Raw genomic sequence first — 72,089 nt, 5'->3', positions numbered from 1 at the left:
TAGTCCAGGGAGTTAGGAGTATGGGTTTGGGATGCATGCAGGGAACTGAGGTGGAGGGAGGTCAATATTGTTGGTAGGAATGGCCCTAATTCACTGTCACTAAACACTTACAATACAACAGTGAAGGACTTGTAGTTCACAATGGCCTCAATAAAAAAAAGACATTTGAGAAAACTCAATTATAAAGATATTTTTAGTATCTTTATATATATAATGATATCTTTATAACTGTTTCCATAGTAAAATATAAAGATGTTTTCCTATAAAAATATAGATCACAAACATCAGTGTAAAAACTAAAAGAGAAAAGAAAAGAAAAAGTTCAATTAATCTCCAAGATTGCTAAGAGCAAGTACAGTCCTTGCATTGTATGAAATCCATCCAAGTCCCATCCCTAGCACCTAGGATGATCCCCTGGGTCCAAAAAGAGTAAAAATCCCTGAGCATAGAGCCAAGAGTAAACCCTTAGCATAGGAATGTATGACCTCAAAACAAAACCCAAGAAAACCCAAAAGTAAAATGTGGGGAATTATGACCCTCTTTTGAAAAATCAGGGAGGTAAGTCATTTGGTTGAAGGGGTTACAACACATCTGATGCTGAAAGAGTTGCCTTGAATTTCAGTAATGTGAGACAGAAGCAAAATGTGGGATGAAAAAGTCTTTGAGCAGCCAAAGCTGTACAAGCACCCAGAGGAGTTAGAAAGAAGGTCATTTTCAAGCATCCATAAATAACCAACATGTAGGGAGAAGAGGGAATCATAATGGGAAAAAAAGAAGGAATATAAATAAGTCAGGCAGCAAATCATATTCAACCTTTCCCCAAGTATGATGGGAAGTACAAAAAGATTTAAAGCTGAGTGAAATGATACATTATAAATTTTATAAAACCCTGTGGAAGAACTTTAGAATATATGAAGTGTCCAATGAAGTAAGACAAGAGCTAAATAGAAGCTATTCAAAAAAATCTTTATGATGTGGGCAGAAAGGTGTGTGAGATAGGGAAAGCTGGAACAGAAGGATGAATAGGGAGATAAACAAGGGGTTTCTTTCATGATTTAGACATAATTTGAGTGACATTCTCATTCATCACACAGGTAAATACTACAGTACATCTACACTGAGGTATGAGGGCATGTCAGATAAAAGTGTCAATAGACTTTGCAAATAAAAAGTTAACACAGATATCTTTGGTCTTCATCTACGTTATGGAGCTCGAGTATATGCATTATGAGCATATATGAGCATATGTATGAGCAAAAGACTAGTTCTCTCACATTTTATTTTACCTCTGAAGTCCTCTGCTTGGGACCAAACAACTGTATATTTAACACTCTTCCCTTTATTTCAACAGCTGTATTATTTTTTCATTTTTACAATTCCCCCTCTCTCTCTTCTCTCCTGTGTCTTTTTGAACAGAACAGGATTTGTAATAAACACTGAATTCTACAGTATTTAGCTTAGAAGTTACCCGGCATTGTGGTAAGCTGGCAAGTTTGGTTTACACACACACCAAGTTATAAAGTAATATAATCCATAAAAGGTAGTTTCGGTGTGTGTGTGTGTGTGTGTGTGTGTGTGTGTGTGTGTGTGTGTGTGTGAAAGAGAGAGTGAGAGAGAGAAAAGAGAATGAGGGAGTAAGAGGAAAGACAAGAGGGAGATAGAGAGAAGAGAGATGGAGAGGAGAGACATAGTTTCAGTGCAATCAGCATGCAGGGATTCCAGTCGTCACTGGATTCATATTTAGGCTGAGAACCTGAACTTATTAATGTAGGGGAATTATAGTTACCATTGGAGATAGAGGAGATATAAAATTTCCCCAAATAAGAGAATGATACCATTCAATCTTCTGACATAGGGATATAATATGATAAGTCAAAAGAATCAACAAGTTCAGGTAGTCTAAAGCCAGATGTTGGAGAAAGAAAAGAGAGTCAGTTGCTCTCAGAAGTAACAACAATATTATAGAGGAAATCAACACAGAAAAACTGCCTTATAAAGCACATGGTGATACCAAGACACACTTTCAAGTCAAACTCTTAAAACTGGAGTCAAATCATTGATTCAAATTCAAGAAGCACGTTTGCACTTACGTATTTCAAACTAGGAACATGTTTGAGGCTGAGTTGAAGAGGAAGGCGCAAAATCATATTTTATATAATTTACAAGATATACTTTTATAAAAAACCAATTCTTTATTAGACTTTTTAAAAAAATAATATGTAGACTTAAAAGCAGATGACAATGAAATTGCTTGCATGGGGAAAACACATATTTGCAAAAGAGCTTATGATTGTAGTGTAGTTTAATACCAACAGTTACTTCAAGCCAGCGCTATTATATCCTCAGAGATGGGGGGTCCCAGAAAGAACAATTGATTGGCAGAAGCCGCTTCAAAAATTGCAAGGCCGAAACACATCATCTCCACATGGCACGACCTCCATTATCCACAGCCCTGTCACTCACACCCACGCAGGAAAATCTAGGTCGCATTCGAAGAAGTTGACAATTACTGAGCCAGTGGAAGAGTAGCATTACCTGTAAGTAAATTGCCTATCAGACTTCAATGGTAGTAGCTTCTCAAGAAAGGATAGAGGTCATAAGAAAAGTCCTAAAAGCCCATTGTCCAACAATGCTTGCAGATATTGGCAACGTCCCTTTTTAAATTATGTCTCTCTGATTTTTTTCCAGGACTCAAAAAAAAAAAATGTATTCGAAATTCTACTAACTGACCCTTTTGGATCAGAAACAGAGAAAATGAAAATGACTCAAATCCATTCTAATGTGGGAGGAAGATGCAACCTTTTTGACTATTGATATTTAAAGTGCTATGAACCTATTTGGATGCCTCACTTATCTGTTTATTTATTGATCCCCTAAAATATAAGAAACAATATAATTTTTGGAATTGATACAAACTACCATTTGGTCTCAACGTTAAGTAGACAAAAATATTACTAGAAAAAAATTACTGTTTCAAATTAAACTTAGCTGAGCCCCCACTAGGTACTAATGCATGATAAATTTGCTTTTTCAGCCTCCACTCATAGGAGTTCATTTATTTATCTATTCATTTCTAGTTTGTGGGAGTCACACCCTGTAGTGTCTGGGGTGACTCTCGCCCTCTATGCTCTGCACCAGCATCTGGAGGTGCTCAGGACCCCCTGAGGACCAAGAGGTGGAGCCAGACAACCCTCTTCAGGCTCCCCCCACCCAACATATACCTCAGTCTTTGCCTGTATACATCTGTCTCTGACACAAGTTTTGATTTTAGGACCAACCCTGTGGCTGTCTGTGCCCAGAAATTACTCCTGCCAGGCTCTGAAATCAAAAGATGGTGGAATTCAAGCCCAGGCCAGTGACCTGTAAGGAAAATGCCCTGCCCACTATGCACATGTGCAAATGCTCTATCTGCTCTGGATCCTGGCACATGTTTTATTTTCAATTCCTCCCTGCTTCTGTTTTGACCAGATGTTGCATAGTGGGATATGACACTTCCCAAGCTGGGCCACCACCAGCATTGCCTTGGTATTGAGTATGCCAGGACCTAGGAACTTATGATCTAGGGACAAAAGCTCCACCATGGGTTTTCCAAGTAGAATTTTGAACCTATACATCTGAAATTTGCTGGTGATTGCTAGGATGGGCATTTGTCTGAGAGCCTCCTGTCCTTACAAGAATATGCTCTCAGAATAACCTTTGCTTTCTTCTTTAATAAGTGCACCTCACCCTCTTTTTGACTATAAATCTTTCCATTTGTGGAAGCCCTGACAGAGCTTTATGCTTCTTGCTGGAAGGGTCCCCCATGACCCAGTTCTTGCATTGTTGAGGAAAGCAATTAGATCTCTTAACTTAGTCTCATCCATTTTGCTTATTTACACTTCTGGTGGTAGAAAGAAAATGTAAAACAATGTATTAACCTAAAATATAGGAGGCCATTAAAAAGGAAGAGCAAAGAACCAGGGAGATGCCTCAAAGGACTAGGCCACAAACTTTGTGGGAGGAATTTAGACCCTGATTCCCCTTAAGTACTTCCTGAAGCAATTCCCAAACACCTAGTTAAAGGCAAGTCCCATACAAAAAAGAACAAAACACAGGAATGAAATGAAAAATAATAATAATAATAATAATAATAATAATAATAATAATAATAATAATAATAATAAAAGTCTTGCTTATTTGGGATCCAATTATTCCAATTCAGACTACACAGATTCAGACAGAAAACTGAAAGTCTACCAATAAAGGGACACACTTTTTTCTGAGATAGAAAAATAAAAATGAGATAAGTAGCTGGAGAGTACTTTTTTCCTTATTAATTACTTTTTGTATTTTTACTAAGGTATCATACTTGACAAAGGTATTGACAGTTGAGTTAATTGTATAATGTTCCAGCACCAACCCTAGGACCAGGTAAATTCCCCTCCAACACTGATCCAATTTCGCTACCATCCTAAGAAGGATCAACTCTTCTTGTCAATACATACTCAGTCTAGGACTCTATAGATCAGACTAAAGGGCACGGATCTTCTCTTGGACTGGAAGTTACATATCATCTGTTCTGATGATGTAGGTGATTTCTAAAATGTTTACTTGAAAATTTCTTAAAATGATTGCTTCTAGACCCAACACTTTTGAATAAAGCTCTGTTTAAAGGAAATAGGAAATGCAATTTCTCTATAATGGCCCCATTTTAAAAAATTTGCTTTACAGATGTCAGCCTTTCACAAATGTTAGATGCATGCATTTATTTTAGAATAGATTTTCTGTCAAGTTTTAATCATATTTTTTATTTTTCAAAATTTAGTCACTGATCTAGCCCTTCTTTTGCTATAAATTTGAGAATTATGCTTCTGCTTCCTCCTTGGTTAGCCTTAGTCAGCCAACACAAGGCAAGTAGTGGACCATCAGAGTTAGACCCTTGATGTGTGAGTAAAATGACCTTAGGTGAGGCAGAGGACTGATAACATTGTGAATGTTTTGCTAGTGTGTCAGGTTCCATTTCTCAGGGTTGTGTCTATGGTTTTGACAGCAACTGGGCTGTTTGCTGTGAGCAGTTTTGTGACTTTGACCCCAAGGTTCTGTCTATTCTGCTGTCTTTAGGGAAGCCAGAGGACCTGCACAAACTCAAGCCCAGTCTGTCAATACACCAATGGAAATTCAGCCATTATCACAATTGATCTTCACTAGTTTCTTGAGGTTGTCTGAGAAACCCACTCCATTTTTCTATTCAACTAAGCTGCCTGTCCTTACATCAGGTGCTTAGTGGGTAGTCACAGCAATGCTGATAAATTTAGAGGCTCTTCACTGAATGCCTGAAATTCTGGATTAGTCACATCTTTGTAAATCATACTTGGATAAAGGCTGAGGAAAAGAAATTTGACATTCTGTTTTTTTTTTGTTTGTTTGTTTTGTTTTGTTTTTTGGGGGGCCACACCCGGCGTTGCTCAGGGGTTACTCCTGGCTGTCTGCTCAGAAATAGCTCCTGGCAGGCACGGGGGACCAAATGGGACACTGGGGATTCGAACCAACCACCTTTGGTCTTGGATCGGCTGCTTGCAAGGCAAACGCCGCTGTGCTATCTCTCCGGGCCGGAAATTTGACATTCTAAATGATCTTTTGAACATGAGAGATCAAGATAAGATCGTGCATTGGCCAGCTTGATATACATTTGAGTTTAAACTTGTATACAAACTTGGATGCCTGGGAAACTAAAATATACCTAGGGTGTTCAAATTCTAAGAAGACCCTCTTTTGTACATTATTTAATTTTTTTTCTTTTTTAATTTTTTTTATTGAGACCAATGTGAATTACAAGTCTTTCACAGTTGTATTTCAGTTACATAGTGAAAGTGAATTAGGGCCATTCCCACCACTAGTATTGACCTCCCTCCACCAGAGTTTCCAGTATATTATTTCTTTAACTTTTGCCTTCCATTTACAAAATGTTCCCTTCAACTGTGTCAAGGGGCTGGTGAAATCTCAATTCTTAATCGGCAATAGCCATCTGTTTCCAAACAAATGTGTCTAGCTTTGTATGTCAAAATATGAATCTTCAACTTAAATATAAATGTGGACAAATGGATAAACTTTTTATTAGGAAAATTGTTGATGTCTCAAGACAATATTAAAATAAGTTTCTTGTTTCATAGTATCCCCTTTTCTGAATTGTTTTACTTCTCAGTTAGGGTATTAGATAAAAATGGAATCATTGTTATCAAGGATGATAACATTATTATCAAATATTTTAACATTATTACTCTATGTAATGACATTTTTCTAGGAAGTATATAGTTGGATTCTCAAATATTTAGTTATGAAATTTGACATATGGTTCTTGAGCAAGTATTGTCACAAAATCACATGCAAGATGTTAATATATTCTAAAGCAGATTTTATGGTGCCATATTGAATTCTATGACTAAAAATAATTGACACTGATGGGTATCTCAGTATTAAACAACAAGCAAAAGCAAGAAGTGCTTAAAACCACAACATTCATAGGCATAAATTAACATAATTTGAAATTTATCTTTTAGGAGAAATAAATATATTTTTTCTTACACCTTTTTTGTGTCAAGCTCATAGTATTATTTCCTATCTGACTCGCTGCAAAAGAATTATAACTTTTGGAGTCTGAGGAAACATGCTATAGAAGGGTAAGAAAATAAACTTTTCTTATATAAAAAATTTAACTTAGAACATCATAAAAGTGATTGGCTCAAAACATCTCACTAGTTTTGCTTATGCATCTATTAAAGTATGAATTAAAGTGGACTAATCTTATATTTATAGACCAGTGGACTTTTACTATGCAGGTACACCCAGAAAGCATCCAAAAAAATCAGTTGAAAAGAAGTGAAGAAATAAACAGAAATTAATCATGTGTCTTTCCCATCTATCAAGTTTCCTAAATATATCCACTTTGACTTCTGTCAGCAAAGATTAGATCACTTTTCAGATATTTTAGAAATTAACATAGATGTTGTCATATGAAATATACTTTTCTTTCAGTTCTCTCTTACATGGTAGATTCTTCTAATCTTGTACAAGACTTTTATAAATGATTGCTGTGGAACAAAGTAAATAAATCACAGTTTTAAGATATTACAACTTTGATGAGTATGTAAATAATTTGGTACTTAGTGGTACTAGGGAGATTTGAATAGGTTTGAGATTTTTTCTCTATAAAATAAAATACTATTTTAAATATGCACATATGTATACATATCTATATATACCCATAGTGGCATGGATTAAAATGATAATTTAGAACCTTTGAAAGTTAGAGATATTGATGCTGTTATCCTAGAAGTGAAAAGAAGGAAGACAATCTAGGTGACCTAGTTGTTCATTATAACTCTCACTCACATGTGTGGAGAATGTCTGATAACAGAGAAAGTAAAGGGTGATGATAAAGATCAAAGAAATGCAGTTCTAGACAGCTCCCTTCTGCTCCCACTCACCCCTAGGCACATGACAATGGGAAAGGACTTTGGGACAATGAGCATTGGGTATGAGCAGCAAGCTGCAGAGCACTGGTACCTGAGTAGCATATCTCAGCTCTGTAAACAGTAGACAGACAATGTCATTATAGCTACTGATGATAATGACAGAGACATAGATGAAACAAGAGACAATCAGGAGTGAGATAGTGATGAGGAAGTGATCAGACATTAGCAGGTGATGGGAAATGAGGACCGGAGAGCCCAAGAGAGCACAGGCAAGAGACTGCAACAGGCAGACCCAGGAAACTGCTTTCTAGTCAACAGACATCTCTGTTCCTCTGTGTCTCAGAGATGATCCCATAAAAGCCCTTATACAAAAGAGCCTTCAAACCAAAGACATCTGATCTGTGTGCTAATCTTACACAGAAAATTCTAGGCACTGTAAAGATTCTAAACTCAAATAAAAGAGGAATGATTAATCACTGATTCTAATCACCTAGGTAGCAGAATTAATTTAAAGTAGTAGAAGTCTGTAGTTTAGATTTTTTTTTACCCAATAACATACATTCTAAATAAATTAGTATTATTTTCCAGAAACTGAGACAAAAGCATCCTAATGTAAAGGTCAGTGGTAGATATACCTGCTGTAGAAGAACCTGAATAATAAAATTGATTATTTCAAAGCTAGCAAAGGAATGGTATATAATCCTACACATATTCAAATCTAACAAGATATTTTTTAATTCGAATAAGTTAAAATGATGTTCAAGGGTAACTTTTTTTAAAATCATAGATAAAATGATGGCTTATAAAGTTTCAATACAATAAACAGAGGAATGTGAACTAATATAAATGAACAGTAGATTTAATGCTAAATTTATATGTATGTAACAATCTATTCAACCAAATAGCAATTGTACTTTCTTTTAGAAAAACAAACTGAGAATATGTTTCTTGCTTTTGCTCTGTCAACTTCCTGCTGAGAATCAGAATGAGGGCAGTGGAATATATTCTCTGAAGACTCAGTAAAACATGGTGGGATTAAAGTTATAGGAAAAACCTTGCATTCCGAGGATGGGGAAGAAGAAATCCTGCAGCTGGAGTGATGGAACAGTTTGTAGAGCACTCGCCTTGATGTGGCTGAAGAACAGAGTCCAGCCCTGACATACTATATAAGTCTAAGTTCTAAGCACACAAAACCCCAAAATTAAAGAAATAAACAAGAAATGCATAGAAAAACTATGACTTAAATTTAAACCATTCAATTATGGCATGATAACAATTTTCCCAAAATGGAAGTAAAACTATTAAACATAGCCAAGTTCAACAAATTGCCAAACAATTCAAATTCAAAAATTCAATTAAAAAATTGCCAAACAGTCAAATGACATTTTCCAAAAGACATTTGCCAAAAGATATTTCCCTGAGATGAGGAATATGTCAGTCACACATGTACACACACAGATGCACACATACAAATACACAAAAACAAAACAACAAACAAAACAAAACAAACCATTGTTTTCTTACCTTCTAAAACATTTTTCAAGGTTTTCTATTTATATTTTTTCCACAAAATTATTCAAATAAACTACAAATTTCCTAGATGGGCTGGTTGCATTCAAACATGTGCTTTTACAATGAAGTCCTGCTTGCCTCCAGATTTCAGTTCTTAGTCACATCTGCTTCCTAAAATAATCTTGAGTTTAAGGTTCATTGACTATTTCCATTTGAGTCCTTATCACATCTCTCTTTTCTCTTTCTCAAAACCTGACCTTCAGTTTCCTTATCTCAGTGTCTAATAAATAGCATCACCTAGATATCTAAAAGGCACTTTAACCTGAGCTTTTATAATATTCAAGTTTTCTTTTTTTTTTTATCTTTTTATTTGTTTGGTTTTTGTTTGTTTGTTTTGGGCTACACCCAGTGAGACTCAGGAGTCATTCCTGGTTTTGAGCTCAAAAATTATTCCTGGCATGCTCAGGGAATCATAAGGGATGGAGGGAATCGAACCAGGGTTGGCAGAATGTAAGACAAATGCCCATTCTGCTGTTCTATTGCTTTGGCTCCAAGATTTGATTTTTCTTTTTTGTTTTATTTTGGGGCCACACCCTTTGATGCTCAGGGATTACTCTTGGCTCTGTGCTCCTGGCTTGGGGGACCATATGGGACACCAGGGGATCGAACCACATTCCATCCTAGGCGGCACCAGCAAGGCAGACACTTTACCGCTCCTCGCCATTGCTCCAGCCCCAAGATTTGATTTTTTAATACTATATTCTCTCTTGTTCTTTTTAACTTTGTAGTTCAAACTTGTATTGTCAGGGTTGTTAAATTTATTTTGCCTAAAATCTTTTTTATTTCTCATTCTGTTTAATTACTCAGTGTTTGAACTCTATTTTTTACTAAAATAAATTCCTTGATTTATAGAATCAGAATCAATTATGATAAATACCCCTTCTTGATCTAGCCTCATAGATCTTGTAATACTATGTTTTTCTCTATTTCTTTGTTTTAACATACCCCCCCATTCTTTGACAGATGATAATGCCTTCATTGTTTGCTATTATTTCTGTAGGTTTTCTTCCACTAGACCAACTCCATCCATCCAAAATATGCACAACTAACAGTGTGAGGATTATGTCATTTCTGCCATTGTCTGAAGACAATTTATGTTGCCATGTGCAGAGGTGGGAAGGTTGAGTATGTCCTAGTATAGATAGTGACAGGAAGTGGGTGGAAATCTCAGTAAAGTTGAGAGATAGTTTCTTTTTTGTTTGTTTGTTTGTTTGTTTTTGCCCCCCCCCCCCCCCGGCAGTGCTCAGGGGTTACTCCTGGCTGTCTGCTCAGAAATAGCTCCTGGCAGGCAAGGGGGAACATATGGGACACTGGGATTTGAACCAACCACCTTTGGTCCTGGATCGGCTGCTAGCAAGTCAAACGCTGTTGTGCTATCTCTCCGGGCCTGAGATAAAGTTTCTTTCATAATAAATGAGCTGTGGTCTTTCTTCTTGTTTAAAAAAATCTGTACAGATAGCTATTTTCTGTGAGTGTCAGGGTTAGAGAACAGATGAGTTGAGCAGAGTTACTCATTGGGCAGCTAGCCCTAGAGAGTTTAGCAGATTGAAAGGGTCCTCCACCTTCTCCTTTAGCCTTCATATTTAGTTCCAGCCATTATGAGCTCTAAGGATCAAGTGAAAAGGAAAAAAAATGCTACTGGTGTTTTTTGGGCTTTGGTAATTTAACCTGGGTGGACCACTTGAAAAGGAAGTGCCTTGCTGATGGTACTATATCTCCAGTCCCTCTTTTCTTAAAATTAAACACTTGCACTGAAAATTAAATTAAGAAAAATAATTAGTATTTTTGCTCAAAATTTTTTTCTGTCCTTTTTTCCCACTCATATTCATGACTATACATTTTTAAAACCATATATTTAATTTCAAATATCTTGAAAGTTTATGTTATCTATTATCATATTCATTTAACATATATATGTTTTTATAGCTAGGAAAATTTAATCTCCAACAATTTGGGTGGAGGCATACCCTAGGGCCATGATGTATTCTGATTTTGCCATATGTCCTAATTTAAAATTCCCTTCCATTGAAATGATAGAGCTTCATTTCTAAGGCAGGGCTGTTTCCCATTTTTGTGTAAAAAAATTAGTTCCATAACTTACTGGCTATAATAAATGATACCATTCTTTCAAGTGAGTACCAGTAGTTTCTTGATTAGCTGTCTACAATTAGCTGGGGAAGAAAATTAAGAAAATGGATTTTGCTGAGTACTCAAGATTACTAACCAATATAAATACATTGAAAAATTTATAGTCTCATTTAACACTAAAATAAGAAAAAACATTATGCAATCATATTTTCATCTGACTTCATGTAGATAGACTGTAGATGTGCGAAGACTATTAGACAGAGAATCAATGTACTCCATGATGGACTGAGAGAAACATTTCAGTCTTGAAGACTCTAATGTATGTATCATCTCTATTACTAACTCCTACATAATTGAAAGGTAAACAAGGCTCCTCCCTGAACTAGTTGGTGGTGGCCTCCAGTTTTGAAATTATTTTGCTGGATAAGACAGTTGAGCAAATTTATCAAGCAAAATACAGAGTAACATAAAAATCACAAACATACTCCCTATGAAATTGTTGTCTCCATCTCACAAAAGATCACTAATTCCCAAATTCATGCCTTCTTTTAAATGCTTCATCACTTTTCCTCACTTCAAATGTAGTTTACTTAACCTTGGAATTACGTTGACTGAATCACAAATTTAGATCAGGGATGGCTCAAGATGAAAAGATTTCCAAGTAGGGTCTTTAGAGTGGGCAGGAAAACTCAAATATACATGCACTAGCTCATCACAGGAAGCAGCAAAGTATCGCTGATGACTTCTAGAAATTGAAAACAATCAATCAATTTGACACAGAGCAATTAAACACAAGGTTGCTATAATTGAGTGAATGTGTCAACTAGCTCCAAGCTAAGGGGCAGAGAGAGAGAGGCACAAAGAGTGACAGATTTAAGAACACTAAATATTTTCATTAACCATGAGGCAGACATTACTACTCTGGAATGAGTCTTCCAAATAGTGTATTTCTTATTATTTTAGTATCATCTAAATAAAATATATAGATATAGATAGTGAATAGCTACTTAAGACACACTTTGGAACTTTATAAGAAATGTCTAATGGACCTAACCTTTATTCTATTAAAGACAACCTGAACACAAGAATTCTCTGGTGTGAGGAGATTGGATTAATTTTATACAGCATTTTTTTTTTTTGGTTTTTTTGGTTTTTGGGCCACACCCAGTAACGCTCAGGGGTTACTCCTGGCTATGCGCTCAGAAGTTGCTCCTGGCTTGGGGGACCATATGGGACACCGGGGGATCGAACCGCGGTCCGTCCAAGGCTACCGCAGGCAAGGCAGGCACACCTTACCTTTAGCGCCACCGCCCGGCCCGTAATTTTATACAGCATTTTTACAGCATGAAAATGTGGGTTCCTTGAGAATGTAGACTATTTCTTATAATAGGCATCTCAACTGCAAATCACAACAATGTGAAAAATTGTGAGTTGTTTATGCTGATATATGATCAGAACAAACATATTGGCACCATTGTTTGATTCATGTAATGTTCAGTCATGAAAAGGGGGAGAGTAATATAACACACCTGGCACTTAGTTACCTGCTTCATATAAGGACAAAAACGCTGTAGTAACTTTTTATGAACTGTGGTATTTTCAAGCTCTGATAAATGGTATTGTAAAAAAAATGTAGCCTTGACTTAGATACAGAGAATAATATTATATTATTATTATATGCTGATTCAATAAGTAGAAAAATATTTTAGCATGGGCATTATTTAAGAGAGGTGACAACTCACTAATAAGCAGGCCAGATAACAGTAGAGGCAGATTTGTGATCAGGATCATAGAAAATAAAATAAATTCTCAAAAAACTCAAATGTAATCTGATTTTTCTAAATCAATGTAGAGCTGAGAGTTTATCATTACAGAATTATATAATAACTGGTTTCATCTTAAATATTTGAAAAACATTGCTGTCATAAATACACATGAATTTATTTTTGGATGTGTAGGTTTTAGCTTTGAGGAATATAATTAGAATTGAATCGATGGTGTCTTCTACAAGAACAGAAAAGAAATGTATAGAAAGCAATATAACTTAGAGCAACTATGTCTTACTACACAATTTTTTGAAGAGATAATAAAATCACTCAAAGATACATAATCCAAGATAGACAATCCAATGGAAACTATAACCTATATTGATGATAGAAGATATAAAATATTCTTTGTACTTCTTTTCAACTGAGTTTTTTTGGTTTTGAGGTCACACCAGGCAACTCTCAGGGGCTACTCCTGGCTCTATACTCAGAAATCACCCCTGGCAGGCTAGGGGACCATATGGGATGCCAGGATTCGAACCACCATCTTTCTGCATGTAAGGCAAACATTCTATCACTGTGCTATTTCTTTGGCCCCTCAACTGATTTTTGAAAACAAATATGGTAAGTAAAATTTATTTCTGGTGATAAAACTACCTCAAAAATAAGTCAAATCTGGATGATATTTTTTTAAGTAACTGTACTTTTTTCTCTACTTTAATGGATTATCATGTTCTATGATGAAAAACAGACATTCATCTATTTTTCTGCTTGGCATTTCAACTATAAAACATTTTCAAAATAATGATTTTTCTAATCAAGAATATATCTGGCTCAATTTATGCACCTTGCATATTGATACTGCTTTAATAGCTAATGAATTTGGATATGGATATGCTACACAACTCAGGCATATGTTACTGATCATTTTTTACAAGTTTCTAATCAATGCTTAAGTTGTAATTAAAACAAATATTTTTGTTACCTTTATATTTCATAAATCACTACAAAAATGTTTGGATTTTTAATCTTACTTTTCCTATGTTGTCATATTTTTATAAATGCCAACCACTCTGATGATGGAGAGGTTGAAAGTCTTTCTTTTAAATCACATAAAGGCCATGTCCAAAGGTCATCACAGTTGGGAAAGGCAGACACCTTCTCCAATACTGAACACTGACTGCTCACCTGATCTGATGGACACATCAGAAAACATCGTATACATGCAAATGGCATTTCAGAACAAAAGACTGATATTTTCCTCCTTTGAAAAAAGCTTTCCAGCTTCTGTCTTCCTTTTCACTCCCAACTGCCTTTGTAAAAAGTAGACAATACAAAATAAATCTTGAAATACAAAGTTTATGTTTATGCAAAAGAAAAAAGAGAACTTATAGCAATGAAACAGGCTCTTGGATTAGTTACATATACCTAGATGTAATGTAAAACTCTTAGAAAGAGCTGTGAATCAAATAGCCCAATTTTTCAAATGTGTAATATCATTCTAAAATCTAGGATACTTATTTTGCACACATAGGAATGTAAAAAAATAATATTAGCTATAAAACTTGATTTTACAAATGTTTCAAAAGTCTTTCCTTTAAGTAATTTGTATTAAAAATCTGAGAATGGAGTCAGAAGGTGGCAGAAGCCATCTTGGGCCACGTGATTTCCATATGCCAGAGACTGGATTTCATCTGCGTTCCTGCCAGTGATCCTGCCTGCTTCAGAGGTGGTTCGGGATGTACACACACTGATTCCTGCTGGTTTTTGCCAGGAGTCAGAAGGGTGCAGAAGCCATCTTGGGTCATGCTGTTTTCAGCTGCCTAAGACTGGATTTCATCAGCATTCCTGCCGGTGATCCTGCCTGCTTCAGAAGTGGGTCGGGAGATACACACACTAATTCCTGCTGGTTTCTGATGGGTGTCAGAAGGGTGCAGAAGCAATCTTTCCCATAGTGCTTTCAGCCGCCTGAGACTGGATTTCATCAGCGTTTCTGCGGGTGATCCTGCCTACTACAGAGAGTTCTTGGCTGGATCCATCCTCCTGCTGTGCCTTGGATGACCCTGAGGACTTGAAAGGAACTCTTTGTTTTACTTATCTGTCTTCCATGAATACTTGAAGCTCTACTCAGAGGCCTAAGAAACACACCTCCCCCCAAAAAAACTATCATCTAGAGGCCGCAGAAGAATGTGGCCACTCCACTTCATGGCCATGCACTCTTTCTAACCACTGAACCCCACTATAACATGCAGGAAAAACCACACTACAAGTGTGACAATGGGGAAACCTCACAGGCAAACAACATGCACAGAGAATGAAGATGAAAACTTGAACGATCTAATAATTTCCAACCACCTGATTAACCTCTCGGATAAGGAACTTAAAATAGCAATATGGAAGATGTTTGTAGAACTCAAAGGAAGCATAGATCAATCTGAACAGAACACAAAGACAGAAATCAGACAACTCCAAACTAAAATAACAGATCTGAAAAACACGGTACCTCAACTGAAAATCTCAATGGATGGCCTCTGCAGCAGGGTAACAGCAGCTGAGGAGAGAATTGGAGTACTGGAAGATGTGATGCAGAAAAACTCAACATAGCAGAAGAAATGGAAAAGAACCTTAAGACAAATGAACAGGCAATGGAAAAAGTATTCAAGGAATGTGAACAGATGAAAATAGAAGTCTTTGATAAACTCAACAGAAACAACATAAGAATTACTGGAGTCCCAGGTAGGAGATCTCCAGGAAGAATCAACTGTTAAAGACATCATCAAAGAGATACTCCCAGAGTTAAAGACTACATGCAATCAAATCCTGCATGTCTGAAGTGTACCAGCTAAAAGGGACCCCCCCCCAAAAAAAAAAAAAACACTTCAAGACAAAACCTCATTACAATGACAAATCCCAAAGATAGAGATAGAATACTGAAAGCAGCAAGATCGAAAAGGGAAATTACATTCAAAGGAGCATCCCTAAGCCTTACTGCAGACATGTCACAAGTAACTCTCAAGGCCAGAAGGTGGGATATTGAGACAAGACTGAACGAAATGAACGCCTCACCGAGAATACTGCACCCAGCCCGACTGACATTCAGGTTTGAAAAAAGCATACATAGTTTCATGGATAAACAATAGCTCAGAAACTTCACAGATGAAAAACCAGCCTTTAAGGAAAAACTGACAAGTCTACTCTAAGACAAGAGAGACCAACAAACACAGCAAACTTATCTACAAAAATGACATTAAATCCTATGACAATCATCTCCCTCAATGTCAATGGATTAAATTCACCAATTAAAAGACAGAGAGTGGCAAATGGGTCAAAAAGATGAATCCAACCTTATGCTGACTACAAGAAACACATCTGTATAGTCAGAATAAATTTAGACTCAAAATCAAAGGCTGAAGGAAAATCATCAAAGCAGACAACACCCTCAAAAAAGCTGGGGTGGCCATATTAATATCCGATGACAATAACTTTATACTCAGAAAACTGGTAAGGGACAAAAATGGACACTATGTACTAATCAAGGGATATGTGCAACAGGAAGAAATCAGACTATTATACATATATGCACCCAATGAGAGACCAGCAAATTAATACAGTTACTGAAAAATCTGAAAGAAAAAATCAATAATAACACAATAATTATGGGAGACCTCAACATGGCCCTATCAACATTTGATAGGTCAACCAGACTGAAACCCAACAAAAACCTACTAGCCCTAAAAAATGTAATGGAAGAAAGAGTACTAGTAGATATATATAGGACACTCGATCCCAAAAAACCTGGATACACATTCTTCTCCAATGTACATGGGTCATTCTCCAGGATAGACTACATGCTTACAAATAAAACATACCTCCATAAAATCAAGAGGATAGAAATCTTGCAGGCTACCTTTGCTGACCACAAGGCTCTGAAATTAGATGTGAACTACAAAGGCACACAGAAGAAAACTTTAACAATTGGAAATTAAACACCCTGCTACTGAACAATCAGTGGGTCTGAGATGAAATCAAAACTTTCTTGGAAAAAAATGATAATGAAGAAACAAACTGCCAGAATCTATGGGACACAGCAAAAGTGGTCCTGAGAGGAAAATTTATAGCTTTACAAGCACACATCAGGAAGGAAGAAGGGGCATACCTGAATAACTTAATGATGCAGCTCAAAAAATTAGAAAATGACCAACAAAAGGAACCAAAAATAGGGAGACAGAAGGAAATAACAAAGCTGAAAGCAGAACTCAATGAAGTGGAAAACCAAAAAACCATCCGAAAGATCATCGAAAGCAGAAGTTGGTTCTTTAAAAAAACAAACAAGATTGATAGACCATTGGCAAAACTCACAAAGAAAGAGAGAGAGAGAGAGAAATCTGATAACCCGTATTAGAAATGAAAAGGGGGAGATCATGACAGAAATTGCAGAGATCCAAAGGGTAATCAGAGACTACTTTGAGAAACTTTATGCTACTAAACATGAGAACCTAGAAGAAATGGAAAAATTCTTGGACACTTATAACCTTCCACGATTAAGTAAGGAGGATGTAGCATATCTAAACACTCCCAACACTACTGAGGAAATTGAAACTGTAATCAAACATCTGCCCAAAAAGAAAAGCCCAGGCCCAGATGGATTTCCTAATGAATTTTTTTTAAATCTTTCTAGAGGAGCTACTACCAATCCTAGCCAGGTTCTTCCATGAAATTAAAAAAAAAAAAAAAAAAAACGGGAACACTCCCAAACAGCTTTTATGAAGTCAACATTACCTTGATACCAAAACCAGACAGAGACGCTGCCAAAAAAGAAAATTTTAGAATAATAACCCTGATGAATGCTGATGCAAAGATCTTCAACAAAATCCTGGCAAATAGGATCCAATGCATCATCAAGAAATCATACTATGACCAAGTAGGTTTCATCCCAGCAATGCAAGTATGGTTTAACAGCCATAAATCTATCAATATTATACACAACATCCACAAGAAGAGAAATAAAAATCACATGATCATATCAATAGATGCAAAGAAAGAATTTTATAAGGTACAATACCCATTCTTGATCAAAACTTTCACCAAGATGGGAATGGAAAGAACCTTTTTCAATCTACTTGAAGCCATCTACCATAAGCCAATGGCAAATATTATCCTCAATGGAGAAAAAATAAAGCCTTTCCTCTAAATTCTGGTACAAGACAAGGCTGTCCACTCTCACCACTCCTCTTCAACATAGTACTGGAAGTTCTTGCTAAAGTGATCAGGCAAGAAAAAGATATCAAGGGAATCCAGATAGGAAAGGAAGAAGTCAAGCTCTAGCTGTTTGTAGATGACATGATACTCTACTTAGAAAACCCTAAAAACTCTACCAAAAAGCTTCTAAAAAAGAAATACAAATGGCCAAAAGGCACATGAAAAAATGCTCCTCATCACTAATCATCAGGGAGATGCAAATCAAAACCATGATGAGATACCATCTCACACCACAGAGATTGGCATACATCACAAAGAATGAGAACAATCAATGCTGATGGGGATGTGGAGAGAAAGAAACTCTTATCCACTGCTGGTGGGAATGACTTCTAGTCCCACCTCTATGGAAAGCGATATGGAAATTCCTCCAAAATCTGGAAATTGAGCTCCCATTCGACCCAGCTATTCCACTCCTAGGGATATACCCTAAGAACACACGAATACAATACAAAACCCCCTTCCTCACACCTATATTTATTGCAGCACTATTCACAATAGCCAGGCTCTGGAAACAACCAAGATGCCCTTCAACAGACAAATGGCTAAAGAAACTGTGGTACATATACACAATGGAATATTGTGCAGCCATCAGGAAAGATGAAGTCATGAAATTTTCCTATACATGTACATGGATGTACATGGAATCTATCATGTTGCATGAAATAAGTCAGAGCGAGAGATAGACACAGAACAGTCTCACTTATCTATGGATTTTAAGAAAAATAAAAGTCATTTTTGCAACAATCCTCAGAGACTATGAGAGGATGGCTGGAACTTCCAGCTCACTTCATGAAGCTCACCACAAAGAGTGGTGAGTGCAGTTATAGAAATAACTATACAGAGAACAACCATAATCATGTGAATGAATGAGGGAGCTTGAAAAACTGGAGTACAGGTGGAGGTGGGATGGGATGGAGGGAGATTTGGGACATTGTTGATGGGAATGTTGCACTGGTAATGGGGTGGGTATTCTTTACATGACTGGAACCTAATCACAATCATATATGTAATCAAGATTTTTAAATAAAGGAAATAAATCTGAGAACCAGGCCTGTGATTGGAATGAATGAATGAAAGAAGTGGGTCATTCTATATATCTAAACATTGTGAATCGTGTGATCAATATAAAAATTATATGGAAATAAATATCAATCACTGAGTAGAAAGATTTATTGTACATGCTAACATACAATGAAAACAGAATGCAGAGGCACTTGTGTAGGGGTGTTCCAGAGAAGTAAATGCTCCAAAGGTGAGGAGTGTTCAAAGCCATTTTTCCACAAGTAACAAGGATCCTAGCCTTCCTTACTACCTAAACCTGGGTGGTGAATTTTGATTCTTGTATTGTTGACCTTGAGTTCCAAGTTTGCCTGCTATTGTACTGGAGCTACCTAACTTCAAAACTTGTTATAAAGCCACATTAATCCAACACTGGCAAAAGAATAGTCAATTTGATAAATATAGTGGCATTTCCACTGTGAAGTTGAACCCCACAAATATCACTTTTTGGGGGATAAAAGCAATTTTTCTCAATGCAGCAAAGACAGGTCCCTTAACATTTGATACTTTAACAACTGGACACCATATGTAATAGTAACTTGACACAGGACCTATAATCATCACACAATTAACTAAAAATGGATTGTAAACTTAACAGTCAATAGAGAGCTATGGAATTCTTATAAACTGTGAGAAAGCTAAAATGACTTAGGCTATGGGGGTGTATCTTTGGTTATTAAAACAGAAATATGACACACAAAATAAATAAGTAAGGTATTTTTTTGCATGCAAACAAACAGGGTTGAATCCCTAGAATCATATCTAGACCCCAAGTACCACCAGAAGTTATCCCTGAGCAGATACAGGAGTAATCCTTAAGGAATGTCAGGTTGCCCTCCAAAAGAACAAACAAAAATATATTAAAAATATTATTTTCATTAAAACTAAAACAACAACACTAATTTAAGTCATTACAATTTTAAGTCATTGCAATTATAATTTTCAATTAAGATTAATATTTTAAGTCGTTATAATTACAATGAATATTCTATAGAATATAAGACGATATAGAGATTGAAAGAAAAAATTCCTGAAGACACATATGATAAAGAATCATTACCAACTATAAGCAAAGAATTCTTGTAGCCAACATAAGAATGCAAACAAGTGGATTAAATAATGGATTAGAGATCAAAATGTTCAGCTGATCAAAGACAACATACAGATGGCAAATGGGCATATGGAAAGATGATTCGTTTTGCATGTCCCTAGAGAAATGCAAATAAAGCCAAAGTGAGATGATAAAACACACCTATTAGAATGGCTAATTCCTAAGCACTGACAGCATCAGATACTGTTGAGGATTTGAAACAACTTCATACACCATAGGTGAGAAAAATGGGGTAGAAACAGTATGATGGTTTTTTTTTTTTAAATCTAAACATACTTTTCCCATAAAGGCCAATAATCCCACAATAATGCTACTTGATATTTACCTAAAGAATTTAAAAATTCATATCCACACAAACGTAGGCATGCAAATGTTTACAGTTTTATCTGGTCAAAACTCAGAAGTAACTAAAATGCCCTTTAATAAAGAAGTAAATTTTGATACCCATAATAAACAAAACAAGTGGCTATACTGTGATTTCACACAAAACAAATCAAAACATGAAATGCCAAGGAGAAAGCTGTGTGTCCATTATCAAGTGAATTATATGGCCCTGAGGAATCTTCGTGATGTATTGGATGTATCTTCAACCCCTAATATCACATGTCTCAAGTCCTGCAAGCTACAGTTGCAGTGACTCTCACCCTTATAATTCCAACCAATACCACATGACCTGGCTGGGCAGTGAACTGTCCCCTGAGGAAGGGCACTACTAAAGTCAAATCAAGTTTCCATCATTTTTTTGTTTTCTAGAACACAAATTTTAATTTATTCTTGCTTGGTACAGGAAGTTTCTTTGAGATCAAACTAACAATGGACATATAGGTGCACAGTAAACACCAACTACCATTTAGTTTCAAGGCAAGGCTGTGAGATTCTGAGTTCTAAATTGTTAGGAAGCCTCTGATTGAGGAGAGGTGAGCCACACTGGTGCAATAAACAGGGTTGTGTGGAAACCACACACTGCCACTGATGGCAAGAGGCCATGGTATGTGATTGCTTCAAGGGTGTCCCTGTAAATCTAATAGTCTGCACACATGTCCCCTTAATCTTGATTTTCCTGCTTTGCTAAAGGGGCAATGATAATTTTTTTTTTTTTTTTTTTTTTTTATTTAAACACCTTGATTACATACATGATTGTGTTTGGGTTTCAGTCATAAAAGGAACACCACCCATCACCAGTGCAACATTCCCATCACCCAAGTCCCAAATCACCCTCCTCCCCACCCAACCCCCGCCTGTACCCTAAACAGGCTCTACATTTCCCTCATACATTCTCAATATTAGGACAGTTCAAAATGTAGTTATTTCTCTAACTAAACTCATCACTCTTTGTGGTGAGCTTCCTGAGGTGAGCTGGAACTTCCAGCTCTTTTCTCTTTTGTGTCTGAAAATTATTATTACAAGGGTGTCTTTCATTTTTCTTAAAACCCATAGATGAGTGAGACCATTCTGCGTTTTTCTCTCTCTCTCTGACTTATTTCACTCAGCATAATAGATTCCATGTACATCCATGTATAGGAAAATTTCATGACTTCATCTCTCCTGACAGCTGCATAATATTCCATTGTGTATATGTACCACAGTTTCTTTAGCCATTCATCTGTTGAAGGGCATCTTGGTTGTTTCCAGAGTCTTGCTATGGTAAATAGAGCTGCAATGAATATAGGTGTAAGGAAGGGGTTTTTGTATTTGTGTTTTTTGTCTTTTATATTTAAATATTTAATTTGCCAGTATTGATGTTTTGTATAAAATTGTACTCATTTCTCAAAGTTTATTATAATTTCTTGAACCACATTTATACATTGTGAAATTTACATATATCTATATCCATTATGGAGAAAGAATATAATGTTCATAACTGTTTAAAATCATCTTTTATTCATCATAATTTAAGTATTTAAGCACACATAATAAATGTAATTGAGGGCCCCTATTGTTAAAACTGTAATTATCCAAGCTATTGCAATTAAAATCAGAAACCATAAATTATGGAACTTTAAATTTCCATAAGGACATTTTTTCACATGTAGTTATATTGAATATCCTATTTTTCGGGTTTTTTATACTCTAAATATTTTCATGTAAGAAAGCTTGTGTAACTTCTCTGCTTTTTTCTATCATTCCCTGTTTTTCACACCCAGAAGATATCTTTATGCATCTTTATGGAGGCTCATTTATCAATCAAATAAATACTTCTGTACTCAATCTTTTTATTTGTCAAACAAAGCATGTTGGAACTACTTAAAATATGTCATTACTTGCTCTCACAAGTTTCCTACTAAATGTTATAGTTAATAAACATAATTTTGTTGCATATAATTACTAACATTGATTTCTGAGATGAAAATTTTGTCTCACTGATCTCTTTTCTTTGTACCTATCGCATATAATTATCGCTTTACAGATTTTCGGTGAAACTTTTTGTATCAAGTTATTCTAGTTCTAAAATTGCTTTATTATCTTCACTCTTTGTTGTTACAAATGCCTTTTTATATTTTTCTAAGTTTAATAATTACCCATTTAGATTTTCAGAGAAGTCACATTATATAGAAACACTATGTAAGATAAATACATATTTTTAAAGTAATTTTTTCCCAATACATGACAATTCTATTTTTTCTACTTGGCTGAAATGCTTGGAAAATAGAAATAAAGTGTATATGAACAAAATTGGTAAAAATAAAACATGGATAATTCTGGCTTTTTACTGGCATTTAAATAATATGAAGTATATGAGATAATATTCATTTTCACCATCTGTTAAGAGCAACAATTACTCTTCTTTTTGTTTGTTTGGGGACCATACCTGGAGGTGCACAGGTTGTTTGGGGGCCATACCTGGAGGTGCACAGGACTTAATCTAGGCTCTGCACTTGGATGCCCAGATCCAACCCAATTGGCTACACAAGGCAAGCATCTTTCCTGAAATATAATCACTCTGAGGTTCTATTTGGGATAATATATATTTAAGGCATAAAACATGTCAATTTGATCCCTTTAAATATTATAGTCATTTGTCCATGTGGCAGTATTTAGCAGCTCTTTCATGTCACATATTATATTCTGTTGACTAAAATAATTGTATATTCTACTTTCAAAGGTATTTTTAGTGTGTTTGTTCACAACTCTTATATTCCCTTACAGATTTTTAGAACTTTTTATTAGTATTTTGATATGGTTTACATTGTATATACATCACTTTGGGCAAGGTTGAGATTTTAATATAGTAAACCTTCCAAATCTTCATCACAGAAAGTCTTTACATTTTTGGTTTATTTTCAGTGTACAATTTTCCACGTTTTTGCTAAATTTATTCTTTAGGTTATTCTTTTTGTGAAGTTATTATCAAGAAAAAGTGTTCTTACTTTCTTTCCCCAGTAACTCAGTGCATAGTAAAAAATTTTTGAATTCTGCTATTTTGTTATATTTGCTCATTAGTTTCAGTAATTGTGGAATATTTAGGACTTTTAATGTCATCAGAAAAAATAAATAATGTTACTTTTCATTTCAAATTTGGATGTCCCTTTTTCTCCTCACTATCAATTTCCTCTTAAATAAATAACAGAATCAGAAGTAAAAAAATCAAGTTCCTAGTCTTTTTGATTTTAAAAGTAAAGTTTTAAGTCATCCACTAAAAAGTTGTAGAATCTTTATATGACTTTTATCAGTTGTGAGAGTTCCTCCCATCCTTATTTGAAATTGTTGTATTTTTCTTAAATCAAAGAATACTGGAAAGTTTTTTCAAAAGATTGTTTTACATTAATTTACATGATCATGTTTTTCCCACACCTATCTAATAACATGATGCATTTCCACTATGAACCCTTATATGTTAAATACTCCTGCAATTTATTATTTATTTTGCAAATGCCACTTGGGTGTGGTGGTGGATAATCCTTTTAATATGTCCTTTATTTCATTTTGTTAGTACTTTGCAAAGAATACTTGAATTACTATACACCACATGTATTGTTTTTTTATATTATTTTCTTTGGAAAATTTTAGAAAATTTGGCTCACAGAATAGATTAATAATTGCATTTTTCACTTCAGTAAGAAATTGAAGTGGATCTAAGGAAATGGAAGAACATCCCATGCTCATTGATAGGTAGAATCAATATAGTCAAAATGACCATCCTACCCAAACTCCTATATAGATTTAATGCAATCCCCATCCAAATTCAGACATCATTCTTTAAAGACTTAGAACAATCAATCATAAAATTTATCTGGAACCACAAAAGACCCAGGATAGCCAAACACATACTATAAAAAAACAAGAAACGGGGTGGCATCTTGCTACCTGAAGCTATACTATAAAGCCATAGTGATCAAAACGACATGGTACTGGTACAAGGACAGAGCCTCAAACCAGTGGGTTAGAACAGAATTTCTAGGCATAAGGCCCCAGACATAGAGTCAACTAATATTTGACAAAAGAGCCAAGAACTTGAAATGGGATAAAGAAAGTCTTTTCAACAAATGGTGTAGGCACAACTGGAAAACCACTTGTAAGAAATTAAAAATGACCCATACCTCACCCCATATACAAAAGTCAACTCAAAATGGATCAAATACCTCAAAATCAGACCTAAAATCATAAAGTTTATTGAGAAAAAAAATAGGCAGAACACTCGAAGACCCATATATCAAAAAAGTCTTTGATGATAGATTGCCAATGGCAATAAATTTAGCATTAAAAATAAACAAATGGGACTACACCAAACTAAAAAGCTTCTGCATGGCAAAAGAAACCATACTCAACACAAGGAGACAGTTAACTGAATGGGAAAAAATCTTTGCACTCAACATGTCCAATAAAGGGCTAATATCCAGAATATACAAAGCACTCAGAAAGATGAGCTCCACAAAACCAAATAAAGCCATAGAAAAATGGGGAGATGAAAAGAAAAGACGCTTCACGGAAGAAGATCAAAAGATGGCCAACAAACACATAAAAACAAGTTCACCTTCATTCATCATTAGGGAAATCCAAATCAAGACAACAATGAGGTACCACCTTTGATGGCTCACATCAAAAATAATGGAAACAATCTCTGTTGGTGGGGTTGTGGTATGAAAGGCACTCTCATCCACTGCTGTTGGTTGAATGCCCCCTAGTCCAACCCCTATGGAGAACAGTCTGGAGAGTGCTCAAGGAACTCAGAATTGAGCTGCCATTTGACCCAGCAATTGCTTTCCTGGGTATCTACCCCCAAGTCGGAAGGACATTCATCCCAAAAGACGTGTGCACCCCACTATTTATTGCAGCATTCAGTATAATAGCCAAGTCTTGGAACCAACCTCGATGCCTAACAACAGATGAGTGGATCATTAAGATGTGGTATCTATACACAATGGAATACTACATGGCAGTAAGAAATGATTCAATCACAGACTTTGCAGTAACATGGATGGACCTAGAACATATTATGTTAAATGAAGTAAGCCAGAAGATGAAAGATAAACACAGAATGATAGCACTATTCTGAAGCACCTAGAAACTACACCATATATACAACTAATATTCAAAGATCAAATAACAGGACTTAACAGGGTAGAAACTCCAAACACTGTAACACCACATATATACTGGGCAGAAGTGCCCAAAACACATGAAAGAGGAACATCATAAACTCTCAACCACATATTAAATTTTATTACTTTCTAAAGATTTAAAACTAGGTTGATTATATTTTTGTTTTAATTTTTTTTTTTGGACCACACTCTGTGATGCCCAGGGGTTACTCCTGACTATGCGTTCAGAAATTGCTCCTGGCTTGGGGGGACCATATGGGACCGGGGATAAAATTGCAGTCAAACCTAGGTTAGCCGCATGCAAGGCAAACACTACCGCTTCACCACCACTCCAGCTCGTTGATTATATTTTTAATTTTAATTTTTAATAATAATTTCTTTATTTAAGCAAAATGGTTACAAACATGTTCACAACTGTGTGGGTTTGTTTATTTTAAGTTTTTTCCTAATGTAAATGCTATGAAAATATATCTACTTGGCTATACTACTTTCACTGCAGTGAAAATATATTTATATGTATCTTATATCTACACATACATAGACACACATAATACAAAATAATATATGTTGTAAATTAATTATAATTTTTAAAGATGTTTTCTAGTTTCTATTAGGCTTTCTCTTTTTCTTAAATTAAGAATGTGCCATTAGGGGCCAGAGGGGCACAGTGGTAGGGCATTTGCTTGCACATGGATGACCCAGAACAAACGCAAGTTCAAGCCCTGGCATCCCTTACTGTCTCCTGAGTGAAGAGTAATTTCTAAGCACAATCCAGAAGTAACCCCTGAATGCCACAGGGTATGACCCAAAAAACAAGAAGGAAGGAAGGAAGGAAGGAAGGAAGGAAGGAAGGAAGGAAGGAAGGAAGGAAGGAAGGAAGGAAGGAAGGAAGCAAGGAAGGAAGGGAGGGAGGGAGGGAGGAAGGAAGGAGGAAGGAAGGAAGGATGGAAGGAAGGAAGGAAGGAAGGAAGAAAGGAGGAAAAAAGGAAGATAGGAAGGAAGAAGGAAGGAAGGAAGGAAAGAAAGAAAGAAAGAAAGAAAGAAAGAAAGAAAGAAAGAAAGAAAGAAAGAAAGAAAGAAAGAAAGAAAGAAAGAAAGAAAGAAAGAAAGAAAGAAAGAAAGAAAGAAAGAAAGAAAGAAAGAAAGAAAGAAAGAAAGAAAGAAGGAAGAAAAGAAAGAAAGAAAGAAAGAAAGAAAGAAAGAAAGAAAGAAAGAAAGAAAGAAAGAAAGAAGAAAAGAAAGAAAGAAAGAAAGAAGAAAAGAAAGAAAGGAAGGAAGGAAGGAAGGAAGGGAGGGAGGGAGGGAGGAAGGAAGGAAGGAGGAAGGAAGGATGGAAGGAAGAAAGGAAGGAAGGAAGGAAGGAAGGAGGAAGAAAGGAAGATAGGAAGGAAGAAGGAAGGAAGGAAGGAAGAAGGAAGGAAGGAAGGAAGGAAGAAAGGAAAGAAAGATAGAAAGAAAGAAAGAAAGAAAGAAAGAAAGAAAGAAAGAAAGAAAGAAAGAAAGAAAGAAAGAAAGAAAGAAAGAAAGAAAGAAAGAAAGAAAGAAAGAAAGAAAGAAAGAAGGAAGGAAGAAAAGAAAGAAAGAAAGAAAAGAAAGAAAGAAAGAAAGAAAGAAAGAAAGAAAGAAAGAAAGAAAGAAAGAAAGAAAGAAAGAAAGAAAGAAAGAAAGAAAGAAAGAAAGAAAGAAGGAAGGAAGGAAGGAAGGAAGGAAGGAAGGAAGGAAGGAAGGAAGGAAGGAAGGAAAGAAAGAAAGAACAAAAGAAAGTAAGAGAAAAAGAAAGAAAAAGAGAGAAAGAAAAAAGGAAGAAAGAAGAGAGAAAGAAAGAAGAAAAGAGAGAAAGAAGAAAAAGAATTTTTTATTATTTTCCACACTAATAAATTTTTCATTTTTGCTTTTAATTTATACTTGCATTAAAACTGAATTTTTCCTTAAAAATTTGATCATATGAATTAAAAAATTCTAAGGGTTATAAGTACTGGAAAATATACTTAGTATGATTTTAATCTTTTAAATTTTAGAAATACTTATTTAGTGCCTAACTCATTTGCTTTTTTTCCTGGGAAAATACTTCAGTTGCACTTTTTCTTTTTTCTTAGTATATATTTACTTACCTGTCTTCAAATTGCAAAGTAATTATTTTCCTATTTAATGTATCTATTGTTTGTAAAAGAGAAAATAACTATATACACAATTTACATGCATATTTTCCAAGGCTCCTTTATTTAATAGCTCTTGAACCAGCTCTATTGATTTTTAAGGAATGACTGAAATATTGGTAATGGACAAACAATTTAAGATTTTTAATTTCCAACCATATGAATATTTTAAGATCAACATTATACTTTTTTCCTAGCATTATATATATATTTACTTCTAAACAAATTCATCTCCAGACATAATTCCCAATGAACTCTTTTTCCTATGTGACCCAGTATAAAAAAAGCAAAATAAATAAAATGGCTAAATAATGTGGTAGAAATAATAATTTATATGTTTGATCTGTAGCACCTTTTCCCCCCTTTTATTAAGAATTCTTTTTGTTTGTTTGTTTTGTTTTTTGTTTTTTTTTTTGGGTCACACCCAGAAGTGCTCAGGGGTTACTCCTGGCTTCACACTCAGAAATTGCTTCTGGTAGGCTTGGGGGACCATATGGGATGCCAGGATTCGAACCACCATCCTTCTGCAGGCAAAACGAAGGCCCTACCTCCATGCTATCTCTTCAGCTCCTTAACAATAATTCTTAACAATAAAAATTCTTAACAATAAAAAATATATACAGTTAGTGATGTCAGTGTAGAACTGAAGTTGATCTAATGCCACTCTTGCTCCCCTACTTCCGCACCTATGCTCCCAATCTGCATTGGCACTAGCTGGACCAATGTGTGAAGGAGAGCATTCTGTGGTCCAGAGCAATTCAATGTAGGGCCACTTGTTCTAGAGACAGCCTTTAATAGGTGTGTCATCTCTGTGGCATGGGATCTTCAAAATCTAGAACTACTGCACTCCCTTCCACATACATGACCTTTTCGTTGTAATTGGACTTCAGTCCATTGACTGGAATCCATCCAATGCTTCGGTGCATTGTAGTGGAAGATGGTGAATGACTCTGGACTCTTGAAACCCTGATCAGAAAATAAATCTTGAAGAAACGACCCCACTAATATGATACCTAATCCTTCAGGATCTAATTTATTCTTCGTGAGATTTATATATTCAGGGTCTGACACCAGGTTCAATGATTTCATCACATCTTCTAGAAGTGAATCAGGTATGAACCCAATATCTTCTGGATCATAGGTTTGAAACACTCTCCTGGCTAATTCTGAAGGAGCCTCAGGGTCTACTAAAGCCATATCCTTGGCAAAGAGTATGGTGAGGTGAGTTTCACTGCCAAAAATCCAAATAGAGTATTTTGGAGATTTCAAGTAAGAACCAACTTTACTGTATCTTAAAGGTTTCATCCATGTTAAGAATCCTAGAGCTGCTTGTTCATGAATACCCAGAACTTTCATTCTCAAGCACTCTGGATCACTGTTCCAAACCACACTTTAGACACAGTGTGGTCCGTCATCAGGAAGTTAATTAAATTTTGACTGCTATGTCTATATACAGGATCTATCAAGGGCTCACTTGAATCTCCTATTTCATCTTTTATATTTTCTTACTTCCCTTTGTCAGTAAGACAGAGTACAGATAAAGAAACACTCCTAATCTGTTTCCCCACACTGAATACTGGTTCAATACAGCATCTTTTCATTCTGATAAACTTCTGAATGATCTTTTTTTTAATTAATGGGTGTGAAACCACTCAAAGCCAAGCTCTTCCACAGCTAAGGCAGGAGAATGTCATGCTGGGCAGTTGGGCTTTGCATGGCTCACAGACACACTGGCACTTACCTCAGCTGTCTTTCCTGGGAACCACGACACCAAGCAGTAGGATCCAGAGTTGTCACAACAAGCACTTTCTAAAAATGTCATATAACTTATGACAAAGGAGTTCCTTTCCCTCCTTCTCCGAACAATTGCTTCAAGAAGACTTCTCTGATGAAAACAGGAGTTTTGTACAGGTGCAATGACAGCACAGGGGCCACTTTCTAATTGTTCCAGAGCAGACATCTCTGAGTCACTGAACACAAGCCCTAGTGTTCAGGGACAGAAGATAGTGTTGGAAATGCCCGGGCTGCTCTGGGTGCCCCACACCAGCTCCATCAGCTCTTTACCTGCGTGTGGGTCTCGGCATCCACAACTGCTGCCCCAGAATGTGGATGGAGAAGAGGGTGGCTTCAGAGATGGGAGCTGCTGGGCGACAAAGGTGAAGGGGCTGGATGGGGAAATGCGAGACTAGAGACGGAGATAGCTGCTACTTGCAGTGACCTCACCTTTTAAAAAATAATAAATGAACAAATATATAAATGAAGGCAGAATGATAATACTACTGTGGGTAGGGCACTTGTCTTGCATACCACTAATCCAAGGTTGATATCTGGTACTCCATATGGTGCTCTGAGCACCACCAAGCATTATCTCTGAGCACAGAACCAGAAGTAAGTCTTGAGCCTTGCCCCAACAGGAAGCAGAATATATAAATATATTTATATATGTCATATATATGTGTGAAATAGATATGTGAAACATATACTTATTATACATAATAAAATCAACTGCAGAGAACAAAGAAAGCACATCAGCTCAAGTCTTGTTCTTGGATTTTTGCTCAGGGATCACTCTTGACCAAGCTGTCAGGAACCAACCCAGGGTCTGCATGTGCAATGCAGGTACTTTGCCCTGTGGTACCTTCTCTTTGGACACACCATTAAGTCTTGAATCAATTGGAGTTCAGATGAAAATTAGTGCATGATTCAGAAGACAAAACAAAGAAGGAGGGCCTCAAATGTCTTTAACATACCATCATATAACTAAATACATTTTTAAAAATGTATTTAGTTACATTCAGAATTTAGTGACAGGCTACAGTTTTAGTTTAATGTTGACTATTATATTCTACCAGGAGACATGGATATTGATGGGTTTTTAATATCCCAGTTTAGGTATTTAGAAATCACTTTTGCTTATTTTTCTCCTGACGATTGAGGTGTTCAAGATGGACCTGAGGACTACAGATTATATTTTCAAAGATCACCTGTCAAAATGTGCCTGGTGCTAACCTCTCAGTCAAAGGCCACAACAGTACAAGACTTGAATACCATATTTCATCACAGCTTAACACTCACTTTTTTTTGGTTTTAATTTGCTTGATTTGTTTTGGTTTGGAGGCCACACCTAGTGACACTCAGGGTTTATCATTGATTCTTTCTTCAGGGATTATTCCTCCAAGGTTCTTGGAACTTTCGTGGATGTGGGGATAGCAAACCTCCAACATTCTATACTATTACTCTAGCTCCAAGGGTCAAGTCTTTTGAACAGTGGTCAACTATTTTCCTACTATTCAAAATCATAGCAAAATGTCCTGACAAGCATTTCTTCAAATAAATATTCACACTTGCCTGATAAAATTTAACTGTACATTTGCAAAAGAATAGGATAGAACATTGGGATTTGTTAAACAATAATAGAAAGAAAATAAAAAATTCCTTACTGTAATGCCTATATTCCTTAATTTTCTGGCACATATAATACAATTGTCACATGAATTGTTCACAGGTAGACAAAGTTGGTAGACAGTATCTGAGTGGTTATCACCTTCTGTCTAATTGCATTTTAAAAGATGCAAATTTACTGTGAATACATATCTATTGATTTGAAAATTAATTGTTATCCAGCTGAGTGAGGAAAACAGAAATAACAAAACAGCCTCATAATCTTCTCATAGCTTTTGTCTACCAGCTTAAAAAGCAGTACAGCCTTGCTTATATAAAAGAAATATATCTCTAGACCCACTAAAAATTATAGATTTACAGTTATAATTATTTTCTCCATTGATTTTTTTTTCATTATACTCAGGAAACAATGGTGATTCAGTGTGTTTTCAGATGTACCTTCATCAAACAGTTTTCAAAGAATATCTGCATATCTCACTTCAATGATCTTAATATTATTTGAATCTAAACTCTTCCTTTAGGTATTTTCCCCCTCTTCTCATCTGAATGAGCTTATCTTGTTGTGCAAAAATTTATGCAGACACTTTCATTTTAAATTTGAGAACCATCTTTGATCCAGCTAATTAAAACTTCTCTGAAGGACAAAACACAGAATGATTGCTGGTAGGCAGTCGGGAGATATTTGAGATGATTTCAACATCAATGCTTCAACTTTCCCCAGTACCTACTAGCATTTGCAGACACCAGTAAACAAACGACATCATCTTTCCAGGCATAATTAGAATCCAGTGACTTTGCCCAGTGTGAACCTATCTGACATACAGTTCTTCTAAGATCTTAGCAAAATCATGCCAATGATGACAGACTATAGATAAATACTGTTTGGCAGAAACAAAGGACTGTAAAAGAAAGGAAATGAGATAAAATCAAATGCAGACTTTGCTTCTGTTTAGAAGATGAAAACAAAAAAAAAAAGAAAGATGGAGGCGGGCATAAACAGTGAATAAAGGAAAAACATTAAGTCCCAGAGGCTGTGAGGGAGGAATGAAAACAGAGACATTGAAGAAATGTGAATCTAGAGGGATTGCTCAATGTCCCAGTCCAGGGATAGCTTGCTTTTTTTTTCTAGAAGCTATGCAGTATTGCTGAGTGAGTAGGCTAAATGCAAATGAGGCTATTGTAGCATAATGGAGACCTAAGAGGTGAGAAAATGTTATGCTAATAATCAAAGAGGTCGGGGAAGGTCATGGAGAAAAATGTACAGAAAAGCCAAGAGAGTTCTTCATTTTGTTTCAGAAACTTGTTAGAAATTATTCTAATTATTAAAAAGAAAAAGCAGTTTTTCTAAGATAATATTTTGAAGCTTTTCTAACCACTGTTCTTTAGACAGTATCATTTATCAGGACTGCAATCAGTATTTGTTAAATTCGGCATAGCAGATATGCATTTTACTGAGGGGGGATTTTAGGAATATTCAATTTTAGAAATTAAACTTAAGAGTGAGGAAATGATTCAAATAGTTTTTCTTCAATAAATAACACTTCACATGTGTTAAATATGAATTACAGTGATTGTGAGATTGTTGATACATTTAATGGATGGACTAATTGATATTAAATGTCTGGGCTTCAAAAATGATCACATAGTTTCAAATCTATTTTGTTCTAAGGGAATACGTTTATTTTCTTGGACAATGAAATGAAGGAGAGTCTGTAAGAGCTGTTTTAGTTAGTTGTATAAGTCAAATTTCTAAAGTTTAATAATTTGGCTTCCTCCAGGTTTTGTGTATTGTTCCTTAAGTTAATAATAACAGTAATAATGATTACAAATATTATTTTCAAAATTACTGATAATACATGAAAATGTGTGTTCTTTTGATTTCTCAATAATAAAAGTGAAGCATCTGTGCAATTAATATAATTAGAGTAAGTTTATTTATGGCCAGTTAAAATACGTTTCTAATACCCAAATTTTATCCACAATATTATAAAAAATAAAATTCTAATTAAAAATGCAAGGGAATAATTTTTAAAGAGACAAAATGAATTTAGTGTTCTATATAAAAACGAATTATGAAAAATAGCTGCATAATAATTAAATCAGTGAAGTGTCTTATATTGTCACCTTGCTAAAGAACATAAGGAAAATATTATTATATTAAAAATCCTGTGTTTGTTCCAAAAATCAATGTTTCTCATATAATGGACTGTGCTGTTTATTTCATTCACATTCCAGCTTGTGTATCAATTACAAAAAACAGGTCATAAATCCATATTTTTCAATATATGCTGACCCAATAGAAAACTTGAAAACTATATTCTTTTAAATATATATGACATTTATTTATCACAAAAATTTGTTTATTATATAGAAACTGAAACTTGTAGTGATTTATACAAAAACATATCTCCATACCTATGATCTATAGTGAAAACAAGGATTCACTCTGCTCTGGAAATAAGTGATCACTTGAATCTTCAAGAAACATTGCTTTCTGAATATTAGTAAATACCTCTTTGGTTAGACCATATCTTTAAAAAAATATAAGCACCATGATGTACAGCAGTGGGATGTAAAATGGTCCTCCTCCTTTGCTAGCAAATTATTATTCATCAGTTGTATGAATGTGTGCTTTAAACTATTTTTCTTTCTTTTGTTTTTTTCCTCCTTCCTTCCTTTGTTCCTTCCCGCCTTAATTCTCCCTCCCTCCCTCCCTCCCTCCCTCCCTCCCTCCCTCCTTCCTTCCCTCCTTCCTTCCTTCCTTCCTTCCTTCCTTCCTTCCTTCCTTCCTTCCTTCCTTCCTTCCTTCCTTCCTTCCTTCCTTCCTTCCTTCCTTCCTTCCTTCCTTCCTTCCTTCCTTTCTTCCTTCCTCTCACTTCCCCTTCCTACCTCTCTAGACTCTTACCTTTGTACAAGAAGCAGATATCGAGATTTGAGATAAACATTTGAGCACAAACAACTATTCTAAAGTTAAAAAAAAAAAGGTTGCAGGTGAGAAAAGATAATGAAGAAAAGGCAGCAGCAATAAATGTAGAATTTCATCTGACTACCAGCCTAGTATATGGAATCTCATCTGCTGACACAATTCCAGAAAAGAACATAAAATCTCATCCTCAAAACTCTCAATATCCAGAGCAAAGGGGATGAGTATCCATCATCTGGGGACATATGGCTCTTCAAAGGGTATAAGGCTCCTATAAGGCTTCTACCTGGACTCAAGGATGCAGTGACAGACCTTGCCCTAGCCAGTGGTCGGCAACCTTTTTTTCAACTAAGCCAAATCTCGCCAAAACCACGATTGAAATTTATTTTGAGAGCCACATTTGTTTCTTTTCTTTTCTTTGTTTTGTCTTTTGGGTCACACTCGGCAATGCTCAGGGGTTATTCCTGGCTCTACACTTAGAAATCGCCCCCGGCAGGCTCAGGGGACCATATAGGATGCCAGGATTCGAACCAGTGACCCACTGCATGCAAGGCAAATGCCTTACCACTGTGCTATCTCTCCGGCTCCTTGAGCTGTATCATTTAAGTCACAAGACTCGTCAACTGCTATTGATAAAGCTGAAACCACTTTAAGATCATCAACTTGTTGGTTGGTTATATTGGAAGATTATTTTGACTGTTCTATCCTTCACTGTTTTAGCAGACAATGGCAACTCTTTAATATTTTTTTAGAGTTTTTTTTTTGTTCTTAAAATCCCTGAATAAATCTTTTGATGCACTTATAAAACATTGTTTTATGTATTCTCCATCTGTATATGGTTTGCCTCTCAGCAGTCTTTTTTTTTTTTTTTTTTTTTTTTTTTTTAGAATTGTGCCATTTTTAATTATTGGCCCCAAATTTAGGATGAAACAACTATTTTCTACATGATAAACAAAAGAATTAGATTCAATTATGAAAAGTGAAATTTAAGCTTGAAATAATACACATTATTCTGTAAACAAAATGAGTTAATCTCACCCAGAATGTCAAACAAGTGTCTGCTACCAACCAAAAGATCAATATAATCAACAGGTCTGAAGTCCCTGAATACTCTGACCTTTTGTTTTTGTAGCCTCTTTTTTTTTATACTTAAATATGATACAACTTTGGAGCAAGCATTGTGTAGTTATTAAATGGTGTTCAGCAGTCTTTTGACTAACCGCAAAACTTGCAAAATTAACATAGTTGGAAGATTGCACCCAGTGATTAAACACAGAACTTAATTTTTCTTGACTCTTCAGAAGTTCCTCAACTACTTTTTTCCTTGCATCACCAACAGGATATTTATTACTAAAGGACAGGTGTTTTGTTGTAAAGAGTCTCTCCATATTAGATTTTTTTGTTATGCGCGAATTTTTTTTTACAAATAAGACAGGTTGGAAAGCCATTTATGTTCTGGAATGGGAAAGACTCAGCCCATTCCACTTTAAATTCATGGTTTTTGTCTTCCATTTTTCGGTTTTATTTTTTTCTTCTTTGTAGCCATGTCAAACAGGGCACCTATAAAAATGTTTCATTTTAAAACAAAGCCACCAACACCAAACCGGCATCCTTAATCACATAAAAGAAGTCATATTGGATGACACACTGTTATGGGGCCCTTTATGGATGACGCACTGTTATTTATCTGTGGAAGACGCACTGGTATTTACAGGTGGATTCGGCACTGTTATTTGTGGATGACGTACTGTTATGGTGGGATATGTGGATGACGCACTGTTATGGGGGGATCTGTGGATGACGCATATATGGCATCTTATGTGTGTAAATAGTATTATAAAATTAGTGGGGCTCATCATAGATATTTTAAGCAGGGTTCACTCAAATAGTCCTCACTGGTACTGTTATATATTGATCTCAGAATCTGGCCACTAACTTATTTTGCTGGCTCCTACATTAAACAAATGCGTGAAGCTCTGGCTCACAGGACCCCAATACAAATATTGTCCCACAGGGGAGGGGTGGGGCGGGCTCCAGGCTGGACAATGACTCACCAGGCACCAAGATGCAGACACTGACCCACACATGGCTCTATCCTATGTTGCTCCTCAGTCTGTAGTACAGAGATGCTGCCTCAACGCTGTGGTGCCAGACAGAAAGTCACACCCCCCATACCACATGACCTGACTGGACTTGTGTGGCGCCACACAGAAAGTCATGCCCCCCCCCCCCCCCGCATGCCACATGACCCGATTGGAGCTGTGTGGAGCCGGCCGCCAGGGCTGCACACAGGACGAGCACTGACAGAGACTAAGAGCAGAGTCCTGATTCCTGGAGCGGCTGCCCTGCACACAGAAGAGCCAAATTAAAAGTGTAAAGAGCCACATGTGGCTCGGGAGCAGCAGGTTGCCAACCACTGCCCTAAGTGGGCAGCACTGTGAATGCTCCACTCTTATTCCCACATGTTTGGCTTCCCTGGAGCTCCCCATTGAATACCCTGTTTGCTTCCATTACTGCCTCTTCAAGGTCAGGCAGCATTTTGTTTTATTTAAGAAAAGAGCCACAAAAGCCAAGAAAATGCAAGACTAGGGTTCCTAGCAAGCTTTATTTGGTGGGGTATAGGACAAAGACTATCTGACCCACCACATCCATGCTTGCACTGTTGGTGGTGGATTCTAGGGAAGGGAAGGGGAGGGGAGGGAAGGGGAAGGAATGGGAGGGGAGGGGAGGGAAGGGAAGGGGAAAAGGCTGAGTATTCACTAGTGATGTTGATAAGCTTTCCCTGGTATGCTCTAGTTCTTCTCTGGGGTCCATTCCCTGGGGGAATCCTTCTCCTCTATCTCTTCCCACTCCCCCAGCAACACCTTCTCCTTTTACATCTACTTTTCAAAAAGATGTTTTCTTTTGCTTATGAAGACATACAAGAAATAGATAAGTTAAGTTAGAGAGCTGATAGTCAGAGGAAGAGATGACTCAAGGACTATTACTTTGAATTACCTGAACATAGGCATTAGCAGAGAAAGTTTTGCAGATGAGGTTCCTGCATTCAATAAATTTGCCTGCCATCTCTCTCACAGGAAGATAATCTTTGGAAGACTTTGCCCTAGCTTCCTCTTCCTTTAACATACACCTTTTTTTTTTTTTTTTTTTTTTTTTTTTGGTTTTTGGGCCACACCCTGTGACGCTCAGGGGTTACTCCTGGCTACTCGCTCAGAAGTTGCTCCTGGCTTCTTGGGGGACCATATGGGACGCCGGGGGATCGAACCGCGGTCCGTCCTAGGCTAGCGCAGGCAAGGCAGGCACCTTACCTCCAGCGCCACCGCCCGGCTCCCTAACTTACACCTTTTGAGATGTAGAGACACACTTAGGCTTGGTTGGCATTAGATAGTTATTTTCTCTGTTAACATTTGCCCATCTTCCCAGGTTGCCTGACACAGAACAATAAATATCATACGTGAAGGACAGTGTAGGTGCTCAGTCCACAAGGCTGGGAGCCCCCTTACCTCATATCTGTCTTCTTTTTTTAATCCTGGTGGCTTCTACTTCAGGCCTATTCACCCACGGCTATCTCTGGCAGTTTCCATTTCCTGCTTTTGAGAAGACAATTTCTGAGTTACAGTATTTCAAGAACCTGAAAGACACTCAACTCAGGCAATAAAGACAAAGAATTTGCCACACCAAGATTGCTGGAGCGGCTGCTCTAAGAAAAGGAAACCTAAGGGCTCACTCATCCTGAGGAACTATCTAGGGGATCTTAAAGGTCTCCTTCTCCCTGAATTTGAAGCAACACTGCATCGCTTACCACTCAGGAGAGGAATTACAAGGTATTCTCTTGTAATACTTTAATTTAATTTCTTCGTTCACTTATCCAACAATATCTAATTCTTCTTTCTTTTTTGTTTTTAGGACACAGTACTCAGGGATTATTCCCAGCTCTACACTCAGAGATTATTCCTGAAAGACTCAAGGCCATTTGGGATATGGGAGATCAAAACTTGATAGGCGACATGCAAGAAAAGCGCCATCTGCACTGTGTTATCAAGCTAGCCCTGTGAGTTTTAGTTTTAGTTGAGTTATTATGATTATGTTGACAATTTGTAGATAACTTTGATAGTAATGGCTAAGTTTCAAGAGAAGTTACATCCCTATCTAGTTGTATTTGTATAATATGATATATGATTTCATACAGTTTATCCCTACTCAATGATCACATCTGGTTCCTCAAGCATCTCTGGGATTTATCTCTGAATACAATGTCAGAAGTAAGAACTGAGCACCACAATGTGTGCTTACATTCTACTCCCCATAAAACCCAAAAACAATAAAGTATTAAAATATTTGTTTTAATGTCAGGGCTGGAAAAGTTTTCTATTTGCACTACAGTCTATTTAATGTACTTTTTTCTATTTACTTTTACACTTGAGGGCAAAGATCTCCCAAATTCAAACACAATGTATAGAACCTACCTGTTTTGATGCTCCTGCTCCAGAGTTTCCTGTTAGCTTTAGCAACAGCATTTAGCTCATTGAAATACTGCTAACCCACTGGACAGCCAGAAAAATACACACATGTGAATTTTTGTTCCAGAAACTCTTTGATACTCTACAATATCATATTATGACTCTGTCTGCCTAATCAAAGTCCTGCACAGCACGTCTTGGGTAAGTTAAAAAAAAAGACAAATATTGTTGAAAAATCTTTGTTATCTAAATGAAATTATAAAGTATGATGCTACAGTATCTGGGCAGGAAAAATGTAAGCTAGTAAGGCTGCAGAAAAGGAAGTTTGACATTTAGTTTCAAACTTGTGCATTTACATAATAGATCCATGTGGTCTTAGAAAAAAGTAGAAACAAAACATGTTTTAAATTTGAGTTAAAGCAAATTCTTGTAAAAATCAGGATAAAGGATCATATGTCTACTATAGGGCATGTAATATTTAAATGCATGAAACAAAGGTACAATGAAATATAACATTTCCTTTATTGAAGTCTTTGAGTTAACTATAATCCTACCAGGTAGCAGTTATATAAACTTTATTATTTAGGTAGAGTTATAAAAAAGAAAGGCATGAATAAACTTTGAAAACTGAGAGTATAGTAAAAAATTCTATATTAAAACTTACATATAGATTGAATTATAAATTATGCATAATAAATGAATTATGCAAGTTACAAATGTATTGGAATTCTTGATCCAGAGACCAGCTTCCTTACATAATCACTGAGAATTTACAGAGAAGAAACTATCCTGACTTAATTTGAGCATGAAGAAACACTCTAACTCATTAGTGTCTCTAATTTTTGAGGATTCTGTTTGCAAAGCCAAGTACAAACAAAGCCTGAAAAGCTACATCCAATGTGTCGCTCTTCTACATCTCCATATGAGCAGTTTTATTTTATCTTATAAATCAGAACTTTCTAAGTTCCGAATGTGTTCAAAGGCTAGTTTGCAAAGCATAGTGAAATTTACTCCACAGATAATATCCTTTTTGCTATAGACCAGGAGGATTTTTCCTGCACAGTTTCATAAAGGTTAAAGAACAAATTAGTATTTATTCTAATAAGGAAGCAACAAATCATAATTTTGAGTTCAACAAATGTTCAAAGATCTTATGTTCCAACTTAATTGCTCGTGTGATAATATCTATTTAATGTAAATCAAGATCACCTTAGCTAAGGGCCATGTATTTTTAGATATCCTTTTTCAGATTCATTATGCAAGTTTGTTTAAACATAAACTTCTTCTTTATGCTTAATGAGCCTTTCCTACTTTCTGCATATTTTTAAGGTTTTCAAGATAGAATTAATGTTGGTGAACTGAAGTGGAAGTCTAACTTTCAGTTAATTTAAAAGAAAGAAAAAGGTGCTGGTGATCCTGTTTGGCCCCAGGAAAATGAACCCAGCCCCTAAGACAGGGGTCTCAAACTCGCGGCCCGCGGGACGTTTGCAGCCCTCCGTACAACATTTTGTGACCCACGGCGGGCCTTCAAATATCGCAGTATTCGCGATTATTCGCTTACCGAATAATCACAATAAAAATCGCATTAGTAAGAAAAAAATCGCATTAATAAAAAAAATCGCATTAAACATTCGCATACCCCGAGCAGTTCCCTTCGGGATATGCGAATGTTTAATGCTATTTTTTGCGATTTTTTTCTTACTAATGCGATTTTTTATTGCGACTATTCGGTAAGCGAAATCCCTTATGCAGCCCTGCCTCACCCTGACTTTGCCTCCTGCGGCCCCCAGGTAAATTGAGTTTGAGACCTCTGCCCTAAGAGAACTACATTGAAATCAAGATGAAAGGAAAACACCATTATAGAGAGATGGTACTAAAAGAGACAGTAAAGAGCTTCAAGTATTTAAAGTATTTGCCTTGCAGGTAGACACTATTCTTCTACCTTCAGCTCTGCATATATTCTGCTGAGCTTGGCTAGGAGTGATTCCTGTGCACAGATGTAAACTGAGAGCACTGCAGGTTGGCCTCAAATTTAACTCCACCACATACAAAAAAAAGGGGGAGAGAATACTTTATAATTGACCATATGAAAAATTACATTTTTGTATATAGAAAGTTGTCTCTTTGGGCAAAATCATGCATTTTAATAAATATTATGATATGGTTACTCATTTCAATATAAAACTATTTCAAACTTCCTGTATCCAAAAATTGTCATCAAAATTCATTGACCTTTTATAAGTCAACAGTTCTCTAAATATTCCATTATTTATTTTTAACTGGCTTCTCATTTTACTATAAGACCAGAATAACAGTGCCACTAAAAACTAGAAAAATAAAGATATTGAGACCCTAAATGGTTACTCTAATTAGGAGACACATTGAGTTAATATCCAGAGTTAGATATTGTGTTGCAGTCTGTGTTTTTTCACTTAGGCATGAACATTCTCACAAAGACAAAAATTCTAACCTATTCATTTTCTACTTGATTATTCCTGCTAATATAATATAATGTTTATATTCACAGATAGCAATGGAATATGCAACTGTATGCCATGAACTCCTGTTATAGAGCTCATTCATTGAATGCTACTGTAATCTGTTTTCAATTGTAGGTAGTTTCCCATTATACCATAAGGCTCATAATTTTAGATTGCTTTTAGAAAAGGAGACTGAATGCTCAAGACTTGCTAGACAATATTTCATGGTATAAACTTTTTTTACAGTGCTCATTACCATATCACTTAGTTTTCTAGACTTAAAAATTATGATTGTTTTTAAGAATGCTCGATACACAATATAACCCATGAAGCCTTTCTCCAGTAAAGTTTACCTTCACTAATCATGATTGGCCTAGAAAATGAAAAACCTTTACATCTGGCTTGCTGGCTTTATATTTTTTAAGTGTTCTGTCCTATTTCACCTGGGTCAGATTTTCAACTGCAATCCATGGATCAATCCTCACTATGTATGTGTTCACATGAGTATATGAGTTGGCCATCTCAATGTCTGTCTAATGTCTGTCTGTAACATATATAAGGTCTATTTTCTATATTGTCCTTTCCCCTGTCATATATAGCCTCTCCCTACCTTCTTTGCTTACCACCTTACAAATTCCTTTCTAACCCTTCATTGCCTCACCCCTCACCTGTTGTTTCCCCCATTTAGCCCTTTTTTCACCTTCAGTTTACTCCTCACGAGGCAGATCATTCCCCTCACCCCAACTGGCTATCAACCAGCTCCCAAAGTGAAAAGATACTCAGCCTGAGAAGAAATTGATACTTCACTGCTATTGATTTGCTCTCGGTGGCTCCTTTTCCCCCACCTCCCTTCACTGTGTATTTTTGCTTGCTAACAATTTCAGTCTCTGAGAAGCCCAGGTTCAATGATATTTCATGATATGTGACTGCTGAGAGCCATTTTATAGACTCCACAAACCAAATCACAGGCTGAATCTGTGCTCTAGATTTTACCCCTCCCATACTATTTCAAAAGTCTTAAAGGGTACATGTATATCTCCTTTAAATATTTCTTTAGATGTGTTTCCTTAATAGATAAACCCTTATTGAATATCTTCTTATGTAGTGGCAATTTCCCCCATTTTGGGGGATCTGTTTAGTAGGAAATTCTAGTAGGTAAGTTTCTCTAGTGTGTAGAGTTCATGTTCGAACCAGGCTATGGGGATTGTTGGGCTTGTTTCCTCTGTCCCTATATGCACCAGTAATACTTTGTGGCATTGTTCCTTTTTGCGAAGACACAACATTGGAAAATCTTACATGTGAAAACAAGTTTTTATCTAATAGAGATAGGAACACATAAAATTTTATACTGCAGTGGGGCCTTACATTATGAACACTTGTCATAGTGACTTGGCTTAGGCTTCAAAGATTGGACATTGATCATTCACCCCTGAACCTTGGATACCATCAGTGGAAACAATCACGATACACCATCACTAGGAATCAAACTTCTACCAGGGAAGGCCCTATTGCTGTCTAGATTGGACATTGATCATTCACCCCTGAACCTTGGATACAGAGAATCTGTACAGAAATCAGGATCTTTAACTACAGAAACCTCACAGCAACAACAGTGATTGTGAGATGCTTTTACTGGGACCACAGAGAAAGACTTTGGGGTTCGAGAACATACTATGTCTGAAACCTGGAGTTGGTTTTATGCCAGAATACTGCATGGGTAAGATCTCCCTGTTTTTAGGCCAAAGGTTTTTCCTTTCTCTTTCTCCCACATTTTGCTGTGCCTATGCAAATAACAACTTATTTTTTAGTTTTTCTTCCTATTTTTTAATAACTTTGCTTTTTGTCATCTTGAAACAAATGTATTATGACCAGTTATGTCAACTATGTGATTACATTTTCTTTAAGTAAAATAATTTTAAAAAGTAAATTATTGAAAGTTATTTTGCAATTAAAAATTCCAAACTATTAAACAAATGAATTACTTTATATATGAAAAATGCCAGGATACTGAATCTCTGCATCTTTAACATGGGAAATAATTGAGATATAATTTTCTTTTGGGAGAATTTAAATAAAATAAAACAGAAAGTTTGTGAAAAATAAACACAATGGAAAAGGTGAAATCTAAATATGAATCATATTCAAATAGGACATATTTGGCGCCAGTAATAGAATAAAATAAAATGAAAATGAAACACATTTATCCATATATTTGTTCTATTACTAAGTCAATAAAACCACCTTGGTTTTCTGGGTTGACATTTTCTTCTTAGAAATCCCATTCAAGGCACTCATTTTATAATATTCATGACTAATAAGTACTAATGTTGGAAATCTTTGTTTGGGGATTTTTAATATTTTTGACTGTCCTTGAGAAAAATAAGTGTATGTTCACATTCAGAGTCAAACAGAATAGAAATGTCATCAATCCAGACATCTGAAAAAAGTCATGATACATGTGTCTGCAGTGGAAATTTCATCTTGGAAAAAAAGCCCAGGTGTGAGAACTTTGAGAGGCTAAGTCTGGACCAGAGATGGTGTGGGGTAAAGGGAAATATTATTAAGTCATGCAAATAAGCAATACAAACTGTAAGGCTTCTGAGATATTGTAAGGGGGAGAAAATAAGCCCACAGATAATTTCTGTGCTAAATTCTCTAATTACCACTCAATGTTAGGAATCTCAGCCACAACCTCATTAGGTAAATGAAGGAATGAGGACACTTGTTGATCTGCAAACCCTTTCAGGAAATTAAATGTCTTTGGTAGGAGCATCTAACATGTTAATTACCAAGTCCGACTGCACCAAAATTATTTCTTTTTTTTTTTGGTTTTTGGGTCACACCCAGCAGCGCTCAGGGTTACTCCTGGCTCTATGCTCAGAAATCGCTCCTGGCAGGCTCGGGGGACCATATGGGATGCCTAGATTTGAACCACCATCCTTCTCCATGCAAGGCAAATGCTTTACCACTGTGCTATCTCTCTGGCCCCCCAAAATTATTTCTTGAGTGTGTATTCATAATAAAAATGGTCTCACTAAATTTGTTCTGTATTATAGAGTTGATTTCCAGAAAATGCACTCCCAGGGCAAACTTTCTCTAGGGGCATATGGTTTCACAATTCTAAAAGGAACTTTTTAAATAAAAAAAAACAAAAACAATAAAAAATCAAAAACAAACTATAAACCCTGAGCCCACCTTGGTGTGACTACCCAGCACACACTTTTCTTAATATGCATAAGTATTCTATTTTATTTTATTTATTTTTAAATTAAAAAAAAACCCTACGAGCCCTATTGTGCAAACCAAATTTAGTAGGACAATTTCTATTATGAGTACACATACTCAAGAACTAATTTTGGCTATCTGGCTTTGCATATAAAAAGTTTTAAAAATAATATGTCTCTCTAGCAACAATCAAACTAACCCATATAGGATGTTTATTCGCTGATGGTTGTTAAATCCAATTTTTAATTAGACATGACCATATGTTGAGCACATGCTTATTATTCTTACAGTCAGTGTTTTAGCTGAACACACTAAGAAGAACTCTGCTGGGACTTACATATATTCTGGCATATATACCCAGGTATTGCTGTTGATTGCAAAGGCCCACTTCTAGTAGGCTCTGGAAGGTTCTGCTGAGAAGATGACAATCAAAGCTTAAATTCTGCTTAAAAATAATTATTAGGTGGCAGTCCCATGTTTTAAAATTATTTGTTTTATATAATTAATTCCTTAACTGCCTTTTATTTTATTTATTGAAAGAAATTTAGGGAATGGAAGTGAAAAACAAACAAATTTTTACAAAGATATGATTTTCATCAATGTTATGTAAGATAGAGATATTCACACTAGGGAGAGGTAAAAACGAACTGTAAGGTTTTTTATACAATTGATTATCAACTAGTACATTTACTGGTTGAAAGAAAGATTATAACCAAGAAGTTAAAGGAAAGAAAGAAGTTGGTCTGGAATATTCTAGCATTTCATTTCAATGTAACTGTATTCACAGTTTCAAAGTATTGAAGCTTACTAACCCACAGATGGTCCTCAGCTGAAGCACTTAGTGCTTATTTAGTGGTATTTAAACTGAACTGAAATTAGTAAGAGGAATCCAATTGCCCCATATTAAGAAAATAAAGTTGTACTGTTTAATGCGTTACCTAGCTGATCTCACATAAAACTCAGCGTTGGGCCAGAGAGATAGTCATAGGAAGGTGCTTGCATTGCACATGGCCAACCCATGGTCAATCTCTGGCACCCCAGATGGTTCCCTGAGCACATCCAGCAGTATTCCTTGCACAAAGTCTGATGTGCCTTCCATAAACAGAAAACACAAAACTCTTAGTGGCTTTTTCATTTTCTTTTATTCTATGCACATATATCCTCAGACTTTACAGTCTTACAGATGCAGATACTTTCCTAGGAGGTATTTCAGAAGGACGAAACACAAGCCTGCAGCGAACCTGCTCCTTATCATATTTGGAGCACTAATATGTCAGGCAAGTGTCCCTTCAAATATCTATTGACCCCAGTGACAAAGTTGTAATGACAATAAGCTGGTGGGACACAGAATGATCTAGAATGATTTAGAAGGCTTTGGCTCCCATACTCACTTGGCTCTCCCTATACAATAGAAGAGATTCCTTCCTCTGCAATGATTTATTGAAACCTCAAACCAGACCTTAGTTTAGTTAGCACAGGGAAGACAGCAGCCTCATTTGATCAAATCTAGTGACACATTGGTTCATAGATGTTTAATATTCTAAAAGGATATTCTGAGACAATGGGTGCTGGCTGATTGATAGATAGGAGAGGTCAGGGCAGGGGGCCAGAACTAGGTTTGATTTCCAGCCCTGCATGCACCCAACCTGGAGTCCCTTCCAGGAGCCTAGCACATCTGTGATGCCCTGGGATGGGCCAGTAGCTGCACAGGTCAGACTGTTTCTGAGTTCATACATCCTGAGCACTTCTTGAGAAACCCGGAGTAAAACAAGAAAAAGACAAAACAGAAAATTTGGCTTGTAAATCTTACTATTTGTCAGCACATTATAAAAGTCTCTGGGATGTAAGTACAGTAACAAGTAACTATTTTTAAGAAGCATTGAAGGCCTTTAATAAAAAAGAGGCCATGTAACCAGGAGAGAAAGGTATGTTTCTATTGAGCAAAACAGGACATGTAAACTGGTAAATGCCAGTGCTAAGGTGTGTGGCATCAGACAGAGGAGGGTCAAAGGGTGACCTCTACCTTAAAATCACAGCTGATTCTATCAGAACTAGGGGGTGAGAAATCAGAATGAAACAAATATCTATTTTGTTTGTTTGTCTGTGGATTTATTTTTGTTTTGCTTTGGTTTTAGTTTTTGAGCCACACACAGTGATGCTCAGGGTTACTCCTGGCTCTGAGTCACTCCTGGCAGCCTCAGGGGGCCACATGGGATGCTGGAGATTAAACATGGGACAGTCCAATCGAGTGCAAGGCAAATACAAATACCAAGCCCGCTCCAGTTCATATTTTGATGTTTTTAAATCAAACTAAGATGTTGTCCTCAATCCTACTGGAGTTGTTTCTTCACAAATGCAGAACAACATTCAACGTAACACAATCATGCCCTTTCCCCTTCTTCCTACATATGCCTCGGTTCCCAGCTTTGTTGACTGTTATCCCAGAATTCAAAAGACAAAAATAGAAATCATAACAATGAAAAGGCTCTATGAGTATAAACCTCTGGCATCAGAAACATTACTTTTATAAAACAAGGAAAGTATAAACTTTGTTATAGAATTTTTATAACATGAATTTATCACCTTTGACCTCCTCCAAAAAACAAAAACATGCAGGATGATGGTAACTCATTAAAATATGATTATAATAAATTTCAATATGATCAGTACTTTTCAATGAGCCTATTGGGTTATTATTCATTTGTGTGTCTTAAAAGTACTACCACTAGGGGCCGGAGAGATAGCATGGAGGTAAGGTGTTTGCCTTTCATGCAGGAGGTCATCGGTTCGAATCCCGGCATCCCATATGGTCTCCCGTGCCTGCCAGGAGCAATTTCTGAGCATGGAGCCAGGAGTAACCCCTGAGCACTGCCGGGTGTGACCCAAAAACCACCAAAAAAAGAAAAAAGTACTACCACTAATCTTATTTCCTATTATAGAGATTGATTGAGTTTTGATTAAATTTCTGTATTTGGTATTGTATAAAAACTGCACTATCACAATTAGTTATTTTATATAGTGAGTTTATATATCTAAATATACATATTAAATATGTTATAAATACATTATATAATAGATGTATGTATATACCTGTACACTTGTATATATATATATATATATATACCTACACATAGATACATATTACTTTCTAAATTAGTGAGCACGCATTAAACTGGTTTCAAAACGTGCAGCATTTGTATATCATACTTTTTCCTGATAGTTATATTTTAGATAAATTAATTCTTTCTCCATATACTTGGTTTATACAGTTCACATTAACTTATTAATTAATGACTCAACATGTTATCACAGGTCTGTGCCTCTTTGGAATAATAATTCATTTTTAATGAGGTAATAGCAATATGTTTCCAAGTCAATTTATTTATATCTTCCCTCATAAAATTTCAACCTATCTAGGAAACTTTTGGAATTCTCCTGAGTAAGGAGATTTCTGTCTGATGCACACTTTTTAGATCTTTCTGGGTCATTCCTTGCACTTTCATAAGGTATAACTCATTTCTCTGCTGGCTAAGGAAGACCTCTTTAACTTTGTAAACCTTACTGAAAATTTGACCATCCTGTTGTCTGTCTTTTACTTTCATATATTAAAGTTTCCCAAATAAGTCCACTATGAAATCATGAAAAATATCCAAAACACATATTTTTTAAAATATTCTTGGCCATTTTAGGTACAAGATCAAACTTGACCCATTACCTATCATTCCAGAATGCCACAACATATTGTACATTTTAAGTAAATGTTATGAATTGATAGCCCAGTAACAGCGATTATTTCTGAAGTCTTTTTCAAAGTTCTTGGCAACTAAGTGTGTTGATGAATAATGGAATGAATTGCGAAAACACCTGGTGTTTCTTTTTAAGTTGGCTGCATACCTGTGTTACCCACTAACCCAGGTTAGTGTGTACCATCTGCTCTGCAATCCAAATCGCTGGGAAAAGGGAACTCTTTTTTTTCTATGAACTACTTTAAAAAGCTTCAAATATTGCCAGACTCTGTGTATTATGTTCTAAATGACATTCCCACTGTGATGTCTTTCATTTCAAAAAGAATTGTGCATATGGTTACTCCAGTCTTTTATATGCCTCTATTTTTTATATTCTGCCTTCATATTGAATCATCACTAGACAGTATTTATCCTCAATAAAAAGGAATTATACATTTGAACTACCTTCTATCACAATACAAACATCACACAGAGCTGAGAAGATTAATTGTTCTCTAATATCATCTGGCTTGTTCTATATTAAATCATTTGTGCTTTACACAGAAAGAAAATAAACTGTGATTGTTTTCAATCTAGGAGATGTTTATTTATTCCAACGATAGGACTGCACTTCAAAAAAAAGACTTAAAATTTAGAATTATTGTTATTGTGTTTCTTCTTAAAATTTCATTCATATTTATCTGCCTGTGGCTTAACTAGATTTGTAAAATGCTAGCTGATAAAATATATCCCGGATGTTCATTTTTGAGATAAAGTGATAAAGTCTAAACAACAAAAAATTTAATGCAACAATAATGGCAATTTTCTTTATAAATACCATTTTCAAATGAGACATAAAATCATCATTATTGTACAAATATAATCACAAACTCATACAAGCATATCACTGTAGGGCATGTTTTGACAACTCATATATCAGAAGAAGGATTGCCAGGGGTGAAATGATTTTCCCAAATGTTGAACATCTTTTGATAAAGTTCCAAAAATATCAAAGTACATTCTAGCTGAAATGAATTCAGTACTTGTATCTGATATTCATGAAAGCTGTGTAAAATCTATTTTGTATTTATGTGCAAAATCCAAGCAAAATTGCATTTGACAAAGACATCTTATCATGGTCTTTATTGATAAAACCAGCTGATTTCTCCTATATTTTTTCCTAAAGTCAAATAATGTGTTTTTTCTGTCCCCTTGTCAGACTCTACTGTTCTCACTCCTTCACCCTCACATTCACAGAATGTACAGCTGCGAGTGCACAGATCCAGTCTAAATTAATGTGAGTCTCTTGGACAAACACTTGTTGACCATCCTCACTATTGCTTCTTCAAGTCCTAGCCTGGTATTGGAACCTGAATTTATGTTTTATATGACTCTCTTGTTTGAACAAACCATATTCCCTTTTAAATCCTTCATAAGTACATATAATACTGTTTTGTTTGTTTTTATTTGGGGATGCACCTCATATCTCGCAGGAATAATAACTTCTGGCTCTATTCAGGGATCACTCCTGGTGGTATTTATGAAACCACATTTGGTGATTTGGTTGCTGGGTGGGAACCAGGCTGCACACAAAGAAAGCAGCTATTCAATGTGCTGTTTACCCGGCCTTAACACTAGCTTAAGATACTTAATAATCACATAATTGGAGTCATTTAAGGCAAATACCAATAAGATTTGTAACAGTAATGTCTTACAAGACTGTTAAGGCCAATAACAAAAAAACTGCTTTTAGTTAAAAAGGCAAATATTTATAACATTTGAATTTCAAATAAAAAATTCAAAATAAATGGATTCTGATAATTGTATAATGTGTTACCTACTTACAAACTTTTTTAAGTGATATTTTTAGTCTCACATGCAAAGCAGCATTATAAGAAAAGATGCATTCAAAATAAGCCAAGCTACCTTTTAGGCAGCAATGTTGAATTATAGTTTGCCCAAGGAATGCCAGAATTGCTCACGTTTGCATATTTAGATTAATAATATATTTCTACAAGGTTTGTGCTATAATTGGAGCGAACTTAAGTAACATTTGTAAAGTGTTATCTGTCAGAGCCTGAAGGAGAATTATATCATTATGCAAAATTACTAATTAAGTATAAGTAATTTAGCACATAATTTACATGTTCATTTTATAATAGAAATTATTTAGTTTTAGGGTTCCTTTTGTATTTCTAAAGTAATCTTGACCCAGGGGATCACAGACTGTTAAGAAAAAGAAGGATAAATTATAGAATGAAACATATGTTTAAGTGACTCAAAGAGGTTTTGTTTAGGCTAATGATTCTTCAACAGTAATTGCGTGAGGGAAAACATTTTCTTTTTAAGTAAATAATGTTCATTACCTCTTAAACCTACTGTCACTTGACAACGTTAATGTGGAAAAATTTCTACCTTCTTGATTAGCTCTCCAAGGATATCCAACAGCTTTAAATTAAAATCGATCAAACAAACCATTAAAATTATTGGGAAGTTCTTACGAAATGTAGATACACAGAAGAAAAGTAGCATTTCAATAGGTTTCAGAAAAGAGAATCGCTGTCCTAAATTATATTATAAATGTTTTGGACATTCTTAATATGAAACAATTAAACTGGAATGATATCATTTTTGGTGACTAATGATAACGACTAACCCCACTGATAATATGTTAAATATCTCAGTGATAAAGATTTATACGGTGCTTACAAGTGTTACCTTAACACTACTACTTTTGGAAGGAAACACAAAAGCACTTTGACTTCCCAAACTGAAATGTTTTTATCCAAATCATGATAAAAGTTCCATGAGAGGGACCAGAGAGATAGTACTGTGGTAGGGCATTTGTCTTGCACCTAGATGACCCAGAACAGACAGTGGTTTGAATCCTGGCATATGGTCCCCCAACCAGCCAGGAGTAATTTCTGTATGCTGAGCCAAGAGTAACTCCTGAGTGCTGCCTGGTGTGACCCCCCAAAAAAACCTCAAAAACAAAAAATCAAAAAAAAATTTTCAGTAACAATTTACTCATAACCTTTGTTCTCTTTTCTTCAGGTTTAATTTATTATTGCTTTAATTGAATATTGAACCCTAATTTAAAATGTTAGGTTTTAATTCTTTTCACTGTTATCAATGCACATATGTTTAATGTAATTGGCAGTATCTAAGATCTTGTTAAGAATGTTATTTTGGACATGCATTTTATGTTTCATCCAAGAGTCATTTATAACAATGTGTAATTTCTAGGCAGAAGAACGTTTTGTCCATTCCATTATAAATTTCTGGTTTTATTAAAAAGAGTTCAGAGAACATTTTCTGCTTTGGAATCGGTTCAATATTACTTTGTGGCATTCAAATGGACCATTTTCATCAACATCTGTGCTCTTCAATGAAGTATAGATTCATCACCTGAATTGAGATCTCAAAATATAAATGTCACATTTTAGCTGACAAATATGCAATATCTCACTGTTTTCACAAAAATATTGGCTCATTTTACTTACCTTGGAACAAGAATGCTAAACAATTTTATTTTTATTTATATTTTGTTTGTTTATTTTATTTATTTTGGTTTTGGGGTCACAGCCAGTGGCAGCACTCAGGGGTTACTCCTGGCTCTGCACTCAGAAATCACTCCTGGCAGGTTTGGCGGAACGTATGTGATGTCGGGATTCAAATCGAGATCCTTCCTGTGTTGGCCACATGCAAAGCATACACCCTACCTCTGTGCTATCTCTCCGACCCCCCAACAATTTTATTAGATTTTGTCATTTCTTCCTTACAGCTACTTGCAGTGTAGTTGAATAAAATCACTCTACATTTTGAATAATACTTAATGATATTATGGTTTCACTAAAAATACTTTACAAAATTATAAGTTCATCACCTCATACTTCATTTGGTTGAAGATTTATCTTTTGAGACATCCTATTAAAAATAGACTACCTTTTTTTCCGCATTTGTGTCATTTTGGTATTTATATCTGTTAGTAAGTGTATGAATAGATAGTATCTGTGATAGTGTCCATATGCTTTTTATTTTCTGTGTATTTGTTTTCTATTTTTCTCTTCCTCCTTTTTATTTATTTTTTATTTTTGGGCCACACACAGTGACACTCAGGGATTACTCCTGGCTATGCACTCAGAGAACACTCCAGCTACTGGGGACATTATGGGACACTGGGGATCGCCCTGAGCAAGGCAAAAGACCTACAGTTGCACTATAGCTCCGGCCCCCTCTTCCTCCTTTAAAGGATGCTTCATATCCAGAACTTTCTTAAAGATTAAAATTGTTCCCTTAGTAATAACCCCAAGGTTGGGATATTTTCCAGACTAAAACAAATCTGTTTTGTTCACATCATAGTTTGGGAGCTGGAGTTATAGTATAATTGGGAGAGTGTTTATCTTGCAATTTGGGCTTTGATTCCTGGTACCCCCAATATGACCACTGACCAACATGAACCCTTAGTGCAGTGCCAAGATTAAGTCCTAAGCATTGCCACCAGTTTGACCCACAAAAAAAAAAAAGTTGTGAAAAAAAGAACAAGAAATTAGCATTACGTTATAATATACTTTATAGTTGTGAATCACTTTACATGTCCTCAGTTATGTAACTATCCCAGCCCTTGCTTACAATGTGCCTGGTAACTGCTCTCAATGCCCCTGGAAGGGGAACTAGGGATCCTATGTCCAGAGACAGGAAGCCAGAGAGAGAGCAGGAATTGTCCTCAGTAGAGGGCTGATGCCTCTTTCTGAGGGGGATTGCAATCTGAGCACACCCCTGAACTCTGCCTGTCTCGTTACTGCAGCAGGTCCTGCTGTACAGAGGATCAAGGTGACGATCTGATTTGCTTTATGTGGTAGATTATCACAATCCACTCCCCAATTTTTTTTAATTTTATTTTCTTTAAACACCATGATTACAAACAGGACTATAGTTGGGTTTGAGTCAACAAAAGAACACCGCACTTCATGAGTGCAACATTACCACCACCAACCCCTGCCTGTATTCGAGACAGGCATTCTACTTCTCTCACTCATTAACATTATCATGGTAGTTGTTAGTGTAGTTATTTCGCTAACTGCACTCACCACTTCTTGTAGTGAGCTTCATATTGTGAGCCAGTTCTTCCATTCCTTGTTTCTGGTATTATGGTAACGTCTTTTATTTTTTTTAAAACCCATAGATGAGTGAGACAATTCTGCGTCTTTCTCTTATTCACTTATTTCACTCAGCATAATAAATTCCATGTCCATCCATGTATAGGAAAATTTCATGACTTCATCTCTCCTGGTGGCTGCATAATATTCCATTGTGTATATGTACCACCGTTTCTTTAGCAATTCATCTGTTGAAGGACATCTTGGTTGTTTCCAGAGTCTGGCTATTGTAAATAGTTCTGTGATGAATCTAGGTGTGAGGAAGGGATTTTTGTATTGGATTTTTGTGTTCCTATGGTATATTCCTAGGAGTGATATAGCTGGATCACATGGGAGCTCAATTTCCAGTTTTTTGAGGAATCTCCATATTGTTTTCCATAAAGGATGGACTAGATGGCATTCTCACCAGCAGTGAATGAGGTTCCTTTCTCCCCATTTCCTGCCAGCACTTACTGTTCTTAATTGTTGTGATGTGTGCCAGTCTCTGTGGCGTGAGATGGTATCCCATTGTTGTTTTGATTTGCATCTCCCTGATAATTAGTGATGTGGAGCAGTTTTTCACGTGCCTCTTGGTTATTTCTATTTCTTCTTTGAGAAATTGTATGTTCATTTCTTCTCCCCATTTTTCGATAGGGTTAGATGTTATTTTTTGTTAAGTTCTATCAGTAACTTGTATATATTAGATAATTAACCCCTGTGACTAATGGGTATTGGGTGAAATCAAAGAAATTTGGCTCTTATGAACAATGTTTTGTATAGGACTAGTAAATAAGGAAATAATCATATATAGACAGAAGCAAAAATGCAAGGTCATCCAGGATATGACAAACATAACCAAGTCTAAAAATATATGGATGGTTATGAGGTTTTTAGTAGAAAGATAGGATTCAAGTGCTATTACTACTCTTGCTAACATAAAATTAAGGAACGAGTTACATGTATATCAGTAGATTTTTATCAATTACAACCTATAAAATATACAAGATATTTTAAGCACTTTGTATGAAGTAGTAATGAAGAAAGGAGAATAATACCAGATTATCATTTCTAGCACCTACCACAGAATTTCAGTAAGATAACAATGTGTCAAAATAGTCTATAATTCTCAGAGTTGGCTTGCATTCAATTTGAGGCACTTCCTTGATTAACAAGTTTTGCTGAAAGTATTATTATAAAGGCTTCCAATAAGTACAAGAAAACACAGTTGGCAACGTATCAAAACCAAACTTTGGTGCTTTGGTATGTCACAGGCATACATGCAGAGATGAAAAAGAATGAAAATAAAAATTTGAATGCATTATGAACTGTTAGATATGGTTTTCTGAGACAAGAAAAGCCCACTGGAAATATCTATTTTAAATAAACACAATAAATCATAATCAGTATTTACTTTATTTAAGAAATTAGTCATAACTTCCACCGTTTCAGTTACAATGTCTTTGGAACCCAAATGTGCTGTTAATATTTGGCAGAAGTTCAAATTGAAATATGTTTAATATCTAAAACGATATAAATGTAAATGGGTTAACAAAATACGATGCAATGCCATTGAACTAATTGCCAATACCTCTTCCAAGCTAAGTAATTTTCCTGCTATGGCAAGGAATGCCACCTAAAAGCTAATTTTCCCTCTCTGGTTGGATGGATTCAATTTTTTATTCAGAAAAACTATAATATAGTTAAGAGCATTTTGTGAACTCTAAGATAAAATTGGATCATGAGACAAAACCTACAAGTGCTACAATTCCTCTAAGACCCAACATCATCTGACCTTTAAAGATATGCTTTCAAATGTAACTCTAACTGTAGGAAATCTGTATTATATATGTAAAATATAAATTTTGTAATATATTTTTAAGTAACATGATCATAGTTGAGTTACAGTCATAACCAGAACACCCCCCTTCACCAGTGTAACATTACCCCTCCCCCCTTTCCATCCCCTGCCTGTATTCGAGACAGGCATTCTACTACAGTTATTTGTTTATAAGTTCAGTAAGTTGTATTTTTTTCCTTAAAGGATAAGAGTAAAAAAAATTTTATAAAGCTGTGATAGTGGCAATCACCGTTGTTTGCATAGGTTCAGAAAAATGGGGAAAATGAAAAAAAATCCTTGACCTGATTACAAAAAGGCCTCACCACAGAAGTTTATTGGCATAAGACCGACTCTGGGTTCCAGGCATACCAGTTCATCCAACTCAAGTTCGTCCAACTCAAGTCATTCTCCGTGGTCCCGGTGAAACTTTTTCACGCTTTAGCGATTGTTGGTATCAGATTCTTATATTTAAAGACTCTGTATTCTGTGCATTTCTTTCATCAATGTCAGGCTGATGTGGAGCATCCTCTAGTTTCAGCATTCCATTCAATGCAGAGTGATCTGCCCTGCATGCAGACTGTTGCTGAGTTGTCTGGGTGTTGGGAGCACTCTTTGGAGTAAGTCAATGCCAAAGCAGTGGTAGGTCTTCCCCGGTAGAGGCTTGGATCCTGGTAATGTTAAAGACAATTGTGGTTGTTTCCATAGATGGTATCCATTGTTCAGGTGTGTGTGGGCGATGCCCATTCTTCTGAGGCCTGAGCCAAATCATTATGCCAATGTTCAGGGTAAAAGGCCTAATTACATTACTAAATTTGTGTTCCCATCTCTATTAGATAAGAACTTGTTTTAATATGTATTATTTTCCCATTTTAATGTGCCTATGCAAAAGAGAAGCAATGCCACAAGATATTGTTGGTGCATCTGGGGGCTGACAAATAAAGTCCAACATTACCCGTTACTTGGTACATACATGAAATTTATACAGAGATACTCTTCTACCAGTATTGCTTATAAGACAGATCTCAAAGGGGGAAAATCAAACAATCAAATAACAAATCCAGTAGGCAAAATTGTCACTATATGAGGATATTCGAAAAGAGTTATAGATGTTAAGGGAATACATCTAAAATATACAAAGGAGATACATGTGACCCTTTTATGTTTTAAAAATAGTCAAAGGGAAGGGGGTGTTTCCGAGACACCACTTTGGTCTGTGATTTGGACAATTGAAGAGAGCATGGAGCCATGTCCTCCCTTGTTGCCTGCTGAAGCTTCTGACTCCCCAAGAGGCATTTGCTTCCTAATTGCTGGAAGTTGAAAGTTCAGCAGTCCCTTCCCAGTCCCTTGCAGGAACAAGGAAGCCTGGGGTCTCTTTTAAATTGCACCTCACCGAAACCCACTTGCTGGGACCCTGAACAGTTGTCCATGAATAACCCTGGAGATGGGGAGGAAGGAGAGAAAAGGCTGTGGGGGGCAGCCAAGGCTGTATCTTCACCTTATCTTGGCCAAAAAGCCTACAGCATGGAACCTTGCCGTGACGCATTGCCTGCTGAAGCTTCAGACTCCACCAAAAAAATTACTGTGAAATATGTAATCCACCTTGGCCAAAACAAAACTCCTTAGTACAGAAAGATGATTAAATGTGGGGTAACAAGAGCTGGGAGTGAGGGAGTAAAGGAATAAAACGAGCGCCTTCCTGGCGTTCAGATAATGACAAGCAGATGAAAAACAATAATATCCATATATTTCTCATAAAGTTTCACAATGAACAGGTTTAATAAGAAAAATACCCTGGTAAGTCCTAATGCCAGAACCTATTGTACTATTCCCACCTCGCTACCTTGCCCAGCCATGTGGCCAGGCAAAGCCCTGGAGTACCCGAGGAAGGAGGTAGAGAGATGCTAGGGTGACCCATGTCCCACACCACTTCCTAGGCCTGGTTACAGAGGCCTTTGGCATGGTGGAGGGCTGCCAAATGCCATGCTGGCAGGACCTCCCGGCTAGGCTCCCAGGAAGGAAAGAGCGTAAAATATAAATTATCTATTGCAATATAATAAAAATGCAAAAGAAAGCCTTGGGTAAACTGAATTGCATTCATTGTCCTAATTTGTATGCACATTTCCTAGTTAGCATATTAAAATAATCTCTCTCTCTCTCTCTCTCTCTCTCTCTCTCTCTCTCTCTCTCTCTCTCTCTCTCTTCACTCCTGGCTCTATGCTCAGAAATTGCTCCTGGCAGGCTCAGGGAGCCATATGGGACACTGGGATTCGAACCACCATCCTTCTGCATGCAAGGCAAACACCCTACCTTCATGCTTTCTCTCCTGCCCCATCACCATTATTTTCTTAATTGTTTTTGTTTTTATACAGTGGGGTTACTATATAAGCAAGTCTTTTTTATTTAATTTTTTATTGAGACCATTTTGAATTACAAGTCTTTCACAGTTGCATTTAAGGTACATAGTGACAATAAATTAGGGCCATTCCTACCACTAGTGTTGACCTCCCTCCGCCATAGTTATCATCATGCCTCCCATACCTCCATCCTTAGCTCCCTGGAATATTAGTGTAATAAGTCCATTTTGTGTTTAGCTTTTTATAGTTTGGGTCTCTTAATTCTATTGTTGTAGATTTGGCTTGGGTATTTAGATATGACCATTTTTTCCACTCAATATAAACAAATATTTTTTTATGATTTTCTTTAGATTTGTGCATAACAAATAGGCATTTAAATAGGCATTTCCCTAAAAATTAGTATAGATGAGCACAATACTCGGTTGTATAGGGTAGATTCCTGTTATGGCAGAACTCGAAGTATTAGCACACAAGAAAATATATTTGATTTTTTTAAATTTTAAATTAAAATTTACAAAGCCAATTGATATTAAATATAAATTTATCTTGAAATATTCTTTTTTTTTTTTTTTTTTTTTGTCCACACTTGATTTTATTGTTTCCGTTAGCCAGGCCACGCAGGTGAGGAAAGGCAGAGTTTTTACTTCCCATTAATATCCATTGCCGTCTTAAGTAATTAGATGTTGTTACTGTTAGATGATTGGAGATTTTCCTCTGATTTTGATTTGCTGTCGTCTGTCTGAGCACTAAATTCTGATTTGAATTTGGAAGTGTCTGTTTTGTTAGTGGTTTCAGACATAGATCCGCTAACATATGTGTCAGTGCTGCCTTCTGATTTGTTGCTAGTTAGGTTTTCCTCTTCCTTGTTGAAACACTTTTTCCATTGATCCCATGAAAGAGCTACTATGATTCCTATAATGAGACCAGGCAAAAGAATGTAGGAACATAGCATCCACCATTTTTTTTCCATTCTCCTAACTGGTTTTTCTGAGAAGAAATTCCATTGCCATGGCATCCTCTTGTACAGGCAGATTCTTCATTCTTAATATTCCTTGATTCTACACATATACCATCTACACAAATCCTATTAGTGTCACAAATAGCTCCGCTCTCAACTCTCATTGGATTTGGTTCATTCATACGCTGTCTGTAGTCTAATGTTATACATATTGTGTCTCGTATAGAAGCATAAATCACAGAAGTATTGTCTTTTTGGTAAGGAACTCGAGAGTTGTAAGTGCAAATTAACCTTCCACATATAAGATTTCTCCAAAGACAAAATACATATTGTCCATTATTTACACCACAGTTTCCAAATCTATCTTTTTGGGAATTTATTTCTTCATAGCAGTGAAATGGAGCACTTTGTGAGCCTCTTCCAAATAAAGCCTCACAACGGGCATCAAGATCTTGGCAATTTCCTCCATAACAGATATATCTTCCTCCTTTGCATGGACGTCCATTGTGTATTGTTATATCGGGCTGACATTGTCCTGAGGTTCCATTACAAGTTTCAGGCATATCACATTCTGCATGACGAGTAGGCCTACATGTAAAACCTGCAGGTTGAAATGTACAGTCACTCTTGCAGCATGAGCCTGTATCACATTGAGCTCCACTTTTAAGCATACAGGTTTTATAATTACAACAGCTATTAGATCCACATTCCTCTTTTGTACCACAATCACATTGCTCTGGACTTTCCACTATTTTATTGCCACAGAATGCTACTCTAGTTTGCATTTGTGGTCTATTCTCTAGGCATTTGGTGCCCATATTTATAATGAAATTTTCAAAGTCATTCAAACTGCAACTACTGAAAGTCTTCACACCACTGAATTTCTTAGCTTCTGGATCCATAATGCAAATGGTTCCTGGACATTGACATTCACTTACATCATCATAAGACATTCCAAGACTATGCCCCAACAACTGAGTGACAACAACAGAAAATTCTTCCAAGGTTACCTTCTTGGGATACAAAGCAATTACTGCAGAATAATGATCAACGCACATCTTTCCAGGAATTGTTGTTCCCACATAATCTGGAGTATCACGATAGATCAAAAGGAGTGCAAGATCATGAGGTCTTAAGGTAAGATAGGTATTTTTCCATTTTAAAAATCTTTGCAATAATTCATCTGCCTCACCAGCTGTAGAAATCTTGTTATTATCTGACCACAACTCTAATGATGATATCACAATTGTAACCTTAAGTTGGGAAAACATTGTATTTACAAGGCTAATAATTTCGATGACTTTTTTGGCTACGATCATGCTATCAGCACCCAAGTGATCATACAAAGCTTTATCCACCACTATATATGTTTCTAGATAGAGAGGATTTAGTTCCAGAGTTGATTCTACGTGTGAATGTAAACCCAAGATTGTTCCTTGTTCTGTTTCTTTGTAATTTTTTATAGCAGCTGGATGTTTGTTGTCATTTTTTAATTTGAAAAGGATATGTTTGAATTCAGTATCAGATTCTAGAGGTTCTATTCCATATGAAACATTTTTAAATTGTATTATTCCTCTAATTCCAGAGCATGTGCTGAGTGTGACAATAGAATTTGGATATCCTTCGATGTATCCTTGGTAGTAGCACTGATTCTGCGTGTCTAAATATTGAGAACTCACAAATCCTTCATTATATATGTAAATCATAAAATTGTCTGATAAAATAAATCGTTTTTTAAGGTGCACATTATATGGTCGCCCATCTATTGGAATGATATAGGTTATATGGTCAGTTTCTATTTTTGAATTATCACTTGCTTTTGTATAGATCTTCTCTGGAATTATAATTTGTAGAGATAAATTTTGAGAACCTGATTGTGACAGAAGCAAATTGTAGAGGCCGGCAAGTAGTATCATTAGACGGAACATGGTGTGGCTCCAAACTCTTGAAATATTCTTGACTATTTATAATCTGTTAATAATCATTTTGGATAGAAACTCATTTGAGTTACTAAATTAAATTTGATATTTTCAGTTGAGTTTAATTTAGACCTGAGTTTGATATGTAAAAATCAGAGGCCTTTTCTAAACAAAAATAAATTTGATGTTGTATAAAATATTGAGATGCTGTTTTATTTAGTTAAAAACTATCAAAAATATGAATATAAAACAGATAATGCAATTTAAAATTTGATAGAAAAAACGAAAGCTATCCATGACTTAATAGAATGTGTATCCCTATCTTTCTAATTTTTCTGTTCGAGTATTTGGTTTAGGGATAAAACTCAAAGCTTTTACATGTAAGGTAAGTGCTCACCTGCTGAGATATGACCCCAGCCTCCACTTTTATCTTTCCCTATCATAAGTCTATTCTGCACAAACTTGGAATTTGTATGTTTTTTTAATTCTAAAGGCAGGAATTGTTGAATAAATTAATGATAGGCAGTAAAAAGAGACTTGAACTGTTCAATGATTTCTAGGCAAAGCTTTAACTTGAGAAATTCTGAGTCTCAAAATCCATACAACCACCGGCCCACACTTCTGATTAGTAAGCAAAGACACAAAATCTAAAGAGCAAAAACAGTTAAGGAAAAAGTACGTAGGGGATTCAGAAATGACACATGAAAATAACAAGTCTCATGTTTAGTGAGGGTTAAAATTTCCTTTTCCAGTTTGTACTATGGTTTTCTGTTTTGCTAAAAATATCCCAAGGACAATAATATTGTGAACAAAATTTGCATTTCTCTCTTCTGCTTTTTATCTACCTTCAAAAATTATGTTATGAGGTACACTTCAAAATATACAAGTAAGCTAATGCTAAGTTAGCCATGTTAGCTAAACAATTTACATTTTAACCAATCATATTCACAATAATTTTCAACTTCATTTGCCAAATGATGAGTAGCTGAAAAAGAATACTAGTTCACATGAGAGTTGATCTTTGAAAATATGAAGTATTCGCATGTATACGTCTCAGTACACATTGTTTTTTCAGTCTAATAATCTTCAGAAAATTTGACTGGTAGAAAAGAAGAAATATTTATAATTAAATTAAAAATTATCTTTAGACAATTTTAATTATTGGGGAATAAGACTTCATTTTATTGGTTCTTTCTGTAATGAATTATTTCAGAAATACTGAGACATAAAAATTCCAATTCTAGACAACTTTTTAAAAGCCAATTTTTACCAATCATGAATTTTCATTAAAAATTATGTAAGTAGAAGGCAGATTAAATGGGTTACATATGCCAGCAGGCATCAGCCAATCCTTGAGTATGTGGAGTGAATGGAAAACGGATACAAGCCATCTGTACCTATCACTTTTTACCAAATTGCTATAAAAATGTCAATCCTTTTCACTTACCCAGCACTATTGCATTTTCTTGAAAGTATGAACCTCTTCTGCCAACTAGCATGACTTGTCACACTCACACACCAAATTTGGATTGAGCAAAATTTAAAGGAACCGGGAATCCTCACAGACTCAACAATTCTTACATCAGATTGGTCATTTTTTAATGACAAATAATGAAAACATACAATTCTTCCCAAGATAATAGTGGGTAATGCAGCAATAGCCATAGTTCATGTAGACACCTGTTTTATGTCTTATTAAAGACTTTGGGAGGAAACAAAACTGTCAGCTTTAATCTTGATAATCCACGTACAAGCATTTTAAAATATTGTTCAAATATGTGAATATTTTAGTTGATTTATTCAGAAATATCTTAACGTCTGACTCTTTTCTAATGTCTCTTAGTACTGTTGTCTACTATAATATTTCAATATGTCACTGCTTCAATACATTCTGTGTTGGTGGTGGCTATTTCTCAGAGTGATTCACTCAATAAAATGGCATTACCATGTGTTTCAGATTTATTAGAGTATCTCAGTATTTACCAAAATATGCTACTAAGAATTGAAAAAACAGTGAATTAAAATATATATATATATATTATACTTTAAACATAAAATAGTTGATCAGGAAGTATTGAGCACACAAATTCCTGAAAGTAGTAAGGCAACATCAGTCAATCAGTATCTCTTACAATGGCCATTTTAAAAGCAGCCTAAGAAATTGAAAATCTTGACTTTAACACTTATGTTGGAGTATCTTGAAAAACTCAGTGCATGAAGTTGGTCTTAGTTCACACCTTCATTAAATATGGCTGTAGAGACACCCCAGTAATGGCCTACAAGGTGGCAGGATCCCCCACCCCCACAATTTCCCAGTAGAGCAAGGAGGTCAGCAGGAAGGTGACCAGCTATAAGTTCTGGGGTTCTTTGCTCTTAAAAGAAAATCTACTCCAGTCTTCCTAATCTCATGCAAAAAGACATCTCATAGCAAATCTTCACCGAGCACATGCCAGGAAGAGACATGTGTGATGTGCTAGTTCCAATAAGTGAAGATGACACGGTTCCAAGTCACACCTCATTGGTTAATCGAGAAGATTCACATCTTGTAATCCTTTGCTTGAATCTCAGCATTGCATATGCTTTCCTGAGCACCGCCAGGGCTTACTCTTGAAGAGAGTCATGAGGAAGCCCTGAGTACAGTGCATGACCCTAAACCAGACATTTATATATGAAAATCATATAAATAAGTAGATAAAATAATAAGATTTCAAAGTATGTATGCAAGGTGAAGAAAGAAATGTCTGAATTGTCTAAATATTTTTCCTGCATAGAAAAACATTGTGGACTAGAGAGAGTTTGGGTATCTGCTGACTTGGGTTCGACCCCCAACTATTCCAATGTTCATGAGAACTGCTAGGAGTAAATCCTAAGCAGAGACCCAGAAGTCAACCCCGAGCACTGCCAAGTGTGGCATCCCCTCAAAATACCCCTAAACCAAATCAAAGAAATAAGGTAAGTATTCTTGAAGCAGAAAGTACTCTAAGATTATGAACTGGTGATCTATAAAAAAAAAATAAAATAAAAATGGTTAGAAAGAATGCTGTTTACTTTTTTGTGATAATACTTTTTTTTGTAAAGTCACAAACTATGGATTATTTTGTTTTACACAATGTGTTAAATTGGCAATATACTTTGTTTTGAGAGTAAGCACTCCCAAACTGCAAATCCTTTATCTAAAGAGAATGGAATTTAGAATATGAGTTTTCTGGGCAGTATTGGGTAGTATTTATCAAAATAATGTTAAATTGCTATTGTTTTAAATATTCTGTTAATACCAGTCCTTAAAATATATTAATGCATATCATTTTGGATACAGTGAGCACACAGAAGCGCTGCAAGAATTTCTACCTCCCAGTCATTATGATAGAGGAAGGAGGAAGATGGGAGAAATTAATTATGCAGCATATATTTCCCAAGAAAAAATGTGATATTATGGCTCAGTCATTGAATTAAAGAACAACTTGCTGAAGTTATAATCCAAATAATTATTGCTGGTCTCAGAAGAAAACATATTGCCAAATTCAGAAATCAATTTCAAATGATGATGGTTAAGATTCCATTTCTGTTAAATCATCTCTAGGTATATTTATTAAAATAATTTTACAGAAAATTGAACAGACTTCTCTACTTCAGAGTGATTTGTTTATTGTTCATTAACAGCCAAAAAGTTTCTTATAAAATAGCAACTGTGATGCCTATTTAGTTTATACAAAACAAAAGGATTACTGTATTTCATAAAGAATTGTCAAAGTGTATTTTACTATGTCTTTAAAGCTTTAATAAATGTAGCACAACCTTGAACATATAGTCACAATAATCTGAAAAGCAGAAAAAAAATAATAGCAATAGCACAATAATCTTCTAGATACCTTTGGCAGAAATGAATCGATTCTAAAGGCAATTTTTTATTTAATTATAAACAAATAAATTGCATATGTTTCCAATGTAGATTTTAAATGTTGAAACAAACAATAAAACTCAATATAATAAAGATGTTTTGAGAGTATAAAACGAATCATATAGAGATATCAATAATATAGACAAAAGGCAGAGTATATAATAATATTAATGCAGGGAAAAAGTGGAGAGAGAGGAAGATTTGGGAATGGGACTAAATGAAAAGTAATGCCAGACAATAGGCTTAATGATGTCATTTCAGTTTATCAGTAAATTAACTTAAGTGCACTTTTGACCAAAGCTAAGAGTGGGCCCCAAGGGGCTTCATAGCTCACAGTCGAATAGAAAGAGACATGAGTTCATAATATCAGCTTTGATTTTTCTGAACCATGAGATAGCATGGCTCTATGGGACGATTTAAAAAAGGGAGAATGAGATTAAAACAGAGCAATATTTTCCATTCACTACATATCTGATTTAGTAACAGACATACTAGTTGGTAAAAACGTAAGGCAATTAGCCGAATAGATACAGAAACGTAAGGTCAGGGCAACTGTCACCTGAACAAACGCAGGTTTTTAACTTAAGGGATGGCAAAGTTAGGGCTTTAGTGTGCAAGTCACAATTTTAGAAAACAATTATCAGGTGAACAATGAGAAATTAGCACAAGATCCTACAGCACCAAAAGGTGACCCAAGCAATATGCAGTATTAACTGCAGGTAAAAGCAAACAAAGACTGCCAGACTAGAAAGTTAAAAGTAATTATTCCTCATAATTGATATATCAATTCAATAAGAAATGAGCGGTTGCACCAAATTTTTTTTACTTACATAAAATAAAATTAGAAAAGTTCTGTAAAAACAAATCACTTTGTAATTGGAGATTTTGAGGGCAATTTTCAAAGAAATTAAAGCTAGAAATATGATTACAATGAGGGAGAATATATGCAATCAACTCAAATAATTAGGGGACTTCAATTAGTTCAGAGTGTAATAGAGGTAGATCTAATTATACTTATTGGCCTGAATAGATCAAAATCAGAAACACACAATGATAGTTAGAAAGGGCGTGAGGCAGGCGCCTGAGTCATAGGAACAGAGCTTGTGAGCTCTTTTTCATTTTCCCAGAAAAAGAAGGAAAGTAGACTCTTAAGGAAACCTTTCAGTACAAAGTTTAATAAAATCCACAAGGCTTTGGTGGGGGCTGAAAGGTACTGCTGGGACTCGAGGTAGGGATGTGGTAGGCAGACCCAAGCCCACTGCTGGGAATGGGGTGAGGCACCTGCCTGTAGGCACTGGGCAGGGAAGAGGGGTCACTGTATATCCCACTTCCTGCTGGGTTTTGGGAGGTCTCTCACTCCACTTATAGGTACTAGACAAAGAAGGGTCAGCCAAGCTTCTACTTTTTGCTGGGGCTTTGATGGCCTCTCACCCCATTTGTAAGTGCTAGAAAAAGAAGGGTCAACCTAGCCCTTGATGGCGAACCTATGGCATGTGTGCCGGCGGTGGCACGCGAAGGCCTTGCAGCTGGCTGAGAGGAAGGTCTGAAATTAAGATATGCGGCACGGCAGGAGGCGAGTGTGCCCGTGTCTGCTTTGCAGCTCACCTGGCAACAGGGCCGGACTGGCCATTGGGAGGACTGGGAATTGTGCGGCAGTTTGGGCATTCGGGCTCAAAAAGGTTAGCCATCACTGGTAGCCCCTACTTTGTATTGGGATTTCGAGGGCCATTCACCCCACTTGCAGATAATGTCAGTGGGGATTGGGACCAGGTGGGGACCAGAGGTTATGTTGCCCTCACCTGCAGGGAGTAGTAGGAGGATGTGCTCATACTCACCCCCTCTTGCAGGTTCAGCTGGTGGGACATGTGGGGAGCAGAGTCTACCCCAAATGCAGGCACAGCTGGGCTGGCTGGAGGGTCACCAGGGGAGCAGGGGAAACACCATCTGCATGAGTAAGTTTGGGGACACAGGTTATTAGAGATGCCTACAATCTTCAGGTCTGGTGAGGAATTATGTGAGGGTGAAAATCCCATGCCCATCTGAATGATTTATTGGGGTGCATGGATCACCCCATCTGCAGATCTGGAAGGAAATTATGTGGGGGCAAGGATAGTGCCCACTTTCATGGCTATTTGGGTTACATTGAACACCCCATCTGCATGTCTGAATGGGAATTAATGGAGGATAAGGACCATGCCCATCTGATTGGAGAACAGAGTTCGCCGCCATCTGAGGGTCTGACTGGGAATTATGCGGGACCAAGCACCACACCCACCTGTATGGCTAGCTGGGATTCAAGGATCACCCCATCTGCTGGTCTAGGTGAGATTTATGTGGGGGACGCGGATCGCCCTCACCTGCTGGTCTGGCTTATGGGGAATGGTGGGACAGGGACCAAACACATCTACATGACTAGTCGGGGTGCACTGCCCACCTCCATCTGCAGGTATGCATAGGGATTGTGTGGGGCGATCGATCACCTCCACCTGCAGGCCCGCAGGGGGATTCATGGCGCGTAGGGGTCACCCTCTCCTAAACACACACACACACACACCGACGCCCATGTGTGTGTCCTAGGGTCCCTGGGCCGGGGCAATGCTGAGCGCCTTGGAGCCCAGCATGCGTCCGTTCATCGCGGCCAGCGCCCTGGCGGCGTCCTCGGGGGCGTCGAAGCAGACGAGCCCGAAGCCCTTGCTGCGCCCGTCCTGGCGCATCACCTTGACGCGGCTCAGCGAACCGAAGGCGGCGAAGGCCCCGCGCAGCCTCTCGTCGTCCACGCTGTCGTCCAGGTTGCGCACGTAGAGCCGGGCCACCGGGGCGGGCCGCGGCTGCTCGTCGCGCTCCAGGCGCTGCTGCTCGAAGCGCTGCTGCAGCTCGGCCTGGCGCTCGGCCTTGCTCTGCGCGCGGCCCACGAACAGCGCCTGCCCGTCCAGGGAGCGCCCGTGCAGCCCCTCCACGGCCCGGCGCGCCGCCTCGGGGCTGTCGAAGCTCACGAAGCCGAAGCCCCGGGAGCGGCCTTGGTCGTCGCTCATGACCTTGGCGCTCAGCGGCCGCCCGTAGCCGGCGAAGAGCTGCCACAGGCGCGCGTCGTCCACGGCCGGGCCCAGGTTCTTCACGTAGACGTTGGTGAAGGGCTGTTCGGCGCGGTTCTGCAACTGCAGGCGGGCGCGCTCGCCTCGGCTCTGGAAGCGGCCCACGAACAGGGTGCGGGCGCCCAGGAGCGCCCCGTGCATGCTCTCGATGGCCAGCTCGGCCGCGCGCTGCTCCTGGAAGTGCACGAAAGCGTAGCCCCGCGAGCCACCGCGCTCGTCCAGCATCACCTTGGACGACAGGATGGCCCCGAAGGCCGAGAAGCGCGCGTGCAGGGCGCGGCTGTCGATGCTGCGATCCAGGTTCTTGATGAACACGTTGCCCACGCCCGAGCGCCGCAGACGGGCATCGCGCTGCGCCCACATGAGCCGCGTGGTGCGCCCGAGCAGCCGCTGGAAGTTGAGCGTGTCCAGCGCCCGCTGCGCGTCCGCCGGCTGCAGGAAGTTCACGTACGCGTAGCCCAGCGAGCGGCGGCTGAGCGCGTCCCGGCAGATGCGGATGGACAGCACCGGGCCCACCGCGTTAAAGTGACGGAACAGCAGGTCCTCGGTCACGTCCGCGTGCAGGTCGCCCACATAGAGGGACGCCTGGCGGTATTTGGGGTCCAGCTGCATGGTCACGCGCGCAGGGCGCAAGACCCCGGAGGCCCTCCTACTCAGTGGAAGGACCCTGCCAACCCAGGCTCCGTGGCTTGGAGCATGTTAGTGAAACCTGCCTGCACCCCGCGACGGCGAGGTCAGCCCACCCCGAACTCAGCCAAGGGCGGAAAGGAACTTGGGGGGCCCCACAAGAGGTTCCTTCCTCGCCTGCAAAGCGCCAGGCCCAGTGTCGGACTCCGATCGGCCCGCGCCTCCCTGCAACCTCAGCAGGCCAAGCTCAGCCCTCTCCAAGTTGCAGAGAGCTGGATCCGGAACTCCTGAGCACGGGTCTTTACGCGCAGGGAGCTGGCGAGTGGCGCCTGTCCTCGGTGACACCCCCAAAGCGCGCAGGACCCGGGGCGAGAGCGGCGCGGCCTCCCCAGTCCAAGGCCAACGGCTCGCGCGGGACCCGGTGCGGGTGGGGCCGGTCAGGACAGAGGGACTGGCGGATGGGCCTGCAGCGGCCGCTCACTTTCAGGGGCTCACCAAAGCGGCGACGGGACCCCCCGGAACTCGCGCGCACAACTTCCCGCGCCCGCGGTCCCCGGGCGGCTTAGCTTCTGGGCGTTCGGGGCTCAGGATCCCGGTCCCCGCCCCCCTCAGGTCGCCTCGCCCTGAGCTGGAGGCGGGGACAGGGGTGGAGAGAGGCCTCCTGGAGGAGGTCAGAGGGGAGGGGACCCCCGCTGTAGCGGGTCGGAATTCTGGGCGGTGATTTCCATTCCCGAACCCCCCTTTCCGCCGCTGGCAGCACTTCCTCCCAGTTCTGGCCTCACACTGGGGTCCCCTCCGAACTCCAGGCACGCTCGACCCCCCACTCCTCACCCAGCTCTTTTTCTCCTCCCAACTTTATAAAAACGCGATCCCAGAGGGGGGGAAAAAAAGCTGCAAAGGCGCTTTCCCCAGAGCGCCCCAACAACTCCAAAAGTTTGGCTTCCCCAGGAAAAGTGCTGCTTGCTCGAGCTGAGCTTTGTTCTAAGGAAGTTTCATGCACATTTCCAGGCCTTCCTGCTTTCTTTTCCCCTGCCAACCGGGGCTTTCAGACATGGAGGCTTCTATGTTGGCTGCACTCTGGGCGCTGTGATGGCTAAGAGCTACTTGAACCTGAAGTCTGAAGTTGTGTCTGTCTCAATCTTCAAAAGGAATCGCAGCTAGATTTGGGGACTTGTGAAACCCAACTGAGCATTTCCATGTAGAGTTTTGTTGTCAGGTTAATTTTATTAGCATTTAAATAAAATTTTAGTTAAAAAGTAACAACTAGCCTAAGTTTCATGACTCCAAACCTATTCTGGTTTCATGTATTTTCTGGCAAATGAATCCTTTACGTTTTTTATAAACATGCCATTAATTGAAAATGCATTTTTGGGGGCCGGAGAGATAGCATGGTCGGTGGTTTGAATCCCTGCATCCCATATGGTCCCCTGAGCCTGCCAGGAGCGATTTCTGAGCATAGAGCCAGGAGTAACCCCTGAGCGCTGCCGGGTGTGAACCCCCCCCTCCCCCCAAAAAAAAGAAAATGCATTTTTGGGTAGAAAAATAGATGAAGGTATTTCGTCAACTCTATTTCAGTCTTTGATTCTACACACATTCTCCTGAGCACTACCAGGAATGATCTCTGAGCAATGAGCCAGGAGCAAGCCCTCAGCAGTGCTGAATATGACCCCAAACCAAAAGCCCAAATAAAGAAACTTTCAAAATTGATATAATCTTTCTCTAGAGTTTGAGGAATTATCTCAAGTTTAGAGCAATGAATGACTTTGCATTTATAAGAGTCATTGTTCCTTCGCTGGCACTGCAAGGCAATCATGGTGACAAAATTATATCTATATTTATCTACATCTGTATCTACATTATATAGATGATCTAGTCTTTCTCTTTAATGCCAATACTACCTTGTTCAACCTTGTTTTCTCTAATAACTTTCTTATCTCAATAGTGCATTTGACATTGATGACTTTTACTTCTATAAAGAAATTTATTTAATATATGTGTTAGGTATCTGTCCTTAATCTTGGCATGGATTCATTGGCTATGATGGGCCTCGACTTAAAATGAAAATTGCCCATGATGTTAATTCTTTTTATGGTTTACTTAGCTAGCTGCTACGGCTACATATATTGCTGACTTGCAACTAAAGTCTTCTTCATTGGGAATAGTAAGCATATTAACATTCTTATTATGAACAGTAAGAATGTCAGTATTGTTGCAATGCCTCAAGTAGTCTCATAAGTGATGTGTTTGTTTATACTGTCTGTCAGAAAAGTAGTGAAAGACAGAATTAGGGGACAGTAGGGATGATGCAAAGGAATTTTAGCAGACTGCAGTGTCAGCAATCTCTGCAGAAGGTACTTACTGGAACAAGAAGTACTTACAAACATTACAACTATGTGTGAATTATAGTCAAGCACTAGGCAGGTTGAATTGGACAGTACATTGGAAAATTCAACTTTTAGGAAAATGTTAAGAAAGAAATGTTTTTGAAAAAAGTTCTTCTGAAGGTGAACAGTCCAATTCCTCTCATGTTTTCGGGTGAAATCCATGTAGACATTGAGAACATGGTGGTCATGAGCACATATCATTGTGGGAAATATTGGAGTTCCATTCTATTGACCTTCTATGGTATCCAGGGATCTTTTTATGGTATCAATTAATCTTCCCTATTTCACTGTTACCCTCAGGCTCCTGTTCTTGAGCTTTGAGTTTATCTGTTTGTCCAGCCAAGTTTCCCCAAGCAGGTGAATTTCACACCATGGACACTGAACATTCAGTATGTGTATGCAAGGTACATCTCTCTGATACTGTACACTCACCTCTCAGAACACAAATTCCCATCCACTGCTCACCCCATACATGCCTCCATCCCATTAGGGAATAAGAGGAGAGAAAATGCCTGGTAGTTATCTTTATTTACCTTTCTTTGCATGTAGAGCTCATGTACCATTAAACAATTCCCCGAGGAGAAATAACTCATATGATTATAGGAAATATGTGGAATAGGATCTCTAGAACACGAGCATCTCATTTAAAAGAGCTGTACACATTTTAGTTCTGACTTCCTCTGAAATAATCGACATAATACCTTGGTTCTTGATGATACCTCCGCCTCATGTTCCTGTCAATATTTGTGATTGGAAAATTACAAAACAGAGTCTATCCTTAGTTGAGAGCCATAGTCACAAATATGTAAACCACAACACCTCAAACCATGATTAAGAAAAAGAAGAGTAGACATTAGACATTACTGTGTATCTAAGACACACTGATTCCTTAGGGGAGTTATTAGTTTTGGGCTCTAGAACGTTTGGTTGGTGCTCAGGATTGAAATTCAGATGGCAGCTTTACTCATCCTGTTACTTAGAGTCAGTTTGGTTGGTAATGTCCTTAATAATATCACTAACATGGAAGATGGATGGGGAAGATTTGCTTCTAGCTTCTATTAATAGATTAGAGTATCTCCAAAGTGGTAGACTCCTGTTGAGCACAAAATAATTGGATTGGTCACAAAAGAGGGGATATAAATATTGATAATGCATTATTCTGGGTCCATTATTCTTATGCGTGGAGGAAAAGAGGACTTCCATTTTGTGAAACACTACTTTAGAAAGTATATTTTTATTGTAAATAATCTAGAAAAGCACACATTTTCCCATAACAAATAATGAACAATTTTTATGATCTCTTATAAAGTACTTTATTCAGTTCTTTGGCCCAGACACCCCACCTTTAAGGCTATCTATACTTTTGGGGGCCATCTGATTCCTTCATGGGAACTGTTAGGAACCGTGACATTCCTCTCAGCATGCCTTGTTGATGTGAACTGTGACATCTTTCAGACTCTGGATTTTTCTCATTTAGAACAGTCTTGCAAATATCCAAGGGAACATAATACCTGGACTTCTCCCATAAAGGTTGGCATCCCAGAGTCTTCATGCTTCTTGGCAACGCAGAAGAAATTAAACAAATAAGTGGGTGACCTTTTGCTTGTATGGCCTGAACCTCTCATGGCTTTAGAAGAAAACTGTATAAACCTACATGGATAGTTT

At 37.2% G+C, this 72,089-nt stretch overlaps 2 protein-coding genes and 1 pseudogene across 2 annotated transcripts; all 3 read right to left on the bottom strand.

Annotated features, from left to right (window-relative positions):
- Nucleotides 1-24,868: 24,868 nt before the first annotated feature.
- Nucleotides 24,869-58,207, bottom strand: LOC126004450 (ubiquitin carboxyl-terminal hydrolase MINDY-3-like; annotated as a pseudogene).
- Nucleotides 58,208-58,222: 15 nt separating this feature from the next.
- On the bottom strand, nucleotides 58,223-60,432 carry LOC126004449 (disintegrin and metalloproteinase domain-containing protein 32-like). The gene is given in 2 exon segments (XM_049770878.1): nucleotides 58,223-58,518; nucleotides 58,521-60,432. Coding segments are annotated over 2 exon segments (2,208 nt in total).
- A 6,227-nt stretch (nucleotides 60,433-66,659) lies between these two features.
- On the bottom strand, nucleotides 66,660-68,060 carry PABPC4L (poly(A) binding protein cytoplasmic 4 like). Its single transcript, XM_049770102.1, has one exon. The coding sequence runs from the start codon at nucleotides 68,023-68,025 to the stop codon at nucleotides 66,895-66,897; it is 1,131 nt and encodes a 376-aa protein (XP_049626059.1). The 5' UTR covers nucleotides 68,026-68,060; the 3' UTR covers nucleotides 66,660-66,894.
- Nucleotides 68,061-72,089: the final 4,029 nt, after the last annotated feature.

Source organism: Suncus etruscus, chromosome 3 (genome assembly GCF_024139225.1).
Source record: "Suncus etruscus isolate mSunEtr1 chromosome 3, mSunEtr1.pri.cur, whole genome shotgun sequence".
Lineage (NCBI taxonomy): Eukaryota > Metazoa > Chordata > Mammalia > Eulipotyphla > Soricidae > Suncus > Suncus etruscus.
Note: the sequence above shows the minus strand (reverse complement) of the source record. Positions and strands in the feature narration are given on the sequence as shown.

Coding starts and splice junctions, on each gene's coding strand:
- PABPC4L (XM_049770102.1), bottom strand. CDS start 68,025: ATGCAGCTGGACCCCAAATACCGCCAGGCGTCCCTCTATGTGGGCGAC.